Source organism: Schistosoma mansoni, chromosome 2 (genome assembly GCF_000237925.1).
Source record: "Schistosoma mansoni strain Puerto Rico chromosome 2, complete genome".
Lineage (NCBI taxonomy): Eukaryota > Metazoa > Platyhelminthes > Trematoda > Strigeidida > Schistosomatidae > Schistosoma > Schistosoma mansoni.
In genome coordinates this window covers 15329051-15392862 of record NC_031496.1, presented here as the reverse complement: position 1 = coordinate 15392862, position 63812 = coordinate 15329051, and the positions used below count along the sequence as shown (strand labels likewise).

Genomic DNA, 63812 nt, shown 5'->3' with positions numbered 1-63812 from the left:
TTTCGTCTTATTGTGGGACTCTTCAGTCGTCCAGTGCTTCCAGGTTTTCTACGATGGTCTAGCTTCAATTGACTCATGATTTCAAGTATATATAAAAATCACAATAAATAAATAATATCATGGTCATAAAATTGAAATGAAATTCATACAGTCTCTCCTCGTAAATAATAGTGGTTAACATTTTAACTGAATAATGTTTCTTCCTAATTCGAGCTAGAAAGAAGAACTATGTAATAATTGATCATTTTGCTTGTAAGTTAATTAACTTCTGTAAAAGTTCTGAACAATTTAAAAGGTTCCACTATGATACAACTTTACCTGGAGTGACATCAAAAACCTAAAAGCACTAGAAATTTTTAAGATATATTGACCCTAGATTCAACCACATTATGGATCCGTAGATTATTACTGCTGAAGAGTTTCAGACTAGAATGAAACAGCTTCTCAATCCTTCCAGATTTTCATAAGTTAACTAACTAATAATCTGTTTTCGTGAACAAAACACTCAATATCAATCTTGAATTTGTCTTCATAGTGATTTAGAAGTCAAAGAACTTCAAGTAGAAAGTATAAGTTTAGATATAATCATGTTCAGTGACTGTTTTCTAATTAATTACATGTATAGATGCTGTAAGATTAGTGTACAAACTGGAATAAACCTAATTCTTCCTACTCACTAGTAAAAGAAGTGCAACTACAAAATACACTGGTTCAAGTCTACATGAATATCAAATGCTAGTTCAACCACTGAAAAATGAAATGGCTCTAGAAAATATAGTAGAGTTTTATGATGACGCAACTTCAAGTACTTTACATCAGGATTAACAAACTTGTTTTTAAAACACTATCGTTAAATATCTCATGATAAAAGCAAGTTATTTTATATTTTCTTGTAACGACAAGTGTTTGTTGGACGAGTAAAATATACTACTTTTTATTTTAAATAAGTACGCGTTAGTAAATTACAACATTGACATTACCACTTTTCTTATACAAATCCAAAACCGTTTTCTACTCGTTTCCAATTACTAAGGATTAATGAAGCACATAGTTTCCGTTATTACATCTATACATAAATTATGCAAAAGTCGCTAAAACACAAATCTTATACTCAGCTTAAAATAGTAATTTGCCATTTTATACAAGTTGTAGATCCCATAAAATTTAACCGGCAATTCGCAACATCTACTTAGCACAGTTAATATTGACATTCATCACTTTTTTACACGTTAGTAGACTCTCAAACGTTTCTATACACACTGAGTATTGATAACATTGTATTTCTGTATATTAAGACTAACTTTGACTACTAATACAGCTATCTCGGAATTGTCTCTTTCAGATGTTCATTGAAAGGTCGCCAACACTTTGAAATACCTGCACACGACAAAAACAGTCTTCAATGCCTCATACCAAATAGGCAGGTCAAACTTTCTGATCCCATTTCTCTTCAGTAACTTTTGTTTAGATTATATGTCTATGATATACATGGAAAACATTGGTAAGAGTGTAGATCGTTTTGACAGAAAATCGTTCCGAAATCGCATATTAATATTGCTGTATCTAAATGTATTTTTAACTGAATTGTTTTTCCCACTATGTACTGCTCTTGTTAATTATTTTACTTAGTTATTAATTCTTCCCTTTCATCTCTTCAAGTTTAATTTCCTGTTCTCAAAAAGTATCTATATTTTGTATAGTGTATTCTATTGTTTGGTGCTTAAAAAAATTGAAAAAATAAATGCAAGTAGATTTATACTTTAAAACTTCCATTTCAGTCATGCAACAATTATAGGTAAGTCATAAACGATATAAGTTATAATCTAGCTTTCGCATGAGGTGACCAGATAACATGAAAAGTGTCATAATAATAAGTCAATATAGAGTAAGTTTCGAGAGCTTGTCCGACAATTCAGTACCTAAGATTAAGATCCTAACAAACAACCTTAGTAGTTGAGCATCGATCAATAACTAATGACTTGTTCCCCTTGTACATATTAGCCAGTAAAGTAATTGAATATGAAATTTAATGGCATTTCACTTATTCGAAAGTTAACTAAAATTTCGGATCCTCACATGATAAGAAAAACATTGTAAAAATATTTATACATATACATGATTACTGAATAATTAAGATTATTTTGACCAAGATTATTTACTATGGTTTACTGTGTGTGGTAAAGTTATCATGAAGAATAGCATAATACTAACAAGATAAAGAGGCGAAATTGTAGAAATACTCAAGATATTTATCAACATGCTGAAGTAAACAAAAATAATTACTGAACATAAATGCATCTATCACTTAGTAGACATTAAAACGACACATTGACGCTGGATTTACAAATATAAGCAATACTCGCTATAAATGATAGAAAGTATAATTAATCAAATAAAAGCAATCGGAGTAGCATCTTATTGGATGGATTCGTTTTCTAATCAATAGACAACAGATTCAAAATCCCTTTCATATATCACTAGACTTAGCACAAACTCGTACACATACACACAATGAAAGTATGCGTCAATGCATTATATTATTATTATTTAAACACATAAATATTGGTACAAAGGGGCACCAGATATATATGCGCCGCACAAATCTCATTTGATTTGTGTGAGAGCTGTGATACTGCCCAGGTGCCCAAACTGAAGCGTCAATGCATAGAGTACATGAATCTGTACGCAGATATTGAGTTACATCAAAATGACCCAAAACCAATCGATTATTTCATCAGGATCGATTTATAACTGATAAGACCATCTTAATTAATCCCATTAAATACTGAAGAACCAAACTACTAACAATAACAAGAGGAAACATTAGATACATTGAAATGATTATTAATGATACAGATCATTTTAGTTACATGTACAATTAATGCATGGCAAATGTTCTATTTGTGTTCAATTTATCAACAACACACACACACATATATATGTATAAGGATATAAAAGAAAATCAAAAAAAAAATTAATGCTTATACAAATACAATTTAGTAAGAAAAAAAGAAAGTCAATTATTTATCAAATAATAAAATATATTTTAATCATTTCACTGACGTTCATTCCTTCATGAAGAACGTAAATAAATAAATAGATAAATATTCTTTTAATAAATCATCGATATTATCAACAACAACAACCAAAATTAAGTGGATTATTAATTTTTAAACAAAAAAAAACAAGCAATCGATTCATTTTGTCACAAAGTTTTCTTGTTAGATATGCGATATTTTCGATAAGTCGTATTAGTGTTGGTTGCTACGGCAATAGTAGAATCAATAATAGGGGAAACAACAGTTTTATAATTAATAACTTTCGATGATGAAACTTCTTGATAATGATCTGATAAAGATCTATTACGCCAACTTATCAAACGAAATAAAATGAAAATATTACAGGCAAAAAAGTTTAGTGAAGCTGTCCAAACGATTATCCAAATGATATGATTTAGAAATGGTCCTTTTAATGTACACATTTCTAGTGCATAAGCAGAAGCAAGCCATATACCTTGAGATCCGAACCATAACATTAAATTTTGTACTATAGCACGATATGGTGTAATACTTGAAGGTAGACGTATATCAGCCAAAGCAACTGGAAGAAGGCATATACTCCATAGAAAATACTGAGCCGTGCATACCTAAATGGAAGACATATATATATATACACTGTTAGTAAGATAGATTCAAACAAGATCAGTTAAACATGACTTTATAGTTTGTGATTATTTTTCGATCATGACATGATAAAATTTGCCTCACAATCTCTGAAACACATTTCTTACACTCTAGAAAACCATCGACATTGATGATGAATGGGATAAGATTGGAATGAGGTGCCTCAAAGTGGTCGAAATCAAACAAACTAACCACACTGGAACTAAAAATCGATTATCAGATCTGCAGGAAACAAGAAAAAGCCTGAAGTAACAGTTGGAAAATCGTTGTAACAACTTAACTGGTAAATTTTCGTATGACATTTTTAAAATTTATACGCAAGTATCAGTACATTCGGAAGCCTAAAACTTCTTATCAATGAAGCTGTAGCTTGATGGTTAAGTTATTCGAATTTCAACCGTTACATTATAGGTCTGAACCAAACGCCATCCACTACCGTTTCTAAGATTGGGTAGTATCACAAGTATATCACCCTTTAAATTCCAAAAGGCTTTATACATGTTTGAGTAATTCGTTTCCTGGATGCGACAGCATAGACTGATAATTCAATATACTAATTTTTATTTTAAACATAATATGTTTTGAAACGATGACAGAAAGGAGAGTCTCAGATGGGGGAAATTAATTTGTAGTGAATATCACCTACAAAAGCTTATTTGTCATATGGAAGGTCCAGAAAATACATAATACATTATAACTTTAGGTAGTGGCTAGAGAGATCCAGAACCCACGTTTCATCCTATTTGAGATGCACAAGCCGGATACAACACAAATATTCAGTATGGACACAGAAAAAACCGAAAGAATAGTTCGTCACCCGGACAATATTTAACTCACCCTATTAAATGTGACAAATGTGTAAGTAAGCGCGAACCAGCACAGACTTATGTTGGAATACAGTTTAAAGGACAGGCATGGAATTAGGATTATACACGGCATAATTGAAGTCACATTAAATAAACGCTCCAAAACCTCAGGTGTACTAAGACTTTTTAACAATAAATTCCATATTGAGTAAGAATATCCAGCATTATTAATATAACCAGAGTAAGCTACTAAAGTAGATAAACTATTCCAAGTATTATCCAACCATTGACGTAAATTATATATAGGCAGTATTTGCTTTTCAGCTATCCATTTCTCTCCAGAGAGTAAATAAACACTTAAAAAGTGCGGAGCAAAATTATGTTTAAAATCTGATCGAGTAAAGTGATAGAAATAGGCTTGTTGCAGAAACAACATTCCACCAAAATATAAATAACATAGTCCAGTCAACATCGTCAAACTGAGTAAACAGCTGATGCCAAAAAGAAAATGATTTCGATTTGGTAATTTGAATAAAATTGAAAATACACTTTGAGATTGCGGTGTTGATCCTTTGTTTTTCTTTTGATTATCTTTGTTATGACTATTATCAGTCATCATTAGCCATAAATAGATAGATGGTGCATAAATGATTGGAAATATACGTACATGAATACATAACCCATATAAAAATCCAGCTGGAATGATACGACGGTTTAGAATACACCATAGGCATGCTAAAACAAAACAACTTTGTAATCCATCTGCATTACCACGAGCGGAGACTACTGATGTAACAGGATTGAATAACCAACTGAAACTAACAAGATATAATGCTAATTGATTTGCATTTAATGAAATCGAACCTCGTCGGATTTTTTTATTTTGATTGACAGTATTTGGATTTGGTAAACTGTTCAGCTAAAAAGTGGGGAACAGGAAAATTCATTAGGAGAATATTACTACAAGTGAATTGATACCTGTTAGCATAACACCATGTTATCAAGCTGCCTATTGGTTCGCGTCCCACTTGTACAAATTCAAAGAACGTAAATCCAGTCAACATTTTAGTCTTATAATATTGTATTTATACTGAACGAACAAACCCTGGTTTATTTGAAGTGAACAACACAAAAAATATTTTGAAATCTTTGTTTCTCCTTACAGACATCAATCAAAATCACTCAAGTTAAAATTATGTCGCTTAACGCCATCACTTTCAATTTATTATTTAGCAGTCTATGTTATAAAAACCCAATAGTTGAATTATGAAACAATTTCTTGATTAAAATATTATGCAGTTTAGTGCTCTAATCATACAATGAGAGTGAAGTTATATTCAATAAAAAATTTCTAACAAAAGTTAATGACATTCCTCTTGTAATTGATGTGTGATGTTACTTGAACGAATCAATAGAAAACTGTAGCTTTAGGCAAAACTCGGTAACCCAAAATAGATATCATGGGATAAAGTGACCAAGGTTTATTGACTGAAACAATATCATTCAAACTTCATCATTATCCGACCCCTTCCCTTGTCATCTACTCTGAAAGATAATTCAATTTTGGGGTAAGGAAAACACAAAGTTGGTTTTGGTAATACCTACAGGGATTAAAAAAAAGATAGAAGGTAGGAAATAGTAGAAGAAGAGGCTTATACTAGGTAACACTACAAATATGTTTATTATTATTAGTACTACTACTATTATTATTACCAGTGACAGTAATAATAATAATAATAGTAATAATAATAATAATAATAATAATAATAATAATAATAAGAAGAAGAAGAAGAAGAATAGTAGCAGTATAAACAACCCGCGCAATGTTTAGATTTATTGAAAATTTCCAAGTTATCGTTTTCACCGAAAGATGCTCGATCTTCGCATTACAAATAACTGACTTACTTAAAATCCACAAAATTAACTTTCTAAAAGAAACATTACAGACGGACAATTACTAAGTGTTGATCAACTTACAACTGAAAAATCTAAAACACAAAATTCTGCAATACGATAAATTAAACCATCAGTTATAATCAACTATTCATCGACTTTAAACTCAATGCACAACTTGCATCAGTACAATAGGTAACTTACATAACAACTAATATTGAGTCGAGCTAATTCCGCGGTGATACAAACACAAATTTATGACTTATGTCGTTGCGCTTTTGATAAAAAGATAGACAGATATTACCAATATACGACCTCGAATAGTTGTGAATTGGTCCAATTTCCTACATTATATTAGCATAATCAAATGAATATAAGAAGATGAACAGCGGAAGAGTTCAAAACGATGTAGTAGCAATGATAATAAGAATATGATTTGAAAAAGCCAGAGTGGAAAGGTAGGTATGAAGGAATATTGAAAGTCAAGATTTACAGGAAGATAAAAAGTGCATGCATCTGCTTAATTATAAACGTTTCTGAGCCATTTCACTCAGTCTCCAACCACTGACCTCGATTATCTCGTGGACTGCAACCAGACAGTTTGCACCTATCGACATGGCTTAGAGCAATAGTCAATGACTTCGTGAGCTGACGCCATTTCTTGGTTTGGTTGCATTCCCTCGTTACGACTGTTTTAGAAAATCATGCACTTTCAGATGCTTTTTGCACTATCCTTGTGGATAGCCAAGAAACATGATTCAGAATAGAACAAGAAATTAATGTTAAATGGATACGATACCAGAATAAAATAAAACAACTTACAAACTGTTTATTTTGAATAATTTTATATTGTATGCAACCACAGATTAAATCAGCAGTGATGAATATTAGTTTACCCCAAAGACGAGCGAGAGAAGGAACAGTTATGTGTTTTGACGATCGGAAGTGTGGTTCTACTGATACGTCAACAAATTCTGAACTAATATTCACTTCCTTTCTATCAGTGACTGAATATTTACCGTCAGAAAATAACCAGTAACCAGGAGCGAGAAGAACAGCAATAAGTGGTGAATATCTATAAGTGGGGCGCTCAATATAAAGATTCTTCCCAGCGACAAAAGCTTGGGCAGCATCAGAAAACACATCGTAATCCACATCCGTAAATCGTAATTGGCCATCCGGCCAACGAACTGTATCCTGCCAGACAGAGAAAATAACTAACACAAGTCTTAGAATTAAGGCTAGTATTAAACATAAATGGTAATAATTATAGTTTGTATACATATTTGTAGATGGTGTATGATATCCAGAAATTGAATATTTGAATTGATGAATATTTCCATCTGAATCCAGTTTGGAAGTATCTGTATCTTTATTTTCCACTGTTTCGTGACAAGATTGTTCCTCAAAATTATCACACGCTTTGGTAGAATCATTATATTTTCTTTGTTTCATTTCAGCAGGACACGTTTTCAAACTGAAGCTGTCATCCACTTTCTTTTCCTTCACCTCCCTTTGACGAATTCGTCCTTGAGAATCATTACATGTTTCAACTGGATAGTCAAGTTTATCTTGTTTCAATTCAGTAGAAGCGATATTTGAATCAAATCCCTCCTCTTCGTCACTACCATCGGACGAATGAATATAACTCTTGTTGTCAACATCACTATCGATGACTATTATATCATCATACGGTTCATTGACGTTTCTGGTAGAGCAATTCATACTTTAAAACACAAATAAGAAAAGTAATAGTGAACCTCCTAGTTACCATAGAATTCGAAGGTAAATATTAAAGACAAGGTGTATAAATACATTCACCAAAACTATTTAATAAACCTTTAAAAAAGCCTTGAAATTCAATCGGTTTTTAAATGGATATTTCGGATTAGTGGGGTGAAATCATTTGAAATCAAAACTTTCCTATTCAAATGTACTTATAACTTTATGAATTTTTATAAGGACGGCAAAATCGTATATCCTAAAAGATACAACTCAACTTGAGAATGGGAAACTATTTTCTTAGGATATAAATAAAACGTAATGTGTACGAATGATTAAAATCATGTTAACTACACAATAGTAACAAGATAGATAAAGTCCACGACGCAGCTTTTTACAACTTAACGAGATATACCGCCTTTACGACTAAAAATTCGGAAAATATTAAATTTTGTTAAGTATCGGTTACAATTTTCATAGGAAGGAATCCCAAGAAGCTTAATATCACAGCATTCTATCGATGCTGACCACAACGCTTTAAGATCATAAACAAACAGATGAAAAGAAATCTGCTTTGGTTTTCAAAATCTACGAACTATCTAGTTCGGAGTATTGTTGAACTCAACATGACGGTAAGACCAATTAAGTCCTTTTTTCTCACCCTAGCATTGATTTTAAAAAATAAAATCAACCAATGTTACAAAATAGGTTGGTTTTGACTAACACGTTCAATCCTCATTAGTTTCCAAACTAAGGAATTTGTAATCATATGCGGATATTAACTTCAGGTCAAAGAATTGAACATCAAACCTGTTTTTACATCTGAGATAATTTTTAACCTTGACCAACTAAATATTTTGCGCTTTGCTTTGCTTTAATTCATGCAATTAGAAATCAGAAACTACGTAGTAATCAGATAGAACAATGCAAGTCCTAGTCACAGAAAAACACAGTAACACAATCAACTGCCTTAGTGAAAAATGAAGGATTATTATACTTTTTATAACCCTAATGTTCATATAAAACCTAAAAAAGGGGGCACTATTTATTCACACTAAACTTTGGTTTAGCTGTAAAAATTGATAGAGTTCATTGGATATCCTAATATCAGTTTTACTCAAATTCAGAGAATAATGAAGACAGAAAATTCTCACATCATGCCACTTCATTATATAAATTACTGAGTGATTGAAAACCTCCAATGCCACCCAGTGATATTGCCCAGCTAGATTAAATAGCGCCCAATCGCTTCACTCATATGTCATCGAATTTATTGGCAGTGAATATTGACTGATTTATCAATGCTCGCGTTACCTCAGTTGTGACAAGTTGCGTCAACAAACGCATAATGCAAATAACCGAAGTATTTTACAACACTTTTAGTCCTGTATGGATCAACGACGTGAGACTGATGTGTGTGATTCCCTTTTAATTGTTACTTTACTAGTAATGGATATAGAACTACTCTAAGTAAAATGTGAAACCAAACACATTTGATCAAAATGTTTGAAAGTAAAGTAACTACCATAGAATATTTCGCTATCTAGATTTTCCTTGAACTAAAGAGTTCAACTATAATATTATAACCACAATAACTGTCGCAGAATAAAACAAGACCGTAAAATGCTCCAAGCAATCATTACAATGTAATATGAAAAATGAAAACTCATATTTTATCCAAATGAATTTATTCTGAAAAATGAACGATACATTTGCTCAATCTGATTTAGTGTCAACTTCATCATTAAAAAAATATTATTAATCAGTTGTATGATAATAAAAGAAAACTAATTCACATAAAAACTCTACAAAAGGAAATAGGTTTGTTTTTATACGGAATTGAAGTTTGTACAAGAAATGAAGAATACACAAAGTAAAGATGAATGAATGATTTGTAAAATTAGACGAACTTTTTGTTGAAAACATTGCACGAATAATAAAAAAATTTTCCTGATTAGAATGGGCAATAGTTTAAGATTAGACACATTCAATAGATTGTCCAATGTATATCCATACTTCTAGACAAATTAAATAAACATTTGTAATATTAATAAACTGTAGTTGATAAAATAAATACATGAATAAATAGTTAATATGTATAAGTACTTCTGATAAGGATGAATTAAGTCAGATATTCCTTAAAAGTTAGAAATTAACTAACTTTTACAAACATGATGAACTTGAAAACAACTATCTCAAGAACTGTGAACATAGATACTGATCACTTGTCGAAAAGAATAATTTCCTGATAGCTGACTCTCTAATTAATCATGCATAGCTAAAAGTTGCTTTAATTAAGTATTTTCACCTTTTAAAAAATGTCTACTACATGGTGCTGATGTCGTTCAGAAGGACGATGAAAGCTTCACGACCAAACCATCCAGCTCAGAGAACCTACATCAAAATGTCTACTACATTATCCTAAAACGAATGCTTAAGCGATATTATTTTATGAAATGACTAACGTATATGATGTTATAAAGTTAGTGTTATAATTTCACGGATCTTAAAAATTACATATACAGCATATTATAATCATAATAGTAATAAGACCCTAAATATATTGTAATCCGTAATCTAATACAAATGAACGCTTTCAGTGTGATGAAAAATGAAAGCTGTTTAAAATCCTAGTAGATTGAAAAGCCTATTCCCTGTATTTTACTAGTTAGTAGTAATCAAAACTATGAGATTCTGACAACCCAAAGATCAACAATGTAAATACACAAAATAAATATAGACTTACGCATACCAGTTCAATGAAAATGATTTCCTAAAGTATTGAGGTTTGATGAGTTAATACAGTTAAATAACCAACCATTATTAACTTGTTACATTTTCACTTTGTTTACTATCGGTCAAAAATTTGAAGTAATTTTCTAAACCTCTTTTATGCATTGACCTGAAAACTATATGCTTTCTAAAGGATTTGACACGATCAATTGCTGCTTCAACACTTAAAGATTCTTTATACATCAAATAACAAGTTAATAAGAATGCTGAACGTGTACGACCGGCTTTACAATGAATATACACGCATCCATTTGATTGTACACAAGAGTTGATAAATGAAATCCCAGCATCAATCTTTTCAAAAATTCATAAAAAACAAAAGAATAACAAAACATAATACGTCATAATTGTATCAGTATTTTTTTGAAATACAGAAACATAGTTTGTAACACTAACACAATTGGTGAATAAATTGAACAGATGAGTAGAAAAGGAAGACCATAATATTTGATTAAAGAAGCAGATAGATAGACCTAAGCAACGTAAAATCTAGTACAAATTTGTCTCATTCTAAATTGTTACATTTTAAACCAGAAAAGTGATAGATAATCATTAGGAAGAAATATAATGGAGTGTAATAATACCAGAAATGGTAGTAAAAAAACTTAAAGCAAAAAACACAGTCCAGATGGATTGAATGAAATCTAGTAGTATCAAGTATTAAATAATCTTAAAACTCAAGATTTAGGAAGATTGAACAAAAAATAAATACATCTAAGCCATTAGAACTAATTTTCAGCTGCCATCCAAGGATCTTTTTGTATTACAATTAACTGTCCTACAGCTAAACAGGTAATTGCCTCCCCAAAAAGTCAATATCATCATCGAATGACTTCACAGTAAAGTTTTTGAATTGGCTTGACTATTCCCAGCCTTTTTTCACTCTACTTCTGTTAGCTAGCAAAGCAAATCGGGGTGGACAGTAGCTGAGCACATGTAACACGCCCTGAATAACAAATTAACCACGTTATTCAAAAATATTATCTAAAAAGCCCATAAATTTGCAAAATATCAAGCTAACAATACGCAAGTTAATATAGAGAGCCAATCAGAAGTCACCTAAAAGTCAAGTACATTTCATTGAGTCATTGGGTCGATTTCCTAAAAATAGAGTGGTATATATGTGAATGAGTATTTGTGCATTTCACTCGGTAGCCCAATGCAGTTTCCCACCCACTCTTGTGTTCTCACTCAAATAGTCAGTTGGGGGGTTAGCGTGTTTCACACAGTGTATCAGTATCAGATTTCAAATACCGCACGTTACAACAGTATTTACATCCTTGCAGAAAATAAAATTGGAAATCACTGCCAATGATTCCTTAAGAATGATTTGTGAATTTATACGAGTGGATTGATTAAAGTACATGGCTATTCCTACACATTGATAAGTTGATATGCCCTGGTACGGCCAAGAGTGAGGAGGGCCCGCCATCTTCCTCGAAATGCTCTCACATGCCCACGCATATATAACCTCTGCCAGTGAAGTCCTACTCACTGCCTTCTCGTGGCGGAGTGTTCACGAAATTGAGAGGACGAAAAGCGAATGTCCGGCGCTTTGACCAGGTTGTTGGACACTGTGAGTCCACCTAGGAGAGTTTGGAAACCCTGATTCCGAACCAGTGGTGCACATGGGCTCCAGTATCCTGAAGGAACAAATGGCGTATGAATCAATCGTTGGTCACCGGCTACCATGGGACTACATCTCCTCACGATGCTCCACTGCCTTGTGGATCAGACCTTTAGGCCGAAGGCTCGGGGTGTGGCCCCCTAAGAAAACTACCTGCTTCAGTTTGGGCACCTGGGCAGTATCACACCCCTCAAACAAATCAAATGAGATTTGTGAGGCGCATATTTATCTGGTGCTTTCTTGTACAAATATTTATGTGTTTAAATAAATGAATAAATAAATGATATGAAGAACGACTAAGCGACCTACAAAACTTGTATCTTCCGATCTATAATTCCTTAAGTGACGTAGAATCATGTATACTTTTGTATCTAGCACAAAGACTAAAAGTCTATTATTTAACCAGAGAAAAAACTTATTCTGTTAGCCAGTTGTAATGTTTTTTGATATTGGTTTATTAGGAAGCCTAATCAAGTAATTCAGTTTCGTGAGCATTATCAGTTGACCAAATTGCATAGTTAAAAATCATCTATTGACCAACACCACTAATTATTTTAACAACCTCAAAACGTACATCATTATCATACGTTAAAACCCTTCACAATATAAATGATAGCCTAGGACACATCTCAGTACTCATAAAACGTACTTATAAAACTTGAACTCCTAGTTTTCGTTTACTGAGAGAATAGTGAAGCCTCAAACATATCAGACCTCTCCACCTTAAAGACGCTTGAAAAGTGAATTTCGCAAGTACAGTAAGTTCATCATTATGGCTTACAGGATAAGAGAAATGAAATAAAGGGAAGCAACTAACTTTGTGATGCCAACATCAAACTTTGCATTCAATAGTAAAATATCACGATTTTATATAAAAACTTTCAGTATCATGTGACTCCATCTTTTAGTCGGCAAGAAACAAAACAGTCAGCAGAATTAAATATAGTAATTAGCTGTTTTTCTATTTGACGATAAATAAGTAATATATATTCGAGACTAACTGAATAAAAAAATATGTGACTGAAGTGCATTGATTAAGGTTGACATATTGTTAACAAGAGAGTTAACAAAGAATGAAAATCACCTTTGAATAAAAAAAATACTCACCTGTTCAAATGTAGGAACTCCCACAAAGTCGCGAACTGGTAGAGAGAGATACTTAATGCCTTGATTCACGGCATCCTTTTCTCCTATGACAAATGATTTTACTTCAAATGGTTCCAACAAGCTCACTATATGTGTGATATTTTCATCTGCCTGCCATTTATCCCAGGACTTTTTGAGTGGTAAAGCACCCACAATCAAAGAGGGAGAAATACGAGAGTACCATGGGCGCCCACAGCAATAATTCAAAAACAGCCCATAGGCGGTACTTACATAAAATCCAACTTCATTCATGAGCTGTACGACCATAGCAAAACAAGAATGAGAGTATTTAACTGGATAAGAAAAGATAAATACTAGTCACAACAACGCCAACAGATACCTTCTACATGGGCACGTAGCCAAGATAAAGTTTATTACTATGAAAAGCATATCCGTTTATTGAGAACACTGAAAACTACGGTATGAATAATACGTAAATGTTTAATAACTTCAGTACTAGATACAACTGATTCGGATGACGAATATTTAGATCAAAGCTTAAAATGAGTTTGGTGGATAATGGGGTATCGTAAAACAAGTGGTAATACTGTGCACACAATCATCATCGCTAATTGGTTACAACATAATCTATCTTATTCCATATCTAAACTAGTCAGAGGATGTCAAGTGATACATTGATGGCTATACTGAAAGATGAAGTTGACAAAAAATGAGCTATAATTTGAACAAACTTCAAAAGATTATTTTATTATTCGACTTGTAATCAATAACTTTTTATGGTTCAACCAAATGACCCTTCTGTGCACGTACTCCTGACCTTCGGAATAAAATCGCCAAACAATAAGATGAACAAATTATCCTCGGTCGCTTCCTGAATGATAGAAAACACACTTCTATTATTACTAACACTTTACTTTGGAAAAATCTTGTAGTTCAGAATATCAAAAAACACTCAACAACGATTCAGGAGACTGATGCTGCTTTGGTTATCATTTTTTACCAAAACCTGACGTCAGTAAGGACTGACACCGGAGCCACAGTTTTAGTGGATAAATCTACATGCAATAACAAAGTCAAGTACTGAAAGCTAGAACCTCATATACCAAGTAATTTCTAATGTCTTATTTTACCTAGAACTGCATAGCATCGCATTTTATCGACTACTCATAATAGCAAAGATATGAAACAAACTTTTCTCAAAACTTCATCAGATGTTAAAGGATATTCCCGAGAAAGAAAACGATATTCGTTTATATCCACATAAATTGGTGTACCATTCAGGAAAGAAAATTATATGTACCCTAGATTTCGAGTTAATTCTGAGCTTTTAAAAAGACTAGATCGAGAAGATAGACGTTATTTGGCCATTTTGAAAATCACTTAAAGCAACTGCCAATCAAACAAAATGTGCAGATAAGTTCGAATGGAAGATTCCGTACTCAGTATATTAATAATAATCCCATCTACTTAGATAAGAGTAGCTCTCATTAGGAACATGAAAACGTTTAAAAAATTTATTCATAAAGGCTAAGTATGTACCCATAACGGCCGGATTACAAGAGGATCCACTATTACTGTGTTTATATCATTATTAAGGAATAGTTTAATGGTTAGCTTTAAAACAAGCATTCAATATACATTTAAGGAAAAAATGACAATTATTTAGATTGAATTGTTTATTTATTTTTGTACAATTCCTTTATCTCTAACAACAAAACTAACATCATATGCATTTAAAATAACTGAGTATTATCCTTGGTTTTCTATGTTCATTTTGATACTTTCGCGAGCTTGCTGAAGATAATCATTGAGTATGACTTGTTTGTCTTTACTTAAAGGTTCCAGATTGATGAAAAGCTATAGAAAAGACGAAAAAGTGACAAAAAATTTCAGAACATGAAATAATAATGCCTAGCAAACACATATTAATCGAATTCGAAGTTGTTAGTTCAGATTAAAATAGAGACTGCAATAAAAAGCATAATGTCGTTATCACAGACCCGGTGGTAGCGGTATCGTTTCTCGATGAGACATGGAAGCTCGCTGCTGAGGAGTCCCATATTAGGAAGAAGCAACTGCATAGTGCTTCGTGGTTGAATAACTAATATCAGTTTCTGATATAAACTGTGAAGTATTCATCAGATTAATACCGTTGCCACGTCTACTGCATAAGATAAGGTATTTATCTTTGATATGAACAGAAAGTTGCCTTGGTTCAAAATATAGTATCACATGATTTTTCTAGCGTAATTCGTTTGAAATCCCAATTAAGAAATGGGGTATATCTAATAATTATGCTTAGCCTTAGGTTTAAATGGCTAGGCTAACCATTACCTTCGGCCATAGGATTATTCCTAACCCAGAACTGTCATATTTTTTAAATAACAATACCAGGAATCACGGCAAAAGAACATAAAAAACAGTAATCTGAGAACTACTGAAGTTGATTTGAGTCCTCTAGGATGTCATATGAGAATGACTCCGGATATGTACATTTATTTTGAAAGTCACTAATTGTATGCTAATCAATCAAGTCATAGTACGTTTCAACAGAATTATGGACTGTATCAGAAAAATCGCATGTTTCTATGAAGTGGAACAAAAAGGCTATTGTATAGATTAAGATTACGATTACAGACTAACAAGTTCTTATTAGAAAACAATGTGTGAGATAAGAAACTTCGGTCGAACTGTGAACTTGTACCACTATTAATACCCGGATAAGTTAAGTTATAATTCAAAAATTACTGAATAAAATTTAAAGAATGTACTTACTTCAACATAATCCAGCAGCTTGCTAATCTCGGATGGACTCATATTTTGTTTGGACACATCCTTCGTATAATCCGGAACAGGCTGTATCGGCGGAGGTATTAAGTCGACATTTGACTTTATATGAACAGTAAAAGGACTAGAGGGTCTAACAAGGCAAACTAAACGAATTATCCAACCTAAGCGATTGTAATGTTGATGTGCAAGAGTCTCATATATAAGTGGCCCAGGAGAACCTAATTCAGCAATCATATATAAAGCTAAGGGACCGTAATAGCGTGTGTGTCGTAGTAGAAGCAATGGATTGGTTAGACCGTTGGCTATTGATCCAGTGGTTTTTTCAAATGGAGTCCAAGCTAAATGGTTCACACGTTCATAAACACGATGGCATATTCGACTGAAATGGGGGTCATCTGGTTCGAATTGAACACATGTTCTGTCCAAAATATACAAAAATGAGCCTTGATCTAAAAGCGCCTGGTAGGGAGAAATTAAATATAGAGTAAAATAACAGAATCGTGGAAAACCCACTGTCAGAAAAGTTATGTTTACTACTACAAAATAAACTTGTGTGTACAACTACCTTACTCGTTTCCATCAGTACAACCCTGAAAATGTGAATATGGTGGATGTCTTCAAAAAAGGATCTTAGTGATTTAAATACTTCATATTGTAGTCCTTTTTTCCTCTTTTTTGCATCTGAACACAGAAACTGAATTTCATTTGAACTCCTGTGCTATTATAGTTTACGTAGCCAAAATGAATTGTTCTATCTCGCATGGCGATTTGCATTGGCACTAGTTTCCTAACTAGCCCCAAAATGCCCTGGTACGGCCAAGAGTGAGGAGGGCCCGCCATCTTCCTCGAAATGCTCTCACATGCCCACGCATATATAACCTCTGCCAGTGAAGTCCTACTCACTGCCTTTTCGTGGCGGAGTGTTCACGAAATTGAGAGGACGAAAAGCGAATGTCCGGCGCTTTGACCAGGTTGTTGGACACTGCGAGTCCACCTAGGAGAGTTTGGAAACCCTGATTCCGAACCAGTGGTGCACATGGGCTCCAGTATCCTGAAGGAACAAATGGCGTATGAATCAATCGTTGGTCACCGGCTACCATGGGACTACATCTCCTCACGATGCTCCACTGCCTTGTGGATCAGACCTTTAGGTCGAAGGCTCGGGGTGTGGCTCCCTAAGAAAACTACCTGCTTCAGTTTGGGCACCCAGGCAGTATCATAGCCCTCACAAAAAAATGAAATGACAATTTTTTGTGTGGCGCATATATATCTGGTGCCCCCTTGTGCCAATATTTATGTATCCAAATAAATGAATTAAATAAGTTTCCTAACTTATTAATAATTGTGGAATGGGTTTGGTTGGACGAAAATGAATCTCACATCTAGAGCACACAGAATATAACCTCAGACAAAAACATATCCGTCGGGTTACCACACAACAAAAGCTATGGTTTAATGTTATACACCGGAGTTATCAAACACAGGTCTATACATGACCTTAGACCAAACTGTCTCCATAAAGAGTTGGTGATATAACCTGGCTGGCTGCCTAAAATGAAGTAAACAAAGGTGAGTTTGACCCATCTGTTCCATAAATAAACCAGTAGTTAGTAGATTCACAGATAAGTGTCAGACCCTGGTCTGTCTACTCTGAGCTTCTTTCTATTCCAATCCTCTTCTAGGAACATCGTATGTAGTGACAAACAGTGGCGCCAGAAGAATGAGAAACAAGGCCTTGCAACAATTTTATGACTTTCAGGCTGGGGAATTCATAATCGGTAAGATACTTTATGGAATTTCACAAAATCTATGTAGCGACATAAACTACATAAAAGTTTTGAACCCCGCCTTCGTTATCAGTATCTCCTTTTAAAATAAGGTGTACCTCAAATTCTATTAAAGTAACCCGTAGTTGGTTATAAAGTTGTTATGATAATAGCCGTTCTTTCCATTTTTGCATCACTATCACTTCTGAAAAAACCTTAGGTCATTATTGACGTTTAAAGCTCTACGAAGTAACATAAACGATAACTTACATTCAAATGCTCGTCTTCAAACATCATAGGAATAAACAACTTCCGACCAGACAAAGGAAAGTAGACTTGGTTAGTGCGATCACGTTCAGAAAGATCTGCGTGTCTTAAGTCACCATTTGACTCTCTAACTACTATGAGACGGTTCTTTCTGTCATGCTTTAGTGTGGTATCTGTAAAAACTAGTTTAATATTTCCCGGAATAATCCCTTGAAGACCGCTATCTCGAGAAATGATTTGGCTATTTACAGGGGTTCTTGGCTTTAAAACAGGTGGCATCTGCAACTTTTGTTCCGTAAAAGCGGCAGTATATTTTTTGACCTTGTATAAGAGTTAGATAAATAATCCGAATCATATTACTATATTTAGCTCGGCATCACTTAGAAGTTTAATACTTTCCTTCCCAGCTCTTCTATAGCTTCGTTGATGAACTGTATTTGAATCTATATAAGTAATCAGACGTAAAAGGTTGTGGATTTGAGGATTCGCAAACAGTTCTTGAAGGCAATAAGATGACTGGTTATACTTTGCTGTAAAGTCTAAAAAACTCTAAATAGGTAATAAAATTACTTGAACAGTAAAATCCTGCTACTTGGAAGGGTTTTATGACCTTGTACATGATTTATAGCTCAGGAATTACAAGAGATACGGAATGTATAGCAAAAGGTCACGAGTTCCAGGGCCAAACAGAAAACGTGATTAGGTTTTCATTGGTCCTAAACTGAAAATTATGATGTAGCTGAAATAGTTTATAAAGCGAGTTTAAATTAATATTGAATTTAATAACACTATGAACGGGGAAAACCATACTCATTAAAACACATTATTATCATTGTTATCTAAACACATAAATATTGGTACAAGAAAGCACCAGATAAATATGCGCCTCACAAATCTCATTTGATTTGTTTGAGGGGTGTGATACTGCCCAGGTGCCCAAACTGAAGCAGGTAGTTTTCTTAGGGGGCCACACCCCGAGCCTTCGACCTAAAGGTCTGATCCACAAGGCAGTGGAGCATCGTGAGGAGATGTAGTCCCATGGTAGCCGGTGACCAACGATTGATTCATACGCCATTTGTTCCTTCAGGATACTGGAGCCCATGTGCACCACTGGTTCGGAATCAGGGTTTCCAAACTCTCCTAGGTGGACTCGCAGTGTCCAACAACCTGGTCAAAGCGCCGGACATTCGCTTTTCGTCCTCTCAATTTCGTGAACACTCCGCCACGAAAAGGCAGTGAGTAGGACTTCACTGGCAGAGGTTATATATGCGTGGGCATGTGAGAGCATCTTGAGGGGGAGAGCGGACTCTCCCCACTCTTGGCCGTACCAGGGCATTCGGGGGCCAGTCATTCGTAGGTATGCATTAAATCCAAACCCGTTCAGAATATGTAGGATTTAAAGGAATATTGACTAACAGGGTTAAATGATAACTACACTTGAACATTCTATATGAAGTAACTCCAAAGTATGTAGAATGGCTGTATAAATAAATCATCTGATACTATTGTTTTCATTGCCCACCAAATACCCTGATACGGACAAGGGTGGGAACAGCCAGCTCCCTCTCGAAATGCTCTCACATGGCCAAACGTATACAACCACTACCAGGGAAGTTCTGCTCACTGACTTCTCACGACATTACTGTTGTTTATGTATTTGAAAGGATGGAAAATGAATGTCCGGCGCTTTGACAGGGTCGGTGAATATGGAGGATCCACCTAGGGGAGTTGAGAAGCCTTGATTACAAAAAAATGATGCACTTGGGCTCCAGGATCCTAAAGAAACAAATAGCGTATGAACCCATTGTTGGTCACCGGCTACGATACGACTGCATCTCCTACAGTTGCTCCACTGTCTCGCGGATCAGATCTTTAGGTCACAGGCTCAGGGTGTGGCCCTCCAAGAAAACCACCTGTTTCGGTTTGTGCACCCAAGCAATACTACATCGCTCACACAAATCGGTAGTAATTGCTACTGACCCCATTGTAATTGTGTAGCGCATATGTATTTGGTGCCCCCTGTTACCAATGTTTGTGTCCAAATAAATAAAGTTTCCATTGAATAAGAAGCATATAAAAGTGCCTGTTACTTTTAGTATTAATTGATGCCTCCTGAAAATGAACAGATCGCAAAACAAACATAGCATAGAAGTTTCAATCCAGAAAACCAAACGAAGTTGTATGAACGACATAAACAAGGAGTTTGTAGATATTTAGGTGAAACTAATAAGACATAAACCTACTGACCTAAATTAATACCAGGACACCAACCGAAAGACTAATGATCATAATATGTGGCAACCGAGACTTTTAGTCCGAGTAAACTTCAAACAGTGGACTAAACATCTCATGAAAGAGTGAGACTGCACTAAACTCGTGAGAGCTGATAGTGGCTACCTTGGATGTGATTAGCTCGACAGCAAAATACAGTTTAACCCGCGGTTTCACTGTTTGAGAGACAAAATCTTGCTAACAGGTATGGAGTGGAATATATGAAAAGGCTACTACTTAAGTCAACAATTTTGTGTAGTTAGATGAGTGCACGCGTGACCATAAAGGGCTGGACATGGGCATATATATAAAGCGGGCTCTCACCAATGTTGGTCTGAGATTACAAACACATGAACAGACTTAATAAAAGTTAGGGCCAAATGTTGTATAACCATATGCATTTTTAAACAGACGGTACCGTCCACCCCACCTTAGACACATTTATTTACGCAAAATCCCCAACTGACCTTGAGGTGTGAACTAGTCAAACAGATTTAGATTACATTAAGATTTATGTAGTAAGGTCAGAAAGCCTACGGTCCTTGTTGTTCCCTTTCTAGTGTGTTTCTGTTAGTGCTTAATCTTCCCTTTAATGAGTCAGTTGGAGGTGTGGACACCACTGCTTCGAGTAACAAGTTCTAAAAATTGATGATTCGGTGTGAATACCTGTGTACCACGGGTTCTTTTTGTTCATTCTTGGCTTTTCTACTCACCTTCGATGTCCTACAAGATGTCCTGATCTAGTGGGGAGAAAAAAAAGGATATATAAGGTACAAAATCAGACCACCTCTAGATCTGCTGTAGAACAAAGTTGTAGTGACCGGCCAGTCTCGATAAGAACACGATTGGAATAACGGAAACAATTATTATTATTGTAACCAATTGTACCAGAGATTGTTTTACTGTATTTGTTTAACTGTATCAGTTTCACTTCTTGTTCCGCTATACCGCCTTGTTTGGTTCGAGCTTGCTCACGCACTGCTTGTTCGCTTGTACTCTTTGGCACGTCTCGGTATTATTTCGATACCACGAGATCGCCAATAAATATACTTGATCTGGACTAGTAAAGCCTTCTGATTTATGGGCTATCAAGGGAACCAAGTCATATTTGTACGCGTAATCGAATAGTAGTGGTGATCATAGTCCGTCCACGACTCGACATCCACTACAACTGGTGAGCCGCATTTGGAACACGCAATACAGCTGGTAACCCAATCCATCGAGCACAAGTCAAACTTGGCCAATTCTCCAAACCAGATCAATCCGGTGAGTCTATTTATCTATCCACATCTGTTGCATATATTCGTATTGATATTTTTCAATATATAATATTTTGGCAACTTAATATGGTAGATAACGATAAGAATAACATAAATATGATAGACTCCGAGATACAGGTTATCAGTTTTCGACCGGTTCCTTTCATCCCTCATGATCCAGAAGTCTGGTTCGCGGCACTGGAATCTCAATTTGAGATCCGCCGCATAACCAATCAAAGGCAGAAGTACGCCTACGCTTTGGAATCATTGCCCGGGGATCACCTAACCGCTGTCCGTGAGGTTGTCCTCAACCCTATGGGTGATGCTAAGCCGAGCCACCACCTCACGCGCCTGCAATCCCTTGCAGGAAACATGACAGCTGACTCTGAGATAGTCAAAGAGTTGTGGCTCGAAGCCTTACCAGTCAGTATCCAGCCAACCCTTACGGCTCTGCTCGAGGACACCCCGCTCAACGAGGTGGCCCTCATAGCAGATAAGATTCTAGCACGAGTTAACACCAAAGACGACTATTTGGTTGCTAGTACTTCCCGTTCTAACGTTGATCTCGATGCTAGACGACCTTCGGCTCATGGGGATAGGGATATGTGTATCCATACTCGTCTCAGTTTCCGAGACCGCTCAAATGTGCCAGCCCCCTACGCCCCCCGACCCAGGTCACAATCTCGTAAGGCCGTAACGACTCGCCCCAAGCGGGCATCTTCCAAGCCACGCCAGAAGGCGGTTTCGGAAGCGAGTCCAGGTTGGTGCTGGTTTCACCGTGCTTTCGGAGCCGGTGCCCGTCATTGTCGAGCTCCCTGCTCATACAAGGCGGGAAACTCCTCAGCCGGCGAGTAAATGCGGCCGTACTCGCCGGCACTTCACCTCAGGTTGGCCGTTTATTTTACGTGCACGATTATCGCACCAACGCTAGGTACCTTGTGGATACGGGTGCCCAAGTTTCTGTCGTACCTATCGGTAACAGTAAGTCTCAAGCCACTATGCTTCGACTACGCGCTGCGAATGGCTCAGTCATTCCCACCTATGGTACACGACAACTTACGGTCAACCTGAGCAACCGACGACAGTATCTGTGGACGTTCATCATTGCCGATGTTCCCACAGCTATACTCGGTATCGATTTCCTACAGCACTATGAATTGCTAGTCGATTCACGTAGGCTGCAGCTAATTGATATTTCGTCGAACAGCAACTTTATGGGCTCTAAAGCCCACACAAACGCGTACCGAATCACAGGTGTATTTCATTCGCGTGACGATTTATTCCACGTTTTATTTCAGAAATTCCCCAAATTAACTAAACCTCTCGAGGAGACTCCATCGGTGACCAATCGTGTGGTACACCACATAGTCACCCGCGGACCACCAGTCACGGCAAGACCTCGCCGACTGGCACCGGACAAATTAGCTTTCGCTAAACGTGAGTTTGACAATTTACTAGCTACTGGTATTATTCGTCCTTCTCACAGTCCTTGGGCCTCACCTCTCCACATGGTTCGAAAAAAGGATGGGGTTAGTTGGAGACCATGCGGAGACTACCGAGCGTTAAACACAGCTACACGTTTCGATAGCTATCCCATCCCCCACATACATGACATCACGGCATCACTCAAGGGCACGACAATTTTTTCCAAGATCGATCTCGTACGAGCATATCACCAGATCCCAGTCGCTCTTTAAGATATAGAGAAAACTGCTATCACGACTCCTTTCGGTTTATTTGAGTTCCTACGAATGCCATTTGGATTACGGAATGCTGCTCAAACTTTCCAAAGGTTTATCGATAGCATTGTACGAGACCTAGATTTTGTTCACGTCTATATTGATGACCTGCTAATCGCATCATCAAACGTAGATGAACATTATCAACACCTGACGCTACTATTCCAGCGCCTTTCGGATAATGGAATAATAGTCAACCCCGACAAGTGTGAACTCGGGAAGAAGGAAATAAAATTCTTAGGTCATGTTATTAAGCATGAGGGTATTCTACCTTGTGAGGATAAAGTACGTACTATAATGGAGTACACTGTACCGTCCACACTCAAGGAACTGAAGGCGTTTTTCGGTTTGGTCAACTTCTACCGACGCTTCATTTCGCACGCGGCAGAACAGTTACGACCGTTAACCGATTTACTTCGCGGTAATCCACGCAAACTGGAATGGAACGACGCCGCACGTACTGCATTTTCAGATATCAAAACGGCCCTAGCTCAAGCCACACTTCTCGTGCATCCTGACCCATCAGCCACGCTTAGTATAGCGGTTGATGCATCGGATTTCGCCATAGGAGCCGTTATGCAACAGAATATTTCCGGTAGTTGGCAGCCCCTCGAATTTTTCTCACGACGCCTCACTCCCACGGAGACGAGATATAGCGCTTTTGGTCGCGAACTGCTAGCAGCCTACTGCGCCATCAAACATTTCCGGCACGCTGTAGAAGGTCGTATGTTCATCTTATTCACCGACCATAAGCCCTTAACGTATGCTCTGCATACCAAGTCTGACCGCTACTCACCACGAGAGTGCAGACATTTGGACTATATCTCCCAGTTCACGACAGACCTTCGTCACGTCAAAGGCGAGTCGAACTGTGTTGCTGATGCTTTATCACGTATCCAACTTAATGCAGTTACTTTGCCAATGCTTGACCTACCTGCTATAGCCGCCGCCCAAGCAAACGATACTTCATGCACGGAAGCACAACAGTCTATGTCCCTTCAGTGCCGGGAAGTACCCCTAGCTACTAGCTCAGGTACTATCCTATGCGATACTTCCACGGGCCTCCCTCGACCCATCGTACCCTCCGCTTATCGCCGTCTCGTCTTTGATGCCCTTCATGGTCTATCTCATCCTGGTATCGCAGCCACCCTACGCCTCATAGCTGCACGATACGTCTGGCCGTCAATGAATAAAGATGTCCGTATGTGGGTAAAACAATGTTTACAATGTCAACGATCAAAAGTGCACAGGCACGTAGCTGCCCCTATTGGCACTTTCGCTACGCCTGATGCTCGCTTCGATCACGTTCACATAGACATTGTAGGACCATTACCACCATCGCACGGGTATGATCACATACTCACACGCATTGATCGTTTCACAAGATGGCCCGAAGCTATTCCCATCACGTCTATTACGGCGGAGACAGTTGCTCACCGCTTCGTAGAACGATGGATAGCTATGTACGGTTGTCCCTCGACTGTCACGACTGACCGAGGACAACAATTTGAGTCCGCATTATTCTCCTCACTAACACGGCTGCTTGGTACGGAACGCATACGCACTACCGCCTACCATCCAGCATCAAACGGTTTAGTTGAGCGGTTTCATCGCCAACTTAAAAGTGCTCTTCGAGCACACGAAAACAACAATTGGTACGAAACCCTTCCGCTCGTCCTCCTGGGAATCAGAACGAGTCTAAAGGCAGATATTCAATGTTCCGCCGCTGAACTTGTTTACGGCACGACATTGCGTCTGCCTGGGGAATTTTTCACACCACGGAGCAGCACTAAGTTCGGCGAATCAGACTATGTCCAACGACTGTCTGCATTCATGCGAACACTGACTCCGGTGTCAACTCGTATACAACATCGACAGGTCGCTCTCCCTCGAGAGTTATCTACCTGTTCACATGTTTTCATACGAGTAGATTCGGTACGCAAACCTCTACAACAGCCTTACGAAGGACCTTTTCACGTGATTTCCCGTCACGAAAAGACCTTCAAGGTTGATCGACGTGGCCGCATCGAAACAGTCAGCATTGATCGTCTCAAGCCAGCACACGTCGATGACAGTGTTATACCTGATAAGCCGAGACCCAATGTTAGACCCATCAGAGCTTCTAGCGGGATCTCTACATCTACTTCGGATCCCACGCTAGATGCACCTGAGACCTCATTCTCACATCCCAGTCAACAGCACGTGTCATCTGCCTCGTCTACGGACGAGACTTCCGTCTCACGTCCAGACCTGCAGACCACACCGCCCTTGACTGCGGATGAGATTGCAGGCTCACGAGGTTCGAACGAGACTACCGTCTCACGTTTTGGTCGCCGAGTACGCTTACCCGTACGCTTTCTCGACTAACCTCATAACCAACTACGGATACAGTATAGGAATCTACCCCTATACTACACGAAAGCTACACTTTTCTCTTTTTCTTTCATTTTTTTGTTTACCCCGAGCCTACGCCTCTGACCATCGCTGTTCTGGTATCGTCGACTTTAGTCAATCTTGGCGAAAGCTGGCCTGATCACCCACGCTATAGTCAACGCACTCAGTCGATCTCTCTGACTCCAATACGTATGATATACATTTGGTCCCGAACATGGTTATCCTGGTCGCATCTGGTTCCTTGGCTCAATCTGGTTTCGTCCTACGTCTGCAGCGTTTCTGGTCCGGACCTCTACGAACGCAACCTTCAGATTCTGGATACAAACCACTCTGGTGTAGCATGCTAATCCAAGCAATCAATACAGTACGTTCCTTCTGGTACCGTTCTACGTCAAAGACTTTTGGTGGCAACTCGAGGATCAACGATCACTCCCTGTTCTGCCAACGCCTTCGTCCTACAATGGCACGTTTCGCGATCAGTCCCACGAACGAAACCGCTACGTATCGAAAGAGTAAACCCTTTCTAGCGGGGGGCTCCTGTAGTGACCGGCCAGTCTCGATAAGAACACGATTGGAATAACAGAAACAATTATTATTATTGTAACCAATTGTACCAGAGATTGTTTTACTGTATTTGTTTAACTGTATCAGTTTCACTTCTTGTTCCGCTATACCGCCTTGTTTGGTTCGAGCTTGCTCACGCACTGCTTGTTCGCTTGTACTCTTTGGCACGTCTCGGTATTATTTCGATACCACGAGATCGCCAATAAATATACTTGATCTGGACTAGTAAAGCCTTCTGATTTATGGGCTATCAAGGGAACCAAGTCGTTTTTGGACACGTAATCGAATAGTAGTGGTGATCATAGTCCGTCCACGACTCGACATCCACTATAAAGTAAAGAGGTTTAGCTTTTCTAACTGCTCTTTGCATGGTGAACCTGAAAGTTCCGTAGCTGCACGTGTAGCTGCTCTTTTTACTTTTTTCAGGATATCCGAGTCATCTTTTGAACAGGGGCTTGCAGCCTGAACGCAGTTTTCAAGCTTAGTTCTCACTAAGGTTGTGTATAATGTAGAAAACATTGTAATATCTAACTTGGTGAATGTCCGTCTTAAAGCCCGTGGAGTTCTGAACTCCTTAGCCGTAACCTCCAGGCAGTTGGCCGTGGTCTTAAGATCATGACTCACTGTCACCCCTAGATCCTTATGAGACCACGGGTACTAGCACTTCCCCTGTGCTGTACTTATTAGCCTTTGCATCCCCAAAGTGCATGTAGACACACTTTTGTGCATTGATAAGGATCAGCTACTCTTTAGATCAGCTAATCACAATATTTAAGTCTGCCTGAAGTGAGCATGCATTTGCGTCTCCTGTTATTTCTCACCAGATTTTTACATCAGCGTATAGTACCATTGGGGACTCAACTATACTTGGGAGTTCGTTTACATACAGTATAAAAAGTAAAGGACCTAGGAACCTTGCGATACTTCGCTAAGTACTGGTCTCCAGGTGGAACACTTCAAACTTACTCTTACTTTTTGCCTACGACCTACCAGGAAGTCATCTTACGAAAGGTTCGGCATTGCCAAGATTTCCTGGCTTCAGTAGCAGTCTGTTTGTTGGCACCTCGTCAAATGCATTGCTGAAGTCTACGTAGACAACATCCACTGATTTTCAATTGTCTAAGGCCTCTATTTATTGCTCTTTTGCTATAAGGAGGTTTGTTTTGCAAGACAAACCTTTTCTGAAACCATGTTTTTTACTTTATTTAAAACATCGTAGATTAAAAATTCTGTGGCTGCACCAGTTATACATTTTCTTTTATTATTTAACTCGACTGCAAAATAATTTATTCGAATATTCGTCAATGTTAGAACGAATAGTTTGACATAAGTTGGAAGCCGAGTATGGAGAAGTCATTATGCGTGAAAATTATGTTTCAAATAATCTCGGCGATTGAAATTTAAATAATTCCAACGTTTCGTCCTACAAATGATATGTTCACTGATTAGCAACTTTTTGGTTTCCGCGAATGTCATTATGGTCTTTTTGACAATTCTTTCCAGTATTTTAACTACGGCACTGGTGAGCGTGATAGATCTGTAGTTTGATGGAAGTTGTCTTCGTCTTGTTTTAGGTATTGAAGTGACGACTGAACCCTTCCAGTCCGTAAGTAACACACCTTGACATATTGAATGACACGGTCAGTGGGGCTCCAATATTTCTTGCAATTTGTCTCAAGACTTTGGGGTGTAGTTCATCCGGTCCTGCCAACTTTCTCGGGTCTAAAGTGCTTACAGCCTAAATAACTTCATCTCGATTGAAGTCTAGCGTAAGGAGATGATTTATTGACTGTGTATTTGGGTATAGTTCTTCGTCTGGAAGAGGATCCTGAGCGGAAAATGCCCCAAAATAGTTTTCCATAACCTCTGCTCATTCATGAACATCCACTATCATTTCAAATTCACTCTATTCCGTAACTATGTTAAGAATCCAGTGCTGTGTCCCTGTTCTGTAATTTGTGTACAAGAATATTCTTTTCGGCTGATTGACTACAGATTGGGCTAACTACATTTCATATTTTCTCTGAACCTCCCGAACTGTAATTATGCAGTTATTTCTTACCAACCCCTAGCGTTTTATCGTACTTGCCATGCCAAGGCCGATGACAGCATTTTAACATTTCTTCTTTTGCCTTGGCAAACGTTAAGTATCCCGGCTTATCTAGCCAAGGCCATGCTTCTTCTTTGTGACTGTCCATGGTATATATGGTTGAGTTGTATGATTGTATAACTACCTGAAATTAGTACATCCATCTTCCAATGATGCCCCCGAGTAAATTATCCAGTTTTTACATGATGCCGCAGAGTTGACTGCTTTCATATATGGCTTCCATATGTTGGGATGGGCCGGCGCAACTGCTTGGAAAGCCATCTCAGCCATGAAGTTGAATAAGATGACTGCACGATCACTTCTCCCTAGAGGTGAAAGGAAAGTTAATTGATTGAAATCACCACCGTGTATGAAGATCAAGTTTAAGAGAGACGAGGAGTTTTGTAGGTCAAAAAACTAATAACCTCGTTACTTGATTCTAGAAAGCTTCATCAACTGTTTCCTAAACACTTGCCCACCAATGAGACACTGTTATAGACCTGTAGTGACCGGCCAGTCTCGATAAGAACACGATTGGAATAACGGAAACAATTATTATTATTGTAACCAATTGTACCAGAGATTGTTTTACTGTATTTGTTTAACTGTATCAGTTTCACTTCTTGTTTCGCTCTCCGCCTTGTTTGGTTCGAGCTTGCTCACGCACTGCTTGTTCGCTTGTACTCTTTGGCACGTTTCGGTGTTATTTCGATACCACGAGATCGCCAATAAATATACTTGATCTGGACTAGTAAAGCCTTCTGATTTACGGGCTATCAAGGGAACCAAGTCGTTTTTGGACACGTAATCGAATAGTAGTGGTGATCATAGTCCGTCCACGACTCGACATCCACTACAACTGGTGAGCCGTATTTGGAACACGCAATACAGCTGGTAACCCAATCCATCGAGCACAAGTCAAACTTGGCCAATTCTCCAAACCAGATCAATCCGGTGAGTCTATTTATCTATCCACATCTGTTGCATATATTCGTATTGATATTTTTCAATATATAATATTTTGGCAACTTAATATGGTAGATAACGATAAGAATAACATAAATATGATAGACTCCGAGATACAGGTTATCAGTTTTCGACCGGTTCCTTTCATCCCTCATGATCCAGAAGTCTGGTTCGCGGCACTGGAATCTCAATTTGAGATCCGCCGCATAACCAATCAAAGGCAGAAGTACGCCTACGCTTTGGAATCATTGCCCGGGGATCACCTAACCGCTGTCCGTGAGGTTGTCCTCAATCCGAACGTTCCAAACGTTTATGACCGTCTTAAGGATGCCATCCTTCGACATTTCCTCCCATCAAGAGAGGAACGATTGAGGACACTATTAGCACATCACCCTATGGGTGATGCTAAGCCGAGCCACCACCTCACGCGCCTGCAATCCCTTGCAGGAAACATGACAGCTGACTCTGAGATAGTCAAAGAGTTGTGGCTCGAAGCCTTACCAGTCAGTATCCAGCCAACCCTTACGGCTCTGCTCGAGGACACCCCGCTCAACGAGGTGGCCCTCATAGCAGATAAGATTCTAGCACGAGTTAACACCAAAGACGACTATTTGGTTGCTAGTACTTCCCGTTCTAACGTTGATCTCGATGCTAGACGACCTTCGGCTCATGGGGATAGGGACAGATGTATCCATACTCGTCTCAGTTTCCGAGACCGCTCAAATGTGCCAGCCTCCTACGTCCCCCGACCCAGGTCACATTCTCGAAAAGCCGTAACGACTCGCCCCAAGCGGGCATCTTCCAAGCCACGCCAGAAGGCGGTTTCGGAAGCGAGTTCGAGTTGGTGCTGGTTTCACCGTGTTTTCGGGGCCGGTGCCCGTCATTGTCGAGCTCCCTGCTCATACAAGGCGGGAACTTCCCGAACCGGTGAGTAAATACGGCCGTACTCACCGGCCCTTCACCTCAGTTTGACCGTTTATTTTACGTGCACGATTATCGCACTAACGCTAGGTACTTAGTGGATACAGGTGCCCAAGTTTCTGTCGTACCTATCAGTAACAGTAAGTCTCAAGCTACGATGCTTCGACTACGCGCTGCGGATGACTCAGTCACTCCTAACTATGGTACACGACAACTTACGGTCAATCTGAGCAAACAGCCTTACGAAGGCCCTTTTCACGTGATTTCCCGTCACGAAAAGACCTTCAAGGTTGATCGACATGGCCGCGTCAAAGTAGTCAGCATTGATCGTCTCATGCCAGCACTCGTCGATGACAGTGCCCTACCTGATAAGCCGAGACCCAATGTTAGACCCATCAGAGCTTCTAGCGGGATTTCTACATCTACTTCGGATCCCACGCTAGATGCACCTGAAACCTCATTCTCACGTCCCAGTCAACAGCACGTGTCATCTGCCCCGTCTACGGACGAGACTTCCGTCTCACGTCCAGACCAGCAGACCACACCGCCCTTGACTGCGGATGAGATTGCAGGCTCACGAGGTTCGAACGAGACTACCGTCTCACGTTCTGGTCGCCGAGTACGCTTACCCGTACGCTTTCTCGACTAACCTCATAACCAACTACGGATACAGTATAGGAATCTACCCCTATACTACACGAAAGCTACACTTTTCTCTTTTTCTTTCATTTTTTTGTTTACCCCGAGCCTACGCCTCTGACCATCGCTGTTCTGGTATCGCCGACTTTAGTCAATCTTGGCGAAAGCTGGCCTGATCACCCACGCTATAGTCAACGCACTCAGTCGATCTCTCTGACTCCAAATACGTATGATATACATTTGGTCCCGAACATGGTTATCCTGGTCGCATCTGGTTCCTTGGCTCAATCTGGTTTCGTCCTACGTCTGCAGCGTTTCTGGTCCGGACCTCTACGAACGCAACCTTCAGATTCTGGATACAAACCACTCTGGTGTAGCATGCTAATCCAAGCAATCAATACAGTACGTTCCTTCTGGTACCGTTCTACGTCAAAGACTTTTGGTGGCAACTCGAGGATCAACGATCACTCCCTGTTCTGCCAACGCCTTCGTCCTACAATGGCACGTTTCGCGATCAGTCCCACGAACGAAACCGCTACGTATCGAAAGAGTAAACCCTTTCTAGCGGGGGGCTCCTGTAGTGACCGGCCAGTCTCGATAAGAACACGATTGGAATAACAGAAACAATTATTATTATTGTAACCAATTGTACCAGAGATTGTTTTACTGTATTTGTTTAACTGTATCAGTTTCACTTCTTGTTCCGCTATACCGCCTTGTTTGGTTCGAGCTTGCTCACGCACTGCTTGTTCGCTTGTACTCTTTGGCACGTCTCGGTATTATTTCGATACCACGAGATCGCCAATAAATATACTTGATCTGGACTAGTAAAGCCTTCTGATTTATGGGCTATCAAGGGAACCAAGTCGTTTTTGGACACGTAATCGAATAGTAGTGGTGATCATAGTCCGTCCACGACTCGACATCCACTACAGACTGCCTAATATCTAGACCGTTCATGAATATAACGGACTCCCGTCGTCATTAATATGAATATAACCAAGTGATAGAACACATGGTTTATCCTCTACCATTATTCATCAATTATTAGTCATGCCCTTATGTTCCTACTCCACACTGTCAGATACAGAATCTCTCTAATGGTTAAAGTTCCATTATTCTTCCTAAGTGTCATCCTTTTCTTCTGTTACAAGTAGATAGATAACTCACTAATCACATGAATACTGACCAACTATAGCCGATCATAAGAAGCTCACAATGTACTACATTCCTCTGAGTTGCTCAATTTTTTGTTTTCTTACTCTGAAAATTTTTGATTCTAAACTCCTTCATTTTCTTTGATTTGCTATCTATCCTTATCATCTCTAAACCACATACAATCTGACCTATGTTTTATAACTTATACCATTAGTTATCTTCATAGCAGTTTGATATGCAAAGTGGAAATCTAACCCACAATACAGAAGCTGTAACCATCTGATCTGCCTGTAACATGGAACTAGTAGAGACATTGTATTCTAACAAGGAGCTTAGAGTAAAACAATATTCGTACATATTACAGGCGTAAGAGAGCTTAACATCACAAAAGGAGGGAGGGTGGCGTTGCCAACCAGCAAACATGATGGTGAAGAGACAACTTCGATCCACCCATATCTCTAGAGCAGAATATGTTATTGAATTACGGCTGCTTATGGTCAAATGGGATGTCGCGAATCAATGATATTGATGCCAACTTATTATACAAAACACCTCTTTGAATCGAATTTTCGACAGTTAAATTGGTTTCACTTCCTACCGAGTAACCCTATTACAAGCAAGACTAGACAACTCACTAATAACGTAGACTACTCATGACCCTATAAAATCAATAAAAATAAGAATGAGCTGAAATAGCTTCTACAACAAAGGTAGATGGTCATTCGTGTATCGGAATACTGTTTTCAGCACCATATTTTAAACTACACATAATCCTATACTTACAGCTTTTTTTAATCACCTCCATTTATACAGTTCTTCATCCACTCGTATCTTATTTACGCTTATTTTCTCTAACCTATTAGAATGCTCTTGCTTAAAAATTACCTTAATCAAAGGGAATTAGACTAAGCAGTCATACCTTAACTACACCTCTGTAAATGGCTCAACTTTAATAGGCATAAACGTTGTCCGTTCCGCTTCTCGACCTTTCTTTTCCACACCCTCTTTTTCAGCTTCCCTTGAGATATGCCACCGAAAACACATATGTAGCGGGTGACTTCGTCCTGAGTCATTATTGATGCCTCAGATGTTCCAGAAGGATATAAGGTCGCGGTTTCTAGAAGCTCTCGAGTTTATGTGGATTTATTCCAGATCGTCAGTGGCGCGTCGCGATGCAACCACCACAAAGCGTGCCGACATATTGACAATGCGGGTTTTAATAATATTATTTACATTCATATGTGAGAAGTGCTATTCCCCATAGTTCTATGACCAATGCACCTTATAAAATATCGAACTAAGTGACCTACTACAGTGAAGACTGTATCTTCTGTAACAAATTGATCTTGCGTTTAAACTTATACGACCCATGCAACAGACTGTTATTTGAGAATAAATTATCACTATTTTTATGTGGCTTGATCCCCATTGTGCTGAAATAAAGCTAAGACGGTTGTGGTTTTCGAAAATTTGCCAATAAATTAGTGTTGTTGTTGACTCTACTTCTAAGTTTCTCCAATTTATAGATGGTGCATTTAAGTCACCTACTATATGGCTTTTGCCCCTGTTACACTGGGATTCGAGTTTGCTTAAAGGGAAGTCATCCATTACACATTCTGGATTGCCGTATAATACAACTAATTCAATATCTTGCCGTTAACATTTCATACTGCGACGCATCAGCTCACATGTCCCTGAATCATGTGCATTGTCTCGACAGCTCGTATGGTTAGGGTACTTTTCGTGTACAAGATAACCCCACCTTTCCCCATGTCTAGTCTGTCAGCCATATTGGACAAAAAACCATTCAGCTGAATTTCACCACCATACACTTTTGATGTCAACCATGTTTCTGAGACAGCAATGCCGTTCGAATTTTTCATATCTACCACTGTATTGAGCTTTCGACATTTTATTTTCTAGATTGCAAGCGTTTACGTGACATTAATTTACTTCTGTGGAAAACTTTCCCTTACTACCCAAAGTGGATTGGGGATCGTTTGGCCCATAGCTTTTATCGTTTGAAAATCCTTAAGTACAAGTTTTTTTCACCACTTCGGCTGCTCTCAAATATTTCTATTTTTGCTCATTCTCTTTTAATACTGTTGGAAAGAAAAGTGAGAAAACTTTTATAAAATGAAACATAACAATCTCAAATGGCATCAAAAAGACTAACAAAATGTACAACTAAAAAAAGCAATGAGAAAAAGCTGCAAATGTATGCATGCAGGGGTTTTCACACACAAAACCTTCGAATAGGATCTTACGCCAGATCCGATCACTTTGTGAGAGTTTTCTAGTATCAGGTTTCTTTCTTCAGCCGAACCAAAAGTAACTTTCAGTATCCTCGAAGACTGGAATCTGCTCATCTGTTGCTACCTGTTTATCTCAGGGCAATTCTGTAGCTATGTTCAGCAGCTCAGCGGCCTTAAGAATCAGCGGAGACTTTGTAGAACACCACGTTTTGTACAACCAACAAGATAATAGCTTGCGGCACTTTTTATGTACAGTCGGTGTGACTCCAGTGCATACATTGTGATACCGTTCATTACAGTTGTCACATTGCATCACATCATCAACCGGGAAATAGTATGCAGTTCTGCCACAACGATGTTTCACTTGCGCCGTTAAGTTGCTTTGTGATCCCACCAGAAGAAAAACTGCGCAAACTGATATCTAGAAAAAGTGTCTTTTAAGGCTTGATAAATGTTAGACACTGAACACAAAAGAGGTCGGTATATAACTGTACCTAACAACACTGAAAAATCCAATCTCAGCAGATACAAAAAGACCCTAACACCTTTGGATGGAAAAAGTAGTAAAAGATATGCTCAACGAGAAAAGGATACCTGTCCCCCTTTTTAATGCCTGTACTCAATAAGTAGACACGATAAATTACTTTAGAACAAAAGTTGCTTTCGTAGATTTCCTTAACTGAAATAAATTCAGTTAAAGCTAAAGCGGTAGTCTTGATGCGTAATTAAACATTCAGCATTGTAAAATATACTCAGAGGAAAAATATGACTGTCTTTCTTGAAATGTGCGCAGATCAAATCATGACAGTAAGAAAATAATTTAACCATAGCCCATCCAACATGATATTTCAACGGTTTACAACTGACTCAGGGTCAAAGCCATTCGAAGAAAATAGGGAGGTGGCAAATTTGAAGACCTGCAGCGACTTAGATTTAACACTACAGTGAAATACCATGTCTTCCCTTTCGCATGATGTTGTGGACGTAACCAGAGGAATTTCAGTAGACCTTATTCGAACCCTCATCAAGCAGGTTGGTGATAGCCGAACAGTTCACTGACCATCGTCAAGGTCGAGGACAATCAACGTGCAGCAATCAATAAAACGCTAAGGATGCCACAAGTATTCGAAGTTTGACAACGCTATTACCAGTAACATCTACATAATCGAAGTGTGCCAACGCAGTCTGACCAGAAATCAGAAGTGAAGAGGTTCGAAGTTATATTCTAAAGGCTATCGATATCGCGTGATGAGTTTGGTTTAAGCTGCTAACAGATGTAGATGTGTAACACGGGGTATTAGTGATCTGGTTTATTTGCGTGACCAAGCGCCTTGAGCTAGATGTGTCCATTAGAACCAATCAGGTCAGCATCAAATGTCGAGGACTTACAGAACTATTTATTTCGGGTTTTTTGTTTATCACTACAACACCATGGACCGGCCCATACGGCAATAACCTCACTCTGTTCCTCAAGCCAACTCCATACAAACACATTCCATCTATAACGTTGTGTCTTGTTGTGCGGTTATTAAAGTGGCCACAAAATCTGAATACAACGACAGGGTAATTCACGCAAGATATTAACCGCGTAGTGTGACTTTGACGTGTAGTAGGAGTTCACACTATTCCACTTCAGTGAGAGTAGACTGTGACCATTTAAATAGACCACACTCAACGGTTGTTTTCAATCCACTGTATGAATACATTAAAGGGGATGTCGAATTCTACATCTAGAACTAGCATAATTTGTTTATTTATCAAACAATGGCTATTTATACATCACTTTATTCATGGAGAATGAGAGAAAACTTACCGAAATCACATATTGGCGAATTGTTTGAAAACATTGATATCCATGATAACTCAAGTGGTTAATGTTTTGGCTTGACAGTGGCTTGCACTTAGTCAGTTGACGATTAAATGCATGTTACATAGTTTAAAACGGTGAAAAGTAAACATTTCTAAGAGTGTCACCAGTGTTGGTGACTGAACGTGTCCATTTGATAGTGCCTATATATCGAACTGATGTTTACATTTAAATTCAATAATAAGCAATTGCATGTGATGGGTATTGTATGTTGCATTTTAAATCTATTTTCAATTTTTAGATGGTCTGGCTCCACCGAATTATGACTAAAGATGCAAATGACCATATAATGCGTAACTAACCAGAGAGGTTAAACAAATATAATGTAATGGTCCACCAAAAAACCGTTCATATTAAAATATGCGAACTGGTATCAGGCGACGTAAGCTACTGGGCAATGAGTTCATCTAACCTATCTGAAACTAGATATTTACGAAAAAAAATCCTTAATATGTAGGCGAATACGAATGAAGTTCACGCAAGATGTAGGTGATAATTTCTGACAAAACTTCAACGTAAATGCGTAAACTTTTTTAGGACAACGCTGGTGACAAACTTAATATATGTTAAACATTAGCAGGACCATGACGAAAATTATGGTAAAATATCACAAGAATGTGAGAGACGATCTTCAGAAACTTCATATGAATTAATGAAAACGCAAATCAAGAGATAGCACAGTGTAAACGACCTAGGACTAAATTCTACAGTTACCATCGCCATAATGATAAATTTCGTTCCTTTTTGTGTAAAAGTTGATTGATTCAATATGACTGACAGTGGATGGTTTGGTTCAGATCAATGAGCTTTTTCTTACCCTGTCTTCAGTCTCTCCAATCATCTTCGACTAACCTCAAGAATACATATGTACATATTTTAATTGCCTACACGCTAATCTAATGTCAGTGATTGGTTGTCAATTTTTCTGTCCATAGTAACCCAGAATTGCTGTAATCTTTGAGGGGTTAGGAACCTGGCTTCCCCATGACTTCACCCCCTCTCCCCAAAAACGTCTTTCTAACGGACTGTATTGATATGGTTTCGGGCTTATGATTTAACAATATATTTAGCATAAAGTTCAAGGAGATTCATGATGCGACCATGCTAACATAACTAACCCATGCCGTTTATATTACGCATTCCTGTTTCATCTCTTCTGATCTCCATGTGCTCAATGTTAAGTGTAAGTCTCCCAAGATATTGTTTGTTCAGCTTCAAAGACCGTGTGGTTTGGAACGAATGTCACCACAGAATAATTGGACGGCTTGAATAGGAAGTTGTAATGCCTGCAACAAGAGAACTGAACTAATACTCATCATAACATCAGATAAGTCATAAAATTGGGCAGATAGGACAGTAACATCTTAGACTTCGAAAAAAGCAGTGACTGCGTTTCATTGTCTGTGTGGCAACTTTCATACAGCAAATATTTCAATTAGAACGTTTCGTCATTTACCAAATCCCAAATCCCACTATCTACTGTCAATATATACTCTGTCCACCATCCATCTTTCAATCTCCTAATTCCTCTGTTATGGTCCTCGAACGCTTGGTCCGACTCAAGATGATCATGGGAGTTGGCTCTATGCGTGTTCATAGATCCAACTCACGAACGGTACTCTACGTTTGCACCTCTGCAAAACACCGACTGCATTCATGTAGATTATTGTGAGCGTACTTGTCTGTAAATTCAGTAAAAGGAATGCGCCCAAGTACATGTGTTTGTATATAAATCTAACTGTTCGGAGAAATTAGCAGGTGCGTATACCTTCTTGTATGTCATTTTTCAGTGGCTGATTTCTGTGAACAAAACTGATGCATATTGACCAGTTCATACATACACCAATCCTTGTCTTTCGTAATCTCTGACGCCTACGGAGGCCACACGTTCTGTTAGTCTTCTTGGAAGAAGCTATGAACTTTTTTGTCTGATATATTACCTTTGATGAACACAAATAACACTCAATACAGTGACTTACTTTCGTCTTTCCTTCGCCGATTTTTGTATTTCCTAAAAGTGGTGGAATAACGTGTTGGTTTCACATTATCACAACTTCAAATTGTTATATGCACTCCCAACACGGTTATTAGCATTATGACAGAACTTAAGGATAAAATTACTGAACACTGCGAACGAATTGTATTTCATATTCATCCAATATCTACCTAAATTCATAACTATACTTTTTTTCTACCCTATTTGTTTTCGCAAAAATTTTGTTGAATCTCTCAGTCAATCCCTTACGAACTATACAACGTCTCATTCCTCAACTATTTGGTGTTTTGAAACATGAAAAGAAAAGAGTATAATTTCTGAAATTTTATTTGTTGCTTTACAGGTAGATAATACGTATCCATTAAAATCCCAAACGGCCATTTCACTTACAGCTGTACCCGGCATTATAGATTCGAGCTTTTTTGGCATCTTCTGTGACGGAAAGGATGCGCCGAAATTCCCTCCCAAGTATTTTCGCAGGACGGTATTGTCATTTCTTCATTTCTTTTCTTTCCATTTTTTGGAAATACAGTTATCCGTTACCAGGTACTTATTAATCATCCCTTTTGCTGTTTAAGACGTTATTTCGTTCTGTAAAATCCTCTAGCCGCATACCACAGTCTGTATTGTTTGAGGTGTCTTGAAATTTCAATATAATTTGTTTTCTTTCAACATTAGAACCTTTTGAACTGGGCAAATTGTTTGTTATGCGTAATTCAATACTATTCACTCACAAACGCTTCATAGGCTATTCGGAAGACCGTGATTTGAAATGAAATGAAATGAACTAGTTCATTGCTATTGCGTTCAAACCAAATACTGAAATTTCGGTCTTTGCATACACAGTAGATCTGACTTTCTTACCGACTTCGACCGTATTACCATGATTGGTTATCCATCTCCTCTGTTAGAGCAAAACATCCGTAAAACTTATTATTTCGTTATTCTTCAACATTGATGTCGACCTTGTTAGCTTCACTGGACATGCCCTAGCTGAAGACACTCGACCTCATATCCGCACAAGATCACAAATGGGAATGCCTTGCGACGCATCTCTTGCCACTAGTCGCCTTCCTAGGTAAAACACTTTTCAGCGTCTCGGCAACATAGTTATGGGGAGATTTGATCGACCTGTTCATTGCCTAGTCGTCATAAGATTTAGCAATGCTAATATCAAAAGTTCTCTTAATGCATGAAAATACTGATAACTATGTGAGTTCAGGACAAACTACTGATGGTAATTTATTGAACACTAGTGCATCTTCGAGAGACACGCTCTTAACCGTTTCGATCTAACTTGGGTTGTCCCGACCATCGGCATAAATCATTTGTATTGGTTAGCTTCAAGTGTTGTTTCGAAATTTGAAGAATCACAATAACACCTAGTAATGGAAGGTGTGACAAAGGAGTAATACCTTGAGTTATCTGTCAGAGCAGTCGAGAGCCATGGCTAGTGAAATACAGCAGGGGATGACACATGCATCTGTACATTTGTAAGGCCTAGTGCAACGGAAACAAACAGTCAAACCACAAGTGAAGTACATCCTCAAATGATAAACATTTCATACTGAATACAGAAATGTTGGCAGACACTGAGCCACTGAAACTAGTTAAGTACTGAATTTTACCTAGACAATAAAGATTATTAAGTCTTGCTACTACTCGTAATGGGCCCAAAATACAAATACTTAGTTATTATCCATGTTTAGTAAAAGTAAACATATAAAAATGACTTGACAACGTACAAGGGAATACATATCTATATATAGGTTATAAGGGAGCTGCATTCAAGTTGTCTCCTCTTCAAAATAATGGAGTTTATTCGATTGTGTAGCGGTGTAAAGTAAAATTTACAAGTGTATATGACAGGTATATTAACGGTCTGTTCATGTGTCCGTAAGTAAATAGATGTGATATACGTAGCGTTGTATTTAGCTAACAATAATCACTGACAAACTAAGTATAAAAATGAAATCAAGGTATTTCTGAAAAAAGGTCAATAACAATGGTTGTAGGGATTTGATGAAATTCTGGAAAGGATGAATAACGACTAAACTTTTTTATAAACTGGGTCGATATTGCTATCATACACTATAGGATTTAGACTAATATGCAAACTCCTAGGCACTTCAAGGCAGTATAAATAGTCCATTTCCAATCATGTACACTCATCAGAACTCTTTTGAACTGTAAGTTCGGGTGAAATTGAAGTTCACTTAAACTAGTTTTATTTTTAACAGAATTGAAGTGTATTATATTTAAGCTTTCTTTCACTAAAGTTTCGGATTGCTCCAGCGCACTCATAGATAATTTTTGTTTCAAAATACAATGGCTTAACAAAGGAATTGTTCTTCTGCCCAGTCGTTGGAATTAGCTCTCAAACTAATTAGTGGACCCCTTCACTAGCTCCCGAAAAAACAAAAGGGACGGTACAAACCAAAATGTTTTACCATGTAGTGTCATATTTATCTAGAATGTATTTCTCTTTGTAGATAAAGTTAGAACATGAAATATTATTACACCCTAAATATTTTGGACCGAATCTAACAGAAACAGTGAAAACCAAATTGTTTTCAGACGTCGAAGGAACTTGCTCCGGAAAGTAAGTCATGCTGTTCTCATAGTTGATGTACAGGTATGGCTTTATCATCGCTGTCACAAACATAGAGCATATCGGTGCTGGTATAATACAGCCAAACAGAGGATTTGTGCAATACCGTATAGTATATCGTGCCATCGTCTATCGGCCGTTCAAGGGCGAGGTCGTCGATGCTATCGTTACCCAGGTTACTAAGGTTGGGGTGTTTGCGGAAGCTGGTCCTCTCACTATTTTTATTTCTAAATATGTATGTACCCATTAATTAATGCATCTCCCAGTCTGTCCCTTCCAATATTAAATTTGAAGGTGCTGAGACAACCACCGATGGCCTCAACGATGAAGATGAAGAAGAGGTATGTTTTACCATGTAATAGTATAGATTAGATTCATCACCACTATTCTTTTATATTGTACTCACTGCCGAGTTATGCGTTTGTCTTGTAGACCCAAACAGTGCAGATTGAAGATCGCATTAGAATCCGCATAATTGGTCTCCGAGTTGACGCCAGTGATATCGTAAGTTTCGCTTATTTTAAGGATTTCATCCAACATAACCAGTTAATTTAGGAGGTGTTTGAGACCACTGTCTCACTTATAAATGAGTCGATCCTTCATATTTCCGTTTTTCATTTAGTTACATTTTGTAAACCCAACTTGGAGCGACACATTTTTGTCAGATTCTGCTCTATTTGTAACTGACTGACAGACCTAAGTTTTGTTATCATACTAAGAAATTATGCTAATGTATGTTTCATATTGTCAAGAGAAGTGCCTGTTTCCCATTGACCACAAATGATACCCGACAATCCTTTCGGTAGCAATCTGTAATCAATGTTACAAGTATTCCTCAAAGTGATCAAGAAACCTCGCTCCATTTTGAGTCATGCTTTCAGCATTCCTTCATTATAAACCAGTGTGGGGAATTAGAACTGTGATTTACAGTTGATGGTTAAGGTTAAGATTCAGAATTAAGGTTCTCATCACAAATTGATATCATCTAAAATTCCAAAACTGTTTAGCCAAATGGATGAATGAATTTCGCGCCAAAATTCGAGACGTGTTACCTTATACCTGATTGGTTCGTTCACAAATTATAGTCTCGCTTATATTTTATACTTATAGACCAATATTTAGCTGCAGCATTTAGATCCCGAACGAGCCCGAACTTGACTCGAACACTACCAGTCGAGTCAGAGCTTATGGCGAACTATCATCTGATTCTGCAATCTCAAATGGTGTCTAGCATGGCTGTCCACTATCTCCGTTTTTGTCCAATTTCATCATAGACCTACTGCTTGAAATAACGATCTCGCCGTCTGAATTTTCGGGAGTTGATCTACCAGGAGGTCCACTTCTTGCCTTATAATACTCAGATGACATAGTCCTGTTTGGTGAAGACGCTGATGAAATGCAAAGTCTTTTGGTATCACTGAGCAACAATGCCAGGATGCTTGGGATGCGTTTCTCCCCCTCTAAATGTAAATTGTTGCTCCAGGACTGGCCTGCGTCAACACCTAAACTAAGGATAGGGAGTGAGGTAGTCGAACACGTCGACAACTTCACTTATCTTGGAAGTCTGATCAGCCCTAATGGGTTGGTGTCTGACGAAACTTCGACACGGATTCAGAAAGCTCGTTTGGATTCTGCCAACTTACGTCATCTGTAGAGAAGGAGAGATATACTCTATCATCTTGCCCTGCTGACATGCTACAGGAGCCTCGGTCGATGCACATTTGTGCCTGTTTATTATAAGAAACTGATCTCTGCAGTAATATAAGCCGTAAGATGTACTGTAATTCCGTGTATTTATTCGCTTGCTTGCTTCGGTTTGGGCGCACGGTCAGTATTCCAGCCCTCACACAAATCGAATGATTTATGTGAAGCATATTTGTTTGGTGCTTCCTTGGGCCAATATTTATGTGTTTAAATAAATAAATAAAGAATTCGCTTGAGGACAACCGAATAAACTCACTTATAATTATTTCAATCTTTCAAATCATAGTTTTAAATTTCGCCGTGCATACCTTTGTAAAAATGAATATTATTTCTTCTCTGTAGGTTGATATTATTATTGCTTTGTGGTCGGAAATAGTCTTTTTTTCAGTAAATATTACGATTTTGTATTTCACAGTTCTTTTATCCATACAAGTTAGTCGTCTGTAAAGACTTAATAAGTCATAAGCGCTTATCTCTGTACTACTTCTATATTCCTGACCTGGACTTTGATTTTTTTCATAGTTCGCCGTCGGCACACTAATGGATGATTATCTTGGTGAGTTAAGTTGAATTATGTATGTAAATATATCATTCCGATTGGTGTTTTTATATTGTTTCAGTAGAAAATTGAGAAACAAATATTTCATATATGTAGCATCAATCTAAAGGCAGTTCTCAGTCACTGATTTGATTGTTAGTTGATATTTGTGTAACGATTTGGGTCACTGGTTCAAATATTTCTTTCGTTTACCTATGTCTTACCAAGTATTTGTTGCACCAATATAAATAATAGCAATTATTTTATGTTGAATTTCGATTTGCTCTGAAAGTTCTTTAGTTTTACAATGCAAAACCTCAATACATGCTACTTGAGCTAGTTTTTGTGTTCCTAGTGATAATATTTGAGGGCGCATCGTTCACATTTATAAACATCCTAACAAATGTAGATAGTGTTTCTATATCATTAGATGGTCAATTCCGTCAAAAACTACAAGTGATATATTTTATTTCGTCACATTAAACCTATATCAATAAGTAGCCTCAACTATGTATACCTCTGAATCGTTTATTTGTAAGCATTCATACATAAAACGGTCTCATTTGTCATCGAGGTCTTATTTACCCGTTTGTCTGGGTATTTCTTAAAATTTGTGTGTAGTGAATGGTTCAGGGTTTGCTAAATGCCCTGGTACGGCCGAGAGTGGAGAGGGCCCTCTCTGTCGAAATGCTCTCACACGGCCACGCGTATACAGCCTCTGCCAGGGAAGTCCTGCTCACTGCCTTCTCGTGGCGGTGTGTTTACGAAATGGAGAGGACGAAAAGCGTATGAACCAATCGTTGGTCACAGGCTACTATGGGACTGCATCTCCTCACGATGCTCCACTGCCTTGTGGATCAGACCTTTAGGTCGAATGGTCGGGGTGTGGCCCCCTAAGAAAACCACCTGTTTCAGTTTGGGCACCCAGGCAGTATCATAGCCCTCACAAAAATATGAAATGACAATTTTTTGTGTGGCGCATATATATCTGGCGCCCCTTGTACCAATATTTATGTGTTCAAATAAATAAAATAAATTACTCTTCTACATCGTTCTCCGTTTTGATGTCTTGCAAATTCTATAGTGCATAGTAAAATCTTCCTGTATGTTTAAGGTTTTTTTATGTTGGGTTCAGGGACATAAGAAAGTCTTTTGAATAAGCCAAATATTCATGTTTTCACGAAATTCAATTCACTTTAGTTACTTGACACGTGATTGATGTCAGTAGATAACACAACAGTTACTCTTCACTCTGCATCATCTTGAAATATCTTTGTTTTGATTAAGATTTTATGCACATGGTTGAGTACTTCTTACTCTACTGTACAACTAAGATATTCCTAATCAATGAAACGCAATTGGAATAATATTTCCCGATTCATATGTTAAGAACGAATTTTTGTTATGTTACTTGATTACCTTTATTTAGATGACATGTAAAGGTTAAGTTATGTGTCATTGATTGATTTTACTCATTAAAATGGATTAGACGAAGTTCATATTCTAATGGTTGGGTGAAACCTTTCATACAGAAATAAATATGATTGTCTTGATTTTAATTAATTGCTCAAGTTTCATTCTAAAGAAAGTTACTTTTATATCACTAATTATCCTTTCGGTTATTATTTTTAATTCTATTCTTTTTTCAATCGTCTATTAGGTCCATGCACTTAGTTTCCAAACTGTTGAATTTTAATAAATTTTTCGACTTGAACATCATATTGTTCAGACTATCTTCCAGTGAAATCGTTTCGAGGATAACTGCTTTTGTACAAATATGGCGATCGATTCTACTGTAAATATATATATTTTTTGTATAAATATGTGTTTGTTAGTGACTATTAGTACTTTCTTATTTCCGCAGTATATCAGGGAAACAAATATATCAACATAAAATCTGCATAAAAGTACATAAGTCAGAAATGCCGCTTTTATTAGCAACACGGGAAGGAAAAGTGATCAATAGTATATTGTTTATTCCCAAGATTTTAGGATGGTCTCTGTGAGTTTCATTTTTCACGTCCTTCTGCTTAACGGTAAACTTATTCGCACACAATCAAGTGTTGTTCTAAAGTTGTCTTGACATTAAGGGTGAGTTTTGCGCTTGTACTAATCCTCTGCATCAACCTGCAACTCAAATGTATTCGTTGTCTGTAATTTAGCAAGCGTTTTGGCTATTTCCTAATGTCGTTTCGTCACTAATAATTATATTTGTATCTATCACTTTCAGAACAGTGTTTTGAGCTGAATAGCTTGACTTCATTTTATTTCATTAGGTTATCAATAGCTTCGTTTAATGTGTATGGTTTTGAAATAGAATTACAGAAAGCTTTAGAAAACGATTAATTTGGCTGAATGTTGGTATGAACGCTTATCACTGTGGTTTATCAAAGATTAAAATAAAGTTGAACGACTGAGTAGAATGTGGTATTATGCATCATAATAGTACGCATGGACAAAAGACATTGACAGTATCAAAGGACATAAGGCGGTTATGACGTTACGAATAAAAGCCATTAATAATTAGGGATAAACGAGGATAGCTCACTGGGTTATCAGCTTGAATCGAGTCTAAAAATGGTTCGACAAAGTAACCAAATAACAGGCAGAGGATGTACTGATCAAATGTGTCATGTTACCAGGGCAAAGAAAGAATGACGACTGAATCCTTTGAAACAAGTTGGGTTTATGTTATAACTTTTTTGTTTTCCGAAATCACCGTTGCCAATTGTTATGTCTGGTGGTCGACTGTTATGATTGCGTCACCAATTTTTATATCTGGTCGTCGCTGATTGTTGCCGGGATCACTTATACTCAAAAATGTGGAACCACTGCAATTCCCACAGCGCAAAAGTAAGAACACAAAGATTGGTACAAGTGAAGGTTTATTAACCCCAAACCACAACGACTCTGGTCGAAAACGCACTCATTTATATATTGATTCGTACACCCATTTTGATTAATGATTAGGATGGAATCACACATATGAAAAGTACTTAGAGTTAGACCAAATTACATGCTGCATGTCGTGCTGAGTATAGTTCATGCTAATTTAATACAAGACTATCGTATGTTATACATAACAAAATATTACACTGGAAAACAAAACAAATACTACACTGAATAACCACCACATTGAATTAAAACGGAAATAATGTTAAATAAAAATCATAATGAGTAAATCAGTCTAATTTTGGCTTTTCTTCATGTCATATCAATTTCAGTTGTTTGATATCAAGAACTTCGGTAGATTTTAGAAAACGAGACTGTTGACTACCTTCAAAGATTTCATAGTATCATCCTGTTGTTCTGTTTCCAAATGGTGTCTAGAAATGTCACTACTGAACATCCTGAGTACTGTGAAGGATTTAATTTTTAATGAAACGAATGAGTCAAACCGGAAATGTTACACTAACTTTCATGAATTAGCTAGTTTCGTTGACCAACTAAAATAAATATTCCCAATAAGAACACTTTACGTATAGTCGCAAGTAGTCTCGACATAATTCTCACTACATATTCTTTCTTCTTTTCCTTCAAGTCAGTGGTTCAGTTTCAAGGAAGAAATATTTGACAATCCCGTTAACCCATGATTTTCTTGAGTGTTATTATAAATGCTTGTCAGAATCCGTTCACTAATTTTCACCAAACGAAGGAGTTACTCATTAGATTCTGAAGCCAAAAAATGTTTGAACATAACCCCAACTTTTGAATAATAACAAGTGGTGTATTATGGCATAAAAGGAATAAACAACAAAGAAATCAAGTTTGAAGGAACATTACAGATTTAAGAACTAAATTTACATTTAGTTATTTTATGGTACTGCAGTTCATGTTCTCCTTTGTGAATGTAGATGAATACACATTCTCTACTGAACCTCTTTACAGAACTTTCTTTTTCCCTCCAAGTCTCACATATTTCTTTTACTATTGCGAGGACTGATCTCAGTTGCTCATTATTACACATACAGAGTTGTCATTCATTTCCTAGTCAGACTCACTGAGCATATTAAAAATGAATAGATGAATGTGATTCACTGTTGTGATTCAATTTAAGAATTCGTTCAAATTTTGCTTTTATTAATTATTTCGAACGGTTCATTTTTACTCCTTGAATATATTGATACCGTATCTAAAAAAGTATTTCCATTTGAAAAAAAATTAGTTTGATTTTTACAAATTTTCAAACTACTATCTTTGTAGAAGTAGTTCATAAATTTCAAAAGATATTTATGCATCGTTCTAATGTATGTTGTATCGGAACGCAAAAATTACTTATCCAGTTTCAGGAAAAATAATATTCAAGTAACTATACCCTTGATAATACTACTTACCACTTTTTAAAGCCTAATTATTTGTCGTAATGTATCAATATAGGATGGAACTGTTATATACTAACGAAGAATAAGTGAATGGTAACTGCTAGGAATTATTTATGGACTACCAGTACATGTATTACTATGGGATAAATATTAGGTAACTGTGTTAAATGTATATTCATATTCCTTTAATTATGAGCTTCTATTTGACCTATTGACTACTATTATATGATTTACTATTCTTAAGTTATTCCCAACTTATTAGTTACACTCTCTCACACTCACGGCCACTTTTGACTTGGTCTTGTATTATTGTTATTTTCTATTTTATGATATGATGTAGTCTGATTTGCTTGTATATCAACTGAGTATGTTTGAAATACATGATTCATACAGTGGTAGCTAAGATTGTGTTGTGGACTTAAACGGACAGGGCTAGGCGAGAGGAACCAACAACGACCGATAGTTGACTCTGGGCTGCTCGTACTGATTAACGTGTCATTGGTTTTGGTACAGCGCCAAGGTCATATAAGTCGGTGTTCTATTGGCGATTTAGGCACATGATAATTAACAGGGCATAAGAACATAACAGGAATAGCAATTGATTACTTTATAATGAAATCCCACCCATGCCACGCGTATTGTGTGAGTGATGTCAGTATTTGTTTTTCACCACCTACGGATAAATGTGTAGTTTCGGCTAATAAGTATGCAAAAAATAAAGAAATTCAAGTAATTCTGTCATTTTTCAGTCTCACAAGGGGGTTTTTGTGGAGATTTTTCAGTCTGCAATATACTAAATTGATTAAACTATACTGAAGTAGAATTATTACGGTTTCAAACAATATAGATAAATAAAGACAGAACATAAAGGGAACTAACTGCATGAAATATAGATAAATAGTAAATATTTCCCAAACGATTTATTGTAGTTGATAAAAGTATTTAAATATGATCTCTTATCTACATTTTCAAGATTATATAAAATGATGCTCAATATATGATATGAAATCTTAGTTACCTGAACTTTCAAGTTTTCGAACAGGATCAAATTGATCGGATCAATAATTTATAGAACTATCTATTTGATAAAAGTTCAAGAAAGAAACACATGATAGAGGGTAGATATTAGTTAAATGTTTCGAAAAGGAATGAGTAGACAGTTTGAAAGTTTATATTTCTATCAGTTCACATTATAATGTTAAAATAATTGTTTCTAAAGAAGCCAAGGTTTATTCAGACTAACTATAAGGTAATGTTGATAGATCTTTCTTCACATCTGAACTGAGATTAGTTTTCTTTAGTCGATCTGCTTATATCGAAAAAGATATTTTGGTCGTTAAGTGAGGATCCTATTCATAAAAGGTTTAATAAAATTTTTATGTATGTTAAAAGAAGATACTAGTAGATTTTTAATGATGTGATTAACTGTATACCTTGTAAATATGAGTCATTCAACTAAAATCAACTTATCATTCAAAATCAACTATATGATGAACTGAAGACTATCAAATGTAGCGAACTTTTGTCTTTGGTTTCTTAATCTCTATCTGTATACCGAGAGGAATCAGAACCGCTCGTAGAAAATAAATTCATTCAACCATTTAATTCCTCAAAATCACCCGTTCTTCCTCTATCTTATATCTTGTTAATACTTCACCTTTGATTTGTTCCTGTTATCATAACTTTTTGATTACATTTTAATTTATTTGCAAAATTGATCTTATTGCGAAATTTCGATTTCACAATTAGTAATATCTAAACTCCACGACATTCTCAATGAATATCTAATTTTGTAACTATTATACTTTCAGTATCTAGTATGATTAAAACTTTGTTACTATTTCTATTTTGTACCTCTGTCATTGTGGTCATTATATTATTGTTATTATCAAAGCGGATACTTTTGATTATAATAATAATAGTAATTATTATTATGAAAGACTACATAGGTGTGAGGCGAGACTATAATTTATGGACGAACCAATCAGGTATAAGATAACAAGTCTCGAATTTCGGCACGAAACTCACTCATCCATTTGGCTAAACAAAGTTTTGGAATTGTAGCTGACGTCGATTCGTGATGAGAACCCTAAATGTGATTCTTAACCCTAACCATCAACTGTGAATCATGATTCTAATTCCCCACACTGGTTTTTAACCGTCATTTGGTCCTAATCACTAGGTGAACATCCTCAAGGTCACTTTGGCATCGCTCAAAGGTCGTCCATAAATGATTGTCTCACCTGATTGCGCTATTTAACGAAGAATTTTCTGTAAACTAAATAAATATATTAAAGATCTGTTTGTTTATTCATAAAAGTGTGAACTAGTAACTTTGACTAATATTCTAGCAATCAAAACTGCATGTTTTTTGAAGACAGTAACCACACATTAACAAGTGTTCGACATGATTCTACAGTTATTATCACCTACAGGAACAAAAATGTTAAAAATATATGGTTGTAACCTTCTACTGTTGAATTATAGTTGAAGCATAGTATAGTATACATGTAGTAAACAAAAACACGAGTGAGGATAATCGAATGTACTTAAGCACAAATTACAGACTATCTCATTAAATTGTGATAACCATATAGCAAACAGTTAATTTGAAAAATAACAACCAATTTTCTCAATCTTCACTGTTGCTTCTGTAAATATCAGTTCATCTTCTCTAATTCCATTGTTCATGAATTTTCCTACCAATTGCACTTCATTTCAGTTCTTTCCTTATCGGTCTTCTGCCGAAATAGATTCTATGTCTCACCATCACCATATACTACTTATATGGATATAAGTAGACCACACTACATACTAACTAAAAAACTACTTCGTTTCAATTTACTTATGATTTACATTGGGTTTACGACCCATATCAAGCGCATTAATATGATTAAAAATCAGTCAAGTGTTTCTAAATGATGAGAATGTAAAAGCCATCTAATGATCAATTATAATTGAAATTGAGAAATGATTTTATTTCAATATTAGGATAGTCAGCTACTGGCTACTGTATTTGATTAAAATAAGCATAACTTACAGCACTCATTAAATACCATACAAAGATTCGTTTAATACTAACAGTTGAAAGTGTTATTAATTATTGAATGAATAAGTAAACATCATGTCAGATTTATTGACATTAAATGATTGAGAATTTATTGAAGTATCAATCATCTTTAATGAATTCTGAGAGATGCTTCATAGGTAAACAGATTTTAATCAGTTATGTCAATTTTTCATATTTCTGTAATAAGTAAAGTTTTGAAAAATTCATTGACCTAATCAGTTCGTTTAAATGAATTCTTATTTCCGGTTGTAAATTAACCTAAAAAATTGACATCAATGGTATTACAGATGAACAGAGATAATTGAGTGATAACCAGAGGTTGAAATGAATAATTATTCTATTGTAGTGATTACATTTAACAATCACTTGTGTAGGTGTTAAGGTATAAGATAAACTGGTTAAACCTATAAAATGTTTTTCTATTCAATTAAATTCCATCTTTTCGTAAATTGGGAAAATCAGAAGGGGGGTTGTGGAGATCTTAGTAATTTTTTTTATATAGTTGAGATCGTGAGTCAATTGAAGCTAGACCACCGTCCAGTGCTTCCAGGTTTTCGATGGTGATCTAGCTTCAATTGACTCATGATCTCAACTTTATAAAAATAAGTGACTGCCTATTTCACTTTTCTCCTCTGTTATTATTATTATTATTTTGAATAAATAAAAATAAATGATCTATTGCATTAAAGGGGGGGTGGTGAAAATACGGAATCAAAGCCAACAGGCTTTCACAGTCATAAATATTTACAAAATGAAAAATTAAGTAACAAACGGAAAATTACACGTATCCTTAGTTTTTAGAGTGAGGAGACTGAGTTTAATAAAAATATATAGAGATACTGTGCCTAGACATTACAGAGTATTTATAGTTTTGTGTTTCTCAGTCCTCTCAATAAAGTTTCTTTGGTTCACCCCGAAGATAAGCTAATTATATTGATTAGATAGGAGTTATATTCTTGTTATCAGTCAAGTCGCACTCAGTTACTTTAATGCTTAGGTTTATAAACCGTTTGGGATCTTGAAAATTTTCGGCTTCAATCAATGCTATCCTAAGTAATTCAGTACAGTCAGATATTCTGGGCTCCGGAATAGACAAAAAATACCAGTAAAAAAAACAAAAATCACTAGTTTTTATCGTGAAGCTAATTTTTACCTCGATTGAAGTATGCAAAAGAAATAATCAGAATCATGGAGTACTGTATGAGTGTTACGGTAAAATTTGAAAATAATTAACATTTTACACTCACGATTCAAGGTAGAGTAGGGACAAAGGACTTCCAGGTTCCATGATGATTGCTTCACATCTAAACCATTGATTGAGAATTCAATTACTTTATTATTCAAAGTTCAATCGATTTACGATACGTTGTGACAAACATCTGATAACATTATCAGAAGGGGGTTTTGTGGAGATTTTAGTAATTTTATTGTTGAAATCATGAGTCAATCAAAACTAGACCACCATGGAAAACCCGGAAGCATAGGACAACCGTTTCGTCCTGTTGTGGGACTCCTCAGCAGTGTGCATCCACGATCCCGACTCGCGAGATTCGAACCCACTACCTATCAGCAGTGACCAGTGGGAGTTCAACTAGATCTGTTGTGGGATAGTAACTCACTGAATACAATGGTGGACGGTTGCTCAATTTCGTGGATTGGTTGAAGTTAGATATTAACACCGTTGGATGCCGGCCAGCTCAGTGATCTAGAGGTTAAGCGCTCACGCTCGAGATTGATAGGTCCTGGGTTGGAATCTCGCGAGGCGGGATCGTGGATGCGCACTGCTGAGGAGTCCCACAACAGGACGAAACGGTGGTCCTATGCTTCCGGGTTTTCCATGGTGGTCTAGTTTTGATTGACTCATGGTTTCAACTATAAAATCTGATATTATTGTTTATTACCTCTATAAAATTCGTGAATTTACATTTAAATTTCGAGAATATGTTTGACAGCTTGTCACTTATGACTGAGTGATTTTTACCAAGTTAATGAGATTGGTGGATATTGACTGAATATAAAATTAGTTTTCCTTCAGTTAATGTCAACTTGTGATAATCTATCATCAGATTTAAATAATTCACACCGATTCTCTTATCTTGATGATAATTATCATGTTTTTGTATATTATTTGTTAAACATGAAATTAATCAGAGAAACAGTGCTATGTACTTTGTAATCAGTGGTAGCTAAATGCCGAGTTTATGGATGAGTAATAACAAGTGCTCAAACTTCGTGGATTGGTTGAAGTTAGACATTAACACCGTCGGATGCCGGCTCATTGGTCTATCGGTCAAGTGCTCTGGCACGAGACTGATAGGTCCTAGGTTCGAATCTATCGAGGTGGGATCGTGGATGCGCACTGCTGAGGAGTCCCATAATAGGACGAAACGGCCGTCCAGTTCTTCTAGGTTTTCCATGGTGATCTAGCTTCAATTGACTCATGATTTCAAATATGAAAATACTGAAATCTCCACAAAACCCCTTATGATGATATTATTAAGTTTAATCAATTGCCTCCTCATACCTAACTTTTATCGGTCACTAAACCAATCACCTTGTAGCGTCTTCGCATGTCAGGCTAACCAGTTTTGTAGTGCCGTGCTTCAATAATAGTTCACTTCGATAACCGTTATTATACCAATCTTAACGGTGTATAAAATCAGAAGGCAAAAGGGAAGCGGCAACTACATTTTTATTGATGAATGATGCAGACTAGAAAGCTGTGGGCACATGAACAAATGTAAGCGAGCGAAGCAAAGATGATGCATAGTGGAGATGGCTGGGAAGCCAACTCGAGAGCGAAGCGAAAGATAATGCGTATTGGAGATGGCGGGGAAGCCAACTCGATGTAAGCAAGCGTTAATCAACATTTATAGTCGGACAAAAATGAGTGACAGACATATGATGAATAAGATACGAAGTGTACACATATATGCTCATGTAAAAGTATAGCCAAGGTTAATAAGCGAATAATGAACAAGATCAAAATATGACTCATGACAGGCGAATTGGCTTGGCCAGTAGCTAGGATAAAGTATATGGGCTTAACAAATAAACTGATACTACAACCTCTAACACCAATGTTACCAATTCATATAAGTAGTCGGCAAGTAATCAAGAATAAATTCCTAAACCTATGTTACATTCCACCTTATGAGTTTCAGCTGAATTTACCAGGAAACAGGGTTTTTTATTATCTTTCACACTGTAACTTACACCCCTTACTCACAGTCTCATTCATTAGATTACTGATGCACGTCAGTCATCATTATTCTATGAAGAAAATATTTTAGATCAACTCATTTCATATGAAAAACTTTAAATCTACTCATAATAATGGAACATCAATGATACATCAATTGCTTAATAATTTGCATTGCTTTGTTAAAATATAGATTTTGAATAAGTTAGGTAGTGTTTATATCAATATTTTAATAATAATCTCACTAAACTATCTAGAAATCATAAAAAATCTTATCACCTTTAACGAAAATTTATTGGTGTTACCATCAGAGTATATATATATATAAACATAGAGTTAATGTTAAAGATGAATACTTTCATCATCTGAATTAAAAAAAAAACACAGAATTATTGATCAACTAAGGAATGTATGAAGGAAGGTATGCAGAAAATTATCTTGTGATTATTGAATGAAAAACAATATAAGATGAAGCAGAATAGAAGACTGATTACAATTTCAGTTATAACTATCAACAATGGGATGATTTAAATCATTTCCAATCTAATAATGTTGTAATGGACAGAACATGAGTGGGAACAATTGAATGTATTTGACATAGAAATTACAGACTATCTCACTAAAATCCGATAACTATACAGTAAACAGTTAATTTGCAAACTACCAATCAATTGTTTTAATCTTGACGGTTCCTTCTGCAAATATCAGTCCATAGTCTCCGATTATTATTATCCATGCATTTTCATACCGATTGCGTTTCGCTTCCGTTCTTTCGTTATCGATCTTCTAGTGAAATACATTATCTGCCTGAACATCATCATATACTACTTATGTGGATGTGAGCAACCCACACCACAATGTCATTAAAATATTTAAAATATTTACGCTCAGATTGTTATATCGAGTGAGTGCGTGCCCTGTTATATATGAACGTGATGATCTCCGCCAATCAGAGAGGAGTGAATTGTCGATCAGAGCAATGATACACAAAAGCCATATGAGCAGTCTTGAGTACTTATCAGTCTGCTATCTGCCTAGCCCAGACAGTTAATTCCAGAACATCAATAACAGCCTCTGCAATATGAATCATTATTCTCAAACATACTGGGTTTATATACCAAACAAACTGACCACGTCGTACCATAAAATAGAAAATAACATTTGTACAAGATTTAGCCAAATGTGTCTGTGAATAGGGGGAATAGTAATTAATAGACACGGTATAACTCAGGAATGGTAAATCGTATAATAATAGTCTTTAGGCCAAAATCAAGCCTATAATAAGAGGGACACGAATATGAATAGTTTAGTTACTTAACAATTAAAAAATAGGAAATATACACATCATATTGGTCCATAAATAGTTCCCAAAGTTACCATTCATAAATCTCCACGGGATATAACACAGATGAACTTGGTACTTTAACATATGAAATTTATCTATTAGAAAGTGTTATTATGTATGTTGTCATAGTTCTTAAAATTGTTCACAGTTAAAACAACTATTGAAGAGTTTTTCTAATTTGGAGCAAGCTTTTAGGATACATTAAACAATAGAAAATTTCAAGAATGTTTAACATTTTGATTGAAATGAACTGTGTTTATGCATAGACTTAAATAACAAACAAATAATTCTATTTGGATTCTTTAAAACAGTGTTTTCGAAAAGTGTCATGAAAAGAAATGTAAATTAAATGACTGCGTAAACCAAACCAGAAGCTTCGATCACAGATTCTTATACATTGAGTTAACCTTTTAAAAATAGAGATACTAGTGAATGTGTGTTCATGATAATTCATATAAATCAATATATCATATAAACCCTTGCCAATATTTTCAGATATGAATTTTATTAATATGTTAGACATTTGTATTACGTCTATAATAGAAGGTGAAAATAAAAATTCAATTTGACCTAGGTAACTAAATTTCAAGTTTAGACAAATAATCGGTAGGGAAAACGAACAAATAGCTAACTATGTAACTAACACTTATCAAACAACTTGAGACTGAATCACTTTCCGGTTAAAAAATTAACAAAAATAGTTTTAAGTTAATTACAATTGCAGACTCATTAATAGTAACTAGGACACATTAAAACTAGAAGCTATTGATTAATACTTATGTTCTGGTTCAGTGCTTTCTACTGTTTTGTAGACTGTACGGAAAATCCTATAGTGACCACTTCAATTTTCAGCAATTGAACTGGCTTACATTGGTTCGCGTTTCAAAATGTCAGTCACATCCTTATTGTAGATCAGATTATATCGACTAATTTGTATGTTGACTATTATTCTAAGAGATGAGCTAGACACTTGTCGTTATTCAGTAACAAGGGATAATCTCTTCCCTGCATGTCCAAATATCACCACAGAAACGCCTTTGGCTGTGATCGTGCATTATTTGGGTTTGAAATTCATGAAATCCATCATTCAAAAACAAGACTGAAGACAGACCGCGCAAATAAGATCTTATTAGCAAAAATGCCAGGATCCAGGGTTTTTTGATGATTAGCCAAGTAACTACAAAATATAGTGAATGCAACATCTATTCACTTGAAGCAATAGAGACACTACAAATTCATCAATAGGATTTTATTACTACTGCGGACTTGGTATAGATTATATTATTTACTGCTAGACAATTAATCAACATATATCCTTTCTAATCCTATACTAGATTAAAACAGCCACCGACTGTTTTCAGTTTTTCAGCAGTTGCCTAAATCTTCACAACTCTATACTAATATACATGATGGAGTTTAACCAGAAGGGGAAGTATAAGCGTTAATCACTTTAGTATAACCACAATTAATCATTTCATATTTAACAATAAAATAAATAGGGAAATGAGAGCTCCACTAAAGTTTGAAATGAATTATGTACGGTTACGCTTTGATGGAGTTTTGTTCTCTGAGCTAGATGGTTTGGTCGTGAAGCTTTTATCGTTCTTTTGAACGACATCATCAGCACAAACTTCGGGTAGAGGTGCAGTGTTTGAATTTTTCCACATGTGATTCACAGCTTGTCCTGTGCACCTCGATGTTGATTGGTTCTTATTGACCTTAAATCTGTAATTGTTTATTTCTTTGTTTTGGTTGTATCTCCCATTGGTTTTATTTTTGTTCCTATGTTTCTGCATAATTTTCCTGATTGGTTGATAAATTGGATTGATTTCAATGTGCTTGTTTATTGCTGATTGACCTGAGTGCTAAGCTTCTAAAAATTCTCTGATGTTTTTGGATTTGCCTCTACCCAAAGTCTCCACGCTTTTCCAGTCGAATGTGTGTCCGCAGTTGTCCACGTGCATTGATATGAGTGAAGACATGTCATGGCGTTTGACTGCTAATTGATGTTCGTGCAGGCGAAGATGAAGGGAGCGTCCGCTTTGTCCGATGTAGTGTTTGTCGCAGTTGACACAATTTATTTTGTAGATGATGTTTGGTTTGTCTTTTTTTGCCATTTCATCCTTTGGTTTGCATAAGATTGAATAGAGGGATTTTGTTGGTTTGTGGGCAACACCTATTCCGAAGGTTTTCAGCAGTCTTGTTGTCATCCACCCGAGCTACAAATCTTCCCCGCCATCTCAAAATCATGTGAGGGTTATACTTTATAACTTAATCACAAGTTTTAGTTTTAGACTGTTATTACCTTGATTTTAATTGCAAAATATTTTCTTGACTAAGATGTTATAAAATTACAGAAAATTTTGATTCAATTTTCTTGTTTATTCACTAATTATTGATAACTAACTCGTGGTGATAGAAATAGTTGTGTTGCCAAGTGACCGTTAGCAGTCAGCAGGGAGTCAATAATAGAAATTTTTGATGTTCATTGACAAAAATTGATAGAACAGATAAACTCTTGAATGAAATCAGATTTTTTTTCTGTTTAGATTCTCAGTTTCACAATTTACCTTTCACGTGATTAATTTGTTTTCTTAAACTGGTTATTGACTTGTAAGGAATTTCATCTCCCCTTTTTCGAAAGAAAAATGTTTATAATCAATTAAAATACTGTCACAGGAAACGATTTTTGTTACTATTCAAAACATATTGTCCTCATTCCAGCATTTTAATGGTTAATATTGATATATAGTATCGAAAGTCAATAAACTAAATGGTAAATGAAATGTGCAATATGTGCTTAGACTCCATTATGAAATCTTTACTTTATATCATTTTTTAGATTATACATTGTGTACGGTAATGTACCCATCGGAAGTAAAATTGTTTATTTGATTGTAGGGGATTTAGAGAGGTTGTAGAATCTTTATAGTTTAGTTCACGAACTGATCTTAATTAAACCACCATTAAATACCTGAAGGCACTAAACGGCCAATTCATCCTACTATGAAACTCCTCAGTAGCATGCATTCAGAAATTGAACCCAGACTCTTCATTATTTTACTAAATTTGATTATTTATGTTAGATTATGCATTATATAGATAATCATTGAACAATAATTCTTGTTCAATGAATTTATTAGACACTCACTAAGAACCAGTCTTCTTATAAGAGCGTCTTTATTATATTCATTTTCACAAAGCAATTTTTTAATTATTTGGTGTTTGTAAATAAGACCTATTTCACAGAGGCACTGTAGACAGATTCTCTCTGATCTACTTTACGGCTGCGAAACTTGGCCATTGAGAGTAGAATATACACATAAGTTACTAGTATTTGATCACAGATGCCTTAGAAATATTGCTCGTATCTGCTGGGATAACCGGGTAAGTAATAGTGAGGTTAGACACAGGGTATTAGGGAATGATGGTAAATCAGTTGATGAGGTCATGAATCTTCATCGACTGAGATGGTTGGGCCACTTGTTACGTATAACTGAACACCGATTACCACGACGCGCAATGCTGACTAGTATTGGGGATGGTTGGAAGAGAGTTAGGGGCGGCTAAACCAAAACGTGACATCAGAGCTTGAAGTCACTAACTTCTAGTCTGAGTCATGTTGGCAGATGCAAACAACTTGGTTGGGGTCTGCGTGACTATCGTAACCAATGGTTGGAGACTCTGGGTGACATGGCTCAGAATCGATCACAATGGCGCAGGTGTATACACTCGTTATCTTCCCTTAAACCTTGAGATTAAAATTGCTTCATATCTGTCTTTCTTCTTGTACTATATCCTTATATACAGCCTTTCTTTTATATATTACCTCCACTAAATTAACTACTTCTATGAATTCGGTGTTCATCTTGTTGTGCTAATGAGTGAGGTATGGCAACTTGGACCGATGCATAAATGTGCCTGGTCTTACGTTGTAGCTGACTGACTATAGACAGACTGTTGTTGTTTATCTCATATACTGCCATGGTTCATTAGTAGTCCCATATTCTCAGTGTAAATATTTGTTTTTTTTACTGAGAACATTTAATGAAGAAATATATATTTCTATTGACATTTTCTTCAGTTAGTCAACTGCTATAATGAGAACAATTAACTGGAATTAACGTAAAACATCTTGTGTCCATTTTCTTTTTACAGTTTTCTACTCTTCGAAATGTTGACATATTTAAACACAAATGTTTGTAAAAGCAAAAAGAATTCAACAAGGAAATGTTTATTTTTCATTAGTTTTACAACATGTATAATCACTATTGGATTCAGTCTTATCTAATCAACCGTTTACATTTACAATTGATTGATCACTGGGCGGTGATCAATGTCATGCATGTCAGCTCCTTCTTAGTGCAGATTGAATCCTATCAACCAAGTTGCAATGTGGTCACCAGTCTAGGTGACTCGACGTTCCATGCATTATGCTGAGATAAGATGGTGGTTGGTGGTAGTCTACAGGAAACCGTGGACTTAGGTTTCATGCTACCATCCAGTGATCAATCAATTGTAAATACATCTCAGTCCTACAGGAGGTCAGTCGCGGCCCGGAAAGCTCAGTGGTAAATTTTCTGACTGTGGAGCTGGGTGACGCGAGATCGAATCCGTCACGGAGCAGGTACACGTTGCTGACGAGTGCCAACTAGCACAAAACCTAGGTCCAGGGTTTCCTGTCCACTAACTCTAACCACCATGTTACTGTTTACATTAGATGAATCAACATCTTAGTAATTGATTGTTTCTTCTTCGAATTTACTCACCAAAGTATATTCTGTTAATATTAACATTTGTTAATATGAAATATCTAGAAATCTTTCTATACATTTAATAGAGTGAACTGTTGAGAGAATATTCTCATATTTGATCTACTTCCTTAATTACAAATCCATTCAATAATACTATACTGTATGGATGAATTTTTGTAAATTTTATTTTCATTATCTATTAAATAACAAAATGTTCCCTTATTTTCAAAATTAGGAAACTTTCTTTACTTTTATTTAACCCAATAAAGTATTGTCAGGGTTAACATTGAATATAACTAAGTGTAATTCGTGTTTCGTTAGTCAACTAGTAACAAGTTTGTTTGATTAGTTTTACCTTTTTTTTCAAAGTTTCAAAAGGAACAGTTATGTAAACTTGTAAAATCACAAGTTGATCATATTATTATTGATGACTGTTTTCTTTGGTGAATATTATGACCTGTTGGACATCTGGTGAATAAGTATTTCCGATATAAATCAGGTTTATTGCTAGGGTAGACAAGATTTTGTTAAAGATAGGAACTTACGTTTAAAAGACTCTTTAAAGAACGTAAATAATCATCCAGATAATGAAATATCAGTTCATTCTATGAAATTTTTAATATCATCCAGATCGTATTGTAACCAAATCTAATTTTTTGTATAATCTACGTTATTATTTTTAATGGACAACACAAACTCATAAGCTACATATTTGTGTCAACGGTAATGACTACTGTTAGCTAATTAAAAAAAGGGTAAAAGTTTTCCAATTTACTGATTTACTTTCGTTATATAACGTCTACACAAAATATCTTTACAATACTTTTAATAAATATATACCTCTCAAACTAAAGAATATTCCTTCTTAATAAATAAAATGAAGCGCTGAAAGTGGATAGGACACATATTGAGGAAAGCAGCCAACTACGTCACAAGGCAAGTCCTTACAAAGGAAAAGAGGAAGACCAAAGAACACATTACACAGAAAAACGGAGACAGACATGAGAAAAATGAACAACAATTTGACAGAACTAGAAAGAAAGGCTAAGGACAGAGTGGGTTGGAGAATGCTGGTCGGCGGCCTATGCTCCATTGGGAGTAACAGGTGTAAATAAGTAAGTAAGTAATAAAATGTCCTGTGGAGTTTCGACCTTTGATTACCAAAAATGAACATAATGTACACTGTACCTAGAAAGGAAAAAAGAGTATATAGTGGTGCATAAAATTGCTTAGCAGTATATCTAAAGTAAATTTATTATTTATTGATTTGCGTTTATGTACAGCTTCCTGTTCAACAATCGATTACCTAAGTATGAAATATTCAGAAAAAAGCCTAGGTGATTTTAAATGATTGTTACTGATAAGAAAATCTTAGGTGAGACTATAATTTATGAACGACCTTTGAGCAACGCTAAAATGACCTCGGAATGTCTACCTAATAATAATACAGAATATGACAAAAAATGCAGTTTCAAATTAAAAAAGTAATATATATCACTTAGACTTCAAGTAGGTTGTAATTTTCTGCAGTAGATAGAGTTTATGTTAGAAAATTTAGACTGAGACTGAAACATCACAAAGTTATGTATTCGTTACCATTTCTGAAATTAGTGTATATTATGATAGTATGTGACCGTCTTACATGGTAAGTTATAAGTGTTTGTGATATGAATTGCAGTTCTTTGTGAATCTTCAAAATTTATTTTCTTTTAATAACTCTGTCGGCTTGTAATACATCGAAGATTTGATTATCTTTAATATATATCTTATTCAGCAAAAGGTGTACCATCAGATTAGGTAAAAGATTGATAACAATTGGAAACTGAGAATTACTCTTCTGCAACTTTAACTATCGTAACCAATGGTTGGAGACTCTGGGTGACATGGCTCAGAATCGATCACAATGGCGCAGGTGTATACACTCGTTATCTTCCCTTAAACCTTGAGATTAAAATTGCTTCATATCTGTCTTTCTTCTTGTACTATATCCTTATATACAGCCTTTCTTTTATATATTACCTCCACTAAATTAACTACTTCTATGAATTCGGTGTTCATCTTGTTGTGCTAATGAGTGAGGTATGGCAACTTGGACCGATGCATAAATGTACCTGGTCTTACGTTGTAGCTGACTGACTGAACTTTTATTTTCGTTCTACAATGAACTTCACTATTGGATAAAGCAAATTAATGTTTAAACTAAATGCACCATTTAAACGATTAGATTTTAGGCGATGTAAAATTACACTTTTTGTTTTCATATCATATTAAGCTAATTATTTACATAAATGTACTGAATACATCTAGCTGTCAGCCCCCAAATGCCATGGTACGGCAGAGAGTGGGGAGAGTCCACTCTCCCTCTCGAAATGCTCTTACATGGCCACGCGTATATAGCCTCTGCCAGGGAAGTCCTACTCACTGCCTTCTAGTGGTGGGGGTGTTGTTTGCGAAAGTGAGAGGACGAAAAGCGAATGTCCGGCGCTTTAACCGGGTTGGTGGATGTGGAGGATCCACCTAGGGGAGTTGGAAAACCCTGATTCCAAACCAATGGTGCACATGGGCTCCCGTATCCTGAAGGAACAAATGGCGAATGAACCAGTTATTGGTCACCGGCTACAATGGGACTGCATCTCCTCACGATGCTCCACTGCCTTGTGGGTTAGACCTCTAGGTCAAAGGCTCGGGGTGTGGCCCCCTAAGAAAACCACCTGCTTCGGTTTGGGCACCCGGGCAGTATCACAGCCCTCTCGCAAATAAATGAAATGAAACATTCAACTGACAATTATATTCTCGTTCATACTAGAAACAAAACAATTTGCATTATTATTATTATTATTATTATTCACCATATTGCTAATTCACCCCCTTTTATCCCCAATTTGTGTAACCTTACTTTTCAACTTATGCAGCAGCTCGCCCATGGTGGAAAATCTGTCCTATCTAAACGATCTCCAGTCACTGTCTGGTTGAAAGTAAATGTTTCCACCGATTGCGAATACTGAAGCAGTCTTTCTGAAACCACGTACGCCGTTCAAGCTGGCTTCCTTCAACGTTCGCACACTAATGCAGATCAGACAACAGATAGGGCTGGCTATGTCTTTGGAAGGTCTTAATGTTGACGTTTGTTGTCTATCCGAGACCCGTATTCAAGGCTCTAGTGAAGTACTACAAATTCGCTCTCCATCTGTCGCCTCGAAAAGCTTGTTTCACGTGCGCTTACCCGGGGACCCTGTGGCATCCTCGTCTGGTCTTGCTGGAGTTGGTGTCTCACTAAGCGCTAGAGCTGGGGCAGCACTAATCCATTGGATCCCCATTAATAGTCGGTTATGTGCTGTTAGATTAGAAAGTTTCATCAAAGTGAGAGGAAATCGGCGTGAGAAACGGTGTCTTTTCGTCATCTCCACCTATGCCCCGACTGATTGCAGCCACAAACGAAGGCTGTTACGTAATGAAATTGGGCAAAGCTTGCGTAAGGACCGAGAAGCCTGGTGGTAGGAGCGTGCTAATGAGATGGGGGCAGTTCAACTGGCCTGCTGCTCCGGCAACATCAACCAGTTTGTCCTGCCCCCCATGGCCGGTGACGACTGATCCACCAAACGAGGCGGAAGTCTGCAAGGAACTCCAACTCTTGAAACATTACAAATCACCGGGCCCAAATGACTTACTTCCGGCTCTTTTTAAAGATGGTGGT

The 63812-nt window shown here is 36.9% G+C and overlaps 6 protein-coding genes across 6 annotated transcripts; 3 read left to right on the top strand and 3 right to left on the bottom strand.

Annotated features, from left to right (window-relative positions):
- Window positions 1-3205: 3205 nt before the first annotated feature.
- Smp_128810 (hypothetical protein) lies at window positions 3206-8107 on the bottom strand (the record flags this gene model as incomplete). Its single annotated transcript, XM_018795826.1, has 4 exons — window positions 3206-3646; window positions 4521-4671; window positions 4774-5307; window positions 7182-8107. 4 exons carry the CDS (start codon window positions 8105-8107, stop codon window positions 3206-3208), a joined length of 2052 nt encoding a protein of 683 aa, XP_018650099.1.
- A 2002-nt stretch (window positions 8108-10109) lies between these two features.
- Window positions 10110-13937, bottom strand: Smp_012400 (pten-related phosphatase (plip); the record flags this gene model as incomplete). Its single annotated transcript, XM_018795825.1, has 3 exons — window positions 10110-10123; window positions 10851-11191; window positions 13632-13937. 2 exons carry the CDS (start codon window positions 13935-13937, stop codon window positions 10928-10930), a joined length of 570 nt encoding a protein of 189 aa, XP_018650098.1. The 3' UTR covers window positions 10110-10123; window positions 10851-10927.
- A 1358-nt stretch (window positions 13938-15295) lies between these two features.
- Window positions 15296-21183, bottom strand: Smp_012410 (hypothetical protein). Its single transcript, XM_018795824.1, has 6 exons — window positions 21156-21183; window positions 19025-19193; window positions 18815-18993; window positions 18458-18775; window positions 16407-16880; window positions 15296-15488 (listed from the first exon to the last, which is right to left on the bottom strand). Exons 2-6 carry the CDS (start codon window positions 19071-19073, stop codon window positions 15381-15383), a joined length of 1128 nt encoding a protein of 375 aa, XP_018650097.1. The 5' UTR covers window positions 19074-19193; window positions 21156-21183; the 3' UTR covers window positions 15296-15380.
- Window positions 21184-26331: 5148 nt separating this feature from the next.
- On the top strand, window positions 26332-26697 carry Smp_128820 (hypothetical protein; the record flags this gene model as incomplete). The annotated part of the gene is made up of 1 exon (XM_018795823.1): window positions 26332-26697. The coding sequence occupies one exon, from the start codon at window positions 26332-26334 to the stop codon at window positions 26695-26697; it is 366 nt and encodes a 121-aa protein (XP_018650096.1).
- Window positions 26698-31072: 4375 nt separating this feature from the next.
- Window positions 31073-32008, top strand: Smp_128830 (hypothetical protein). Its single transcript, XM_018795822.1, has one exon. The coding sequence runs from the start codon at window positions 31549-31551 to the stop codon at window positions 31912-31914; it is 366 nt and encodes a 121-aa protein (XP_018650095.1). The 5' UTR covers window positions 31073-31548; the 3' UTR covers window positions 31915-32008.
- Window positions 32009-38110: 6102 nt separating this feature from the next.
- Smp_128840 (putative dna-directed rna polymerase II 19 kD polypeptide rpb7) lies at window positions 38111-45121 on the top strand (the record flags this gene model as incomplete). The annotated part of the gene is made up of 6 exons (XM_018795819.1): window positions 38111-38191; window positions 41065-41174; window positions 41208-41418; window positions 41450-41524; window positions 41616-41687; window positions 45086-45121. The coding sequence occupies 6 exons, from the start codon at window positions 38111-38113 to the stop codon at window positions 45119-45121; spliced, it is 585 nt and encodes a 194-aa protein (XP_018650094.1).
- Between the last annotated feature and the right edge of the window lie 18691 nt (window positions 45122-63812).

Coding starts and splice junctions, on each gene's coding strand:
- Smp_012410 (XM_018795824.1), bottom strand. CDS start 19,073: ATGTACAAGGTCATAAAACCCTTCCAAGTAGCAGGATTTTACTGTTCA. Junction 18,994..19,024: donor AGCAGGATTTTACTGTTCAA/GTAATTTTATTA, acceptor AGAGTTTTTTAG/ACTTTACAGCAAAGTATAAC. Junction 15,489..16,406: donor AGCTGCTGGATTATGTTGAA/GTAAGTACATTC, acceptor TCTTTTCTATAG/CTTTTCATCAATCTGGAACC.
- Smp_128830 (XM_018795822.1), top strand. CDS start 31,549: ATGGTTATCCTGGTCGCATCTGGTTCCTTGGCTCAATCTGGTTTCGTC.